The sequence below is a fragment of the Lepeophtheirus salmonis genome, chromosome 2 (genome assembly GCF_016086655.4).
Source record: "Lepeophtheirus salmonis chromosome 2, UVic_Lsal_1.4, whole genome shotgun sequence".
NCBI lineage: Eukaryota > Metazoa > Arthropoda > Copepoda > Siphonostomatoida > Caligidae > Lepeophtheirus > Lepeophtheirus salmonis.
This window is the reverse complement of record NC_052132.2, coordinates 8,081,984-8,150,594: the sequence shown is the minus strand read 5'-3', so window position 1 is coordinate 8,150,594 and position 68,611 is coordinate 8,081,984. Positions and strand designations below refer to the sequence as shown.

The 68,611-nt window shown below is 31.3% G+C and overlaps 2 protein-coding genes across 3 annotated transcripts in view; one reads left to right on the top strand and one right to left on the bottom strand.

The window, feature by feature from the left end:
* Positions 1-16,262: 16,262 nt before the first annotated feature.
* On the bottom strand, positions 16,263-49,977 carry LOC121132520 (uncharacterized). 2 transcript variants are annotated; one of them, XM_040727939.2, is made up of 4 exons: positions 49,741-49,977; positions 19,605-19,940; positions 19,316-19,540; positions 16,263-17,533 (listed from the first exon to the last, which is right to left on the bottom strand). In XM_040727939.2, exons 2-4 carry the CDS (start codon positions 19,813-19,815, stop codon positions 16,884-16,886), a joined length of 1,086 nt encoding a protein of 361 aa, XP_040583873.1. In that variant the 5' UTR covers positions 19,816-19,940; positions 49,741-49,977; the 3' UTR covers positions 16,263-16,883. The 2 variants fall into 2 exon arrangements, with proteins under 2 accessions (XP_040583873.1, XP_040583871.1); XM_040727937.2 differs by lacking the exon at positions 49,741-49,977 and adding an exon at positions 29,134-29,429.
* An 18,513-nt stretch (positions 49,978-68,490) lies between these two features.
* Sf3a2 (splicing factor 3a subunit 2) overlaps positions 68,491-68,611 on the top strand; it is a 976-nt gene continuing 855 nt past the window's right edge. Inside the window, exon 1 of the mRNA XM_040727940.2 lies at positions 68,491-68,611. This exon is cut by the window's right edge and continues 855 nt beyond it. Within this exon, the coding sequence (XP_040583874.1) occupies positions 68,564-68,611 (48 nt within the window). The 5' untranslated portion in view covers positions 68,491-68,563.

The following is a 68,611-nucleotide window of genomic DNA, read 5'->3' as shown; positions in this document are numbered from 1 at the left end:
AATTAACCTGTCGTTATTAGTCTTTTATAGTAAATACGTCATTTCAACTGCTTAAGTTTTATCATAACCTCTATCAAAGCAATGAAGATAATTGAAGTTTAAAGTAGATGGCTTGTGGCTAGAAGTCATAGTACTATTTTACACTCACCCAATTTATCCAATATTCACGTCCCTGGATACACCAAAGCACTAGTGCTACTCAAGAAATCCCGAGTGTGCTCCAGCTCATCATGCTCAGGCGGGCTCTTATTCTAATTTTCAATTCCTTTATATACCTGTAAAAAATACCTGTTTTTTAGAAAATAGATTTCCTTTTAAAAATTTTTGAGTGAAAGAACGATTTTTTGTCGCTCATCTGAGATCGTGAGGACGCTTTTTCTCATTTTTTACGTTTTTACATTTTTTACGTGTGCTCTCACGTATGAATTTTGAGCTCTTTTTATTTAAGTGTTATTTATATATTCGTGACAATTATGCTTTGTTATAGAGCTCTCTACAATTTTGAACGTTTTACAAGTGCATTGCTACCTAGTGTTTTGTAGGTCCTTATTTAGGACTAAAGGCAACAGGCCATCCTGTTTAGTCTCGGTCCGGTCCATCTCAGTCCTACATATTAACCATAAAACTTTCAGTCTTCGATTTGTTCAAAGACAAAAAAGTTCCTTAGAAAAAAACTTAGTCCACGTAGCTCTTACACAATAATGGCAACATTAAATAAGCCAAATGACAAGTCTGTGGTATGGCCTTCTGGCTCTCAATGGATTGGATGTCAATCTCAATTTTTATTTTCACAATGAGGGTCGTGTACGGGCTACCAGTTGCCCATCCCTAGTCTCCAACAATTTTATAGATGATTTGTGGATAACTTCAAACGAGTTTCAAAATGATGAACATCAGCATACAATGACGTTGTAGGAAGTTAAATATGTTGCATAAAATATGTCCTGCCAATATGTACTTTTTTATACTAAGTGACTACTTGGGATCTAAGCAATGACAATTAAATAAGAAAAAAAAGACGAGAACACATCTATATAAATAAAGTAAAGTTTGTTTGTTTGTCTGTTTTCGACGCCTAATAACTCCGAACACTGCCGGGTTCTTCTGCGAGTTCCTTTATAAAATATGTACGAGTACTAATAAATGATTTAAAAAGTAGTACTTAACGCCACTTGTGAGCTTAAAAGCCCAGTATTAATTTGAACTCGACAAATACTCGAGATTATGTAGGTATATTCTGCGCACCTGCTTTTTTTTTTTTTTTTTTTTTTTTACAAAAGTACTTCCCTATCAGAAAAAAAAAATAATTGATTAATTTATAAATCAATAAGGGACTTACACAGTCTGCCCTGCAGGCACATAGATGGAAGAATCCAGTGTGCCAAAGTGCAAAACACCTTGATCACCCAGCCCACACAAAGAGCCGCTAAAAGTCAGTGATGCATAAAATATGTCCTTTGGATATGTAAATATAAAATAAACTAAGAATTAACGAGGTAATCCAGACAACTTAAAGAATGTTTAGGAGGAGAGAAGATTAGCTGTCATAACGTTTCATTAGGTCAGCTGTAAGCAGCCGTGAGAGAAAGCAAGTAAACACAAATCCAACTATTTATATAGCAAGGATATTTAGGGAGGAATTAAGTGATGAAGATCCTCAATTCTTCTCCGAGTCCAAAACAACAACTCCCAAACAAACCCTCATTGTTACTTTCTGTCGGTCTTGATCATTTGCACTAGTTATTACTTTATACTTAGTTGTTCTGTCTTCAAAAATCAAACAATAATAATAATGCAGCATTGGAAAATATATAAAACTATGCTCAGATTACCAACTACCAAAAACTGCTCCTACTATTTAGGGCATATTTTGTACACCTCTGTACTTAAATCAAATTTGTACAACTCATAATTCAGGGTAGAAAAGATAATTCAGGGGCGTCCCCAAATAAATCCTTTAAAAAATAATTTAACACTTGTTTTCTAATTAAATTTGTTCTTCCAGAGCAATTATTCTATATAGTCCCAGAAAAAAATTCCTTCCTTTAATTTATCCCCTGCGGAGACCCCTGTAATTAATTGATGGTCCATTATTTGAGACTGAAAAAAAAAATGTTTATATATTGAGACCGAAAAAATCAGCCCACGATTAAATTTTCCTCTACGGTCTGAAATTAAGATTTAGATCGAAATATCAATCCATATTCGTATTTTTTTTAAATCTCTGAACGTCGAACTGGAAAGAAATTCGGTCTTGGGCCAAGTCTCAACACTAATATTCGAGTATATATATGTGTGTGTATTGATTTTATATTGAATGTATATTTCTTATTTTTTGATTTGCATGTTAGATTTTGTTTTTTTTATTTCCCAACCTCTTTCTTTAATTCTCTTTTAAAATAAACATTTATACAAAAATAGCGATATTTTTTGTAGGAAATTGTTTTTATGACTTCCCACACGGTTTTGTGTCTGTTTATCTGAGGGAACAAGGTTTTGACATTATATACAAAACGTATGTACAAGAGCGTCCGCAGAATTATATATTTATATTTTTATTTTGTTTTTGGTTTTTGGATTTTTTTTAAAAACAAATATAAAAATGAAAATTTCATTTTAAAATCCATAGCTATTCAGAAAAAATTTCAAAATAAAAATTTTTGAAAATTTAATTCAAATAAAAATTAGTTGGAAAGAAATAAAATATCAACAGCTGTTCCAAAAAAAAAAAATACTTAAAAAATTAAATTTAAAATATTATTTTTTTGAAAAAAACATTTCAAAAGTCCATAGCTAGTCACAAAAGATTTAATTTTTTGTAAAAAAATTGAAACTTCTTGGATATTGTCAAACCAATGTTACATAACATAATAAATAGCCTGAAATATCCAATGCATTAAAAATAGATAATTTTTTTTTTGTTCAAAATTGTTTTGTTTTCTTTGTTCAATATTTTATATTTAATTATTATTGATAAATTTATTTGCTTTATCATGCAGAGACCCCAGTCTATATTTCAAGCCATTGCATATCTTGAACAACGGGCGTTACTAACTATCATTATTTAGGGAATTTTACCACAAAAAATTTCAACACCGTTATATAATTACTTATATACAAATAGGCTTATTATATATATATAAGCAGTGGGTGCCCGCGTTGCAGGGCTGAATAGAAAGATAGAAAGGAATAAAAACAAAGAATGAAGGTAGAAGAAAAGAGACTGAGTGAGAGAGACGGAAAAATAGGTTTTATTTTGCTCAAATATAAGCTCTGAATGACCTTGGAGACCCCAAATAATAGCCTAAAAACATGCTTGGTTATATTATACGTCTACCTGCTAAATTTCAAACTGATCTGTTCTACCGTTTTGGATTCTAATTGTGATAACACCAAAAACAGATTTATAAATAAATATTAAATATGATAAAGGGGGGGGGAGGCTTTAGAAACTTTTAAGGGGGTTCAAACCACCCTAAAACAAGGCTTGCAACGTCACTAGCTTGAACGTTATTTTTGTATAATTAAAACACGAAATTTGTTTTTGATCAACTGTTTTGGACATAACCCACAAATTAAAGAATGGATTGTCATGAAATTTTGACAGCTGTCTTTTGAACCTCGGTGCACACTTAAAATGTGGTGAATTAACAAAAAAATACCACCATCTATCTGTGAATCCTGGGACTTTTGAAGGCATGTGTTTTTCATTTTATTTGAACTGGAGATCCGTTTCTTTCAGATCCCATTTTGTGTAAAAATGATGGATTTCTTACGTTTGCAGTTTGAGAACCAGTTCGTATCCGCGATATATTCCATCACTAATGTATACAAAAAATAGTTTTATATATATGTATATGGACATTGATACATATAATATGAAGATTTTAGCGCAAAAAGCTTGAATGCATATAGACATCTGTCACGTACGTTCATTGAAAATATATTTATTACATAAAGCAGTCGTCAAATTAATTTTATTAATTTAGTTTTTTTAAACATACATATATATATTAATATAAGTAATGTAGATATCTCTGTAATTTTCATTATGCACAGTAAGTATGCAGCAACCATACATAATTAGTGTGATGACAATTACAAAATTATTTTTATTCACAAAGTGTAATTATATTGTTTACCTCAAATATTTCTTTAAACTTTGATAGAATGAGACTAAAGGGAGCATAAGCGTTGTTTACATATATAAGTAAGTAAAAAAGCAAGAGAGGGTGGCGCTGTCTTGCGGCAAAATAATGAAAATCCCTAAATGATAATATTTTTAATATAAAATATGGATGTATGTTCATTTTTAAAGTTATGTTGCTAAACTTTTTCTTGGTCGGATTGGTCGGAGTACAGCCGAAATGAAAAACCCTGATTAAAGATAATATATTTTTTTGTTTTCTTCATGTCCTTTTACGCGATCTTTATAGACCGATCAGATCTATGATCGAAATTAAATCGTACACCGATTTTTTCTTTCTTGATTTATGAACCAATTTTATCCCCTATCTTTATTTATGGGTAGTAAAAATTGGATTTATCTAAGAAATTTAAATTCATATGACGTCATTTTAGGTCGATGTTAACAATTTTGAAAAAAACATGTTGTCAGGAACAATTCATCTAACAAATTAGTCTACACATAATTTTAAACAAGACCCAGCCTGACAGATTTTTTTAAGTACCGATTTAGACCGGTTATTTTTTGTTTTTTTTCTGTTTAGTCTAATAATTTTTAGAGGTCCGATTTGGAGCAATATTTTGGTCTAACCCGTAGAGTAATATTTTATCGTTTTGAAATTGTGGACCCATTTTTGCCATCTCTATTTGAAAACAATTTTTTTCAGCCTAAATCTATGCACCGATTTTCTATTCCAACTTGATTGATGAGTAGTACAACTATGATTTTGTAACACATTTAACACTATATGACGTCATTATTGGTCGATGTTCACAATTTTGAAAACACATGACGTTATTAGCAATTCATTTTAAGAACAAGTTTTTTGTTGGGATCAATCTAGACCAATTTTGTTTGGGTTTGGTCTTACATGATTTTTATATACTTATTTGGACCGATATTTTTGTGTATACTGTCGACCGATTTTTCATTGTTTTCAAATCATAGACCAATTTTTTAGGTCTCAATATGTAGACAGATTTTTTTCGCCCTCAATCTGTGAACTAATTTTCTCCACACTCCTGATTTATGAACTCTTGAACTCATTGTGCGTAAGTTTGCGCCCGGTCGTTCATAGAGACGGAAATATAAATTCCTAGGTCAGATAGTAATAGATAATTGTAGTACTATAATGTTTACTTATACTTTAATAGTGCAACTCCATCTCACCAATTAATAGTTAACTAATATAAAAATATTATACAAAGAAATGCAATATAAATTTTAATTCTGCATAACAATTATAACATTATTTTTAATTACAAAATTCAATTACATTGTATCTCTCTACTTATTATCTAAAAGGATAGAAAAAGGCTCCTGTACATCAAGTATGTTTTTTTAGATAGAGCTGAATAGTTTTTTGAGAGTGTATTTTTCTGATCTTTGATCCTGACATGTGATCTATAAAAATAAATGTAGTTAAAAGAAATATATATTATTTATTGTAATATTTTCATCTCCTTGGCATTCAAATCAGTTCTTTCCTGACGGTTGGACTCGACATTTTCCAGTATTTTATTCACATTTTCGACAATTGCCCTTCCAGAGCGTGGTGCATCTTTAACATCAAAATTACCGGAACAGGATCCACAAATGAAAAATTGGGCATAATCGGCTCATAGAATAAGAAAACTATAAATACTATTCACATTTTCAGACGTCTGGTTTGCCTTTTCGCCTTGTTCGAAGAAAAAGTGTAAAATATGGCGTATTTTCTCTCTTCCGGTGTCCATCTTTGACAACTGCTCAAACAATACTGAGTCAAACAATCAAAAAACTGTTTTAGAAGTTGTATTATTACGAAATCTTATCTTTCTAATGTCATCCAGCATAAACGAATCACATTTATACAACGCGAGATAAACATTACTAAAACCATCTATTGTATTAATATATGGATTTTTTTAAATAAGTATATTATATATCTTAGATTACTTAACTTAATTTAATTTAAGATCATGAAAAGTCTACATAAATATTTATAACTCCAAAAATTTGCCTAATTTTTTAGTTTCTAACTCAAATAAATTTGATATTTTTTAACAGTTCCAACCGTCCTTGTCAATGGGGATAGTTCCAACTTCTGACAAGGGCATTCCAAAGGAATTTGAAAATAAGTATTTTTTTCTTCTGATTTAACCTTTAAATAGCAGACATAATATCCACGTAGTTTCTATTAAAATTTGATGAGATTTACTTAGACCACCTTTCAGTAATTGAGGCATACCTTAAAAGTGTTGCAACAGTCCCCGCTAGGGGGAGTCCTACATTGTACATATACATTTTACATGTGTATACATAAGTATTTAGTTGCATAAATACGCAGGGATGTGTGTAAATCATAAAAATGCATAATTACTCGTTCAAATTGGAAAGCTGATGACATTGCAAGGAAAAAAAATTAAAAACATAATTACGTCTCTTTACATTTCACTTTTATATTTTGTTTTTTTGTACAATTATGTTAAATATTAGTGTTGAGAGTCGGGCCAAGATCAAACTTTTTGACTGTTCGGTTCATAGTAATTTTTATGTACGACCTGATATTGTGGTCCAGGCTGAGATTTCTGAACGTAGAATTTTTTTTTTTTTTTTTTTCAAATTATGGATCGATTTTTTTCCCTACCAATATAAAGATTGATTTTTTAGTCTCAATCTATAGACCAATGTTCTCCCTATCCTGACTTATGAGTAGTACAAAAATTATGTAAGCAAGACATTGAACTTCATATGTCGATGCTCATAATTTTAAAACACACTTGAACAATTTATCTATAAAATTGGTCAATACCAAAATTACGAGGGTCGTTTGAAAAGTCCGTGCAAAGTCCGAGAGATGGCACTACTAGTACGTATCGAGTTTATTTTTAGTTAGTAGCATCTCTTGAAAGAACACACACTAACTTTAATGGAGATCGGTCTGTTTATTTCTGTGTGGCATTCATTTGAATCAAGAAAGCGGACTGATTTTCGGAAAATGTACGAAAAAGAATTGTGTGTCTTGATTAAACATTACTTCTTGAAAACAAAACGTCTCAAAAGACTAAAAAGAATCTTGAAAAACATTATGGGGACTCTGCACCTTCGATTAGAACAGCTTATAAGTGGTTTCATAGTTGGCATATCGGCAAAAGTGACGCTGACTTTTCGGCTCGCCCTGTTGAGGTTATTACTCCAGAAATCATTAATAAAATCCATTATATTGAGATGAAAGACAGAAGAGTGAAGGTGCGTGAGATTACTAGTGCTGTGGTTTTTTCGAGTAGGAATTGTATTACCAAATAATTTCGCGACTACAGATGCTGAGGTATAAGCTGATACATTATCGTGATGGAAAATCACTCTTTTGTCGGCCAATCGTGGGTGTTTTTCTAGAAGTCCTATTTTCGAACGTTCCAATAGTGATGAATAGTATGCAACTGTAATATTTTGCCTTTCTAGTTGGTTGATGAAGATTATTTCTTGTGAATACAGAAAACAGTCACCATAATATTTTCAGCGATTCCTCCATGGAAACGAATGCCAAACAGAAAGAAATCAACCAATCTAGCTGAAAGTTAGTGAGTATTCTTCCAAAAGATGCTTCTAACTAAACATAACTTCGATATACGCCAGTAGTCTCTTGGACATCCCCAGATCGTGAGTTCCGACCTTAGACTGAAATTTAATCATTTTCAAATCGTAGATCAATTCTCTCGATCTAAATATATATAGACCGATTTTTTTCGGTTTCAATCTTTTTTACCAATTTTCTCTATGTTTATTTATGAGTATACGACTATTATTTATGCAAGACCTTTAATTTTATAAGAGATTATTGTACCGATGTTCACAATTTTGAAATACATATAACGACATCAACACGATCTTCTATTCGCAGAATCCGTTTTGACTGAATTTTGAATGAGACTAATCCAGATGGAATTTTTCTCAGAGACTGCTCAAGACAGAACTTCTTTTAAGGGCCGAATAAGTTCAGTTCACTAATAACGATAATGGTCTATAGGATTTACAGAGCAAAACCTAGCCCAGCTAGACGTGATCTCACGCGGATGACCGAAATTTAATCGTTTTAATGTGATATTTCGGTCCAATTTTTTTCAAATAGTGAAAAAAAAAATTTTGGCCTCAATCATATGGGCAATTTTTTCCCCTATACTGATTAATGAGTTGTACAAATATAACTTATGCAACACACTTAACTTTAAATATGACTAACTATTTTTTTTATTTAAAAAAAATATTGACATAAATTAACTGTTTTATGCCCCCTAATAACTACTACTTTGTGTTCTGCAGTCATTAAAAAGTTGGGAATTACTGGCTTAAGTGCATGCATATCACTGGTAATAATCATAGAGAAAGAAATATGTAGAGACAACAAGTTGGGAAATATCTTGGTCTCAATTTCTAAAACTTGAACGAATAACCTTTTTTTATAAAAGACAAATTTAAAATAATTCTTGAAAAATTTATATTTTAATTTTTTTGGGCAAGACGAAAAATGTGTATTGTTAAAACTTTAAACATTCATCAAAAGTGGGGACTCTAAGTGTAAACTTGTTCTTCAAGACCAAGGGCATCCCTGCCGAATATCTTCTTATAGTATCTGAATTTTTGTAATCAAGCTATACCGAGGGGTCCACTAAAATCTTAACACTTTGAAACTTCTACAAGATATAATTTATTCATTAAAAATAGAATTCCAACAAAATTTATACTATAAATAGATGTGTGTATGAACTCTCTTAATCATTAACTTTGGGGGCCTCAGTGTTTGGATGATTGACACTTCAGGACTTCCCCATGACTACACCTTTTGGGTTTTAGACGAGGGGATTGGCACCAGGGAAGCAGTTGAGCCAAAAGTATCAAAAATGAGTTCAAAAGACTGATTTAAAAAATTCTTGCAACGAAGGAGATGGGGGTCTTTCATTAGTGGTGTCAAAAGTGGCCTTTTTTAATCTCATAAGACTCTTTCCGTCAACTTTTTTGATAGCTCTCTGAACAGTCTGGTGTGAATCCCAGAGATATTTAGCATGAGCCACCATGGACTTGAGGGGATTGGCCTGTCCTGTTTTCTTTCACTTCTCTGTGTCCAGTTTGGCATTTCTGAGTCCTTCTTCCTCTCCAACGTTTCAAACTTTCTAATGGTATTTAGGGTGATCCTGGCGACGCTTAACTGTTTGGAGTGTGCGAATGGAAATTCGTCAATCACCTTCATGTGTCATTTTCTCGACTTAAAAGAAACCTGAGCTCTTTAGCTTACATATGTTTTGTAACCAATTGTTTATGCTTCAATATTTTGAAATATGAGTTAATTTCAATCAATTAACCTTTATTAATTATTGAATTAGTAAGTGTTCAGAAAGCAATGGAGCACTTGGTATATTCAAATATACGTTTCTATATATCTATTTCTCAATGACGACAATAAGGACTGTTTGATATCCAAAAAAGGCCGCTAAAGTGCCATTCTATCCTATCCTAATCTTACAGGATCTCAAATTCTAAGCCCTGAGAGGAAGTCAGACTTTCTCTCAAAAATACAAATTACTCTGTGGCATCATTTTTTTGTGATATAAACTTTGCTTTGAGTTTGAAATTTTCCCCCCTTTTCAGACATAAAGATCGATTAAAATACTATAAAGCTTGCCACCATAATAGCACCTCGCATGAGTTGACAAAAATGCTGGACGTAAAACAATCCCTACTCTAAATTACATTAGCACAAAAAAATTATTTTTTTGAGAAAAAAAAAATGCCGTCTAAGAATGATTTATATATATCAATTATGTATGCAAATTTTCTCATGCTAATTAAGACTCACTAATTATGAAAGACGTAGTAGTAATAATAACAGCAAGGCTATTCTACATGAAAAATGAATCACTCATACTTCGATGCATACTATTAACAATTATTATCGTTTCTTCATGCAAATAAGTATGGTAATGAAAATGGATAATATATTTTTGTTACTTTAGGACATTGGTGCATTTAAGAGTATAATGTTTTCCTGTTTATAAACTAATAATAAAATAAAATGTAACTTAGTTGTAAAAAATATGTCCTGCGGGTATGTAAAAAAATAAAAGAAACCATCAGTGAACGTGGTAATCCTGACAATTTGAGAAATATTTGGGAGGAGAGCAAATTAGCTGTCATGACTTTTTATTAAGTCAGCTGAAAGGCAGCCGTGAGAGGAAGAAAATAAATATATAGCAAAAACATGTAGCTGGAAATTACTCCAAGTCCATCAAGGACTTATATTTATAACTCCTAAAAAAATCCTCATTGTTACTCTTCGTATTTCATGAGCAGGTGCACTATTTACTACTTTATATTTAGAAGTTCCCTTCTCAATGTTACTATTATATTGATAACAGCTTTATAAAAAATAAAACACTCTATTCAGGTAGCAACTACAAAATTATCGGACACGTTGAAGTCTATATTTTATACAACTCTAATTACATATAACCAATGAATGTTCAAAACACCGATTAGGAGTGGAGGAAAACAGATATGTCTAGAGCTGATAACCAAATACGTAGTATATTTTTGTGTTAACGAATAAGAGCCTTTTTGAAGAATGTTTTGGAGGAGAGCAGCTTAGCTGTCATGAGGTTTCATTGGATTAGATGTGAGAGAATTAAAATAGAATCAAATCCCACTCCCTATTTAGCAATGATATATTCAGGGATTGCTGCAATATTGATCCACAATTATACTCCGAGTCCATCAAAAACTCACACTTATAACTCTGCAACAAATCCCCAGTCTAAATAATTGATTTATACTAAGAAGTTCCCTCTTCAAGAATAATTATAACAGCTTCAGAAAATAAAATAAAATATGTTCAGTTTGCAATTACAAAAAGAGCACAATCATGATCCGCAATTTAAGGATTGTTACATCACATTACTAATAATTGCTAGGCAGGGAAAAAATATGATTATAGAAGAACGTCTTTTTGTAGTTGTAACAGGTTTTTTATATATACCAAAGCTGTCTGTTTTTCTATTTATTTATGGGAGAGAAAACATAAAAGTATAAGGTAATCACTAGTTCAACATAGAAAAAAAATAAGACTGAGGATTTATGGGGAAGTTATGGGTATACCGGGTGTAGAAAAGTACTGATACCTGCCTCTAAGAAGTCATTAAAATACTCATAATTGATCAGGATGATGTTGTACATAGAAAATTTTATTTAATAATATTTTTCAATATAACAATGAACATTAATTATGAATTTGGCCACCATTAACTTCAATGACAGCCTCCATGTACCCCCAGAAACCACTTGAACATATTCGGAACGAAGTCCTTTTTCAAGGTCCTCCACTGCTTGTTACAATATTCGAGTGGCAGACTTTGCAGGGTTTTTTCTCAATTTGCCACCAAATGGAGTAATCTGAGCTCTGAGGGGCAAAAGGTTCTTGGACCAGAAGTTCATGTTGCTACCCATCCACTCTTGTACAATATTAGTAGTATGGGCCGGAGACCCGTCCTGCTGGTGGCCTTGTTGGACTTCTTCATGGTTTTGGTGATCCATTTTCCTTCAACACCATCAAGTAGTCGGCTGCAGGTAACCCCTATCCAAAAGGAAAACAAATTGGAGGCCTTTTTTCTCCAGTTGATATATAACCCCAACATCATCACAGAGGCCGTATGTTTGGTCTTTGTGACTGTCCTAATCTTGTTGTCAGTCTTGTAGAAGCATACCATCCAATTATTATGCATGTTGTAGACGGATCAATGTAAAAGTATTTTCATAAGAGAAAAAAATTACCCGTTTACTGTTATGCTTCAGATTATTCAATAGTTGTTAACATCACTGAAGACAGAATTATTTTTGAAGTTGGGACAGGAAGGGCCTCTCAAATCTTCTAAGTCACCTTCCTCCAGCCTTTCGGATGGCCTTGCCCGCAGTAGACCGATGGACTTTCTATTTCTTGGTGTACTCTAACATTTATATAGTTGGGTTGAACGTGAAGCCCTCCATGATGCCTTCAGGCTTCACTTTGGTGAGTCTTCCACTCTTGGGTTTGTCCTTAAGGTTGTCTCCATCAGCCAAATGATTTCTGATACGACAGACGGTGGACTTACTGACGTTTAATGCCTTCATGATGTCCGAGGTAGTCGTCCTGGCGCTGACTAAATTGCCTATGATGGCTCTTCTTGCCTCCATTGCGACATAAACAAAATTTTTGTTCACAACATGTACATCAATCAAAGGCTTAGAACTATTCAAAAATAATTGGAACTTTAAGATTTAATCAACAACACCTATTTTTCAAAGACAAATAAAAGGGATGGGTCAAATCTTAAGTCCCACGCTAAGGACTAATACAGCCCTAATTTTTGGGTAATGGTGACCTGGCAGGTGTGCGTGACTCTCCTGAGGACAATATTTCAAGGGGCGGGAAATTTAAAATTTTCTATCTTTTTTTTAAAAAACCGAGTAAAAAAAAATCATATATGTGAAGACAAAATTATTTCCGTTAATATGTTGCAATATTTACATAGAGATATGGATGGGCAAAAAGTAAAAAAAAAACAGTTTAGTGATTATAAAAATAAAAAACGGTTTGTGCTATTCTTCTTTTAATAGAGCATTATGGTCTTAACATCACATTCTATAAGAAGAATTTGAGATACTCGTTTCACATGTCCTTACTGTATTGTCACTTACTTCCAGTTCTTTCCAATCGAGACAAATGATCTCGTTGGCGAGTGCTAAGTACCTTATAGACGAGTTCCACGTCCCTAACCTTCCTGGAGCCCTCTTCTGACCTATGAAACCTCAAAATAGTCATCCGGGGTTCCTCCAATCCTTCAGTTTCCTAGTGGCTTCCTAGACCTAACACATTATCACAGATGTCACGCTGTTGATTTTCCACGAGGCTTAACAAGGATCTCAATTAATTAGCACCTTATGTCTCGCTCCCGCCTTTTTCTTGCGTTCTCCGAAAGGCCCATCTCGGCCCCTTTCTATGAAAGTTGATTCAAATTGCCACTGTTCTTAGTTTCAAGAACACAAAGTCATTCAACCTTGTTAATTCACTCTTTTTCCATTATAAAAGCAGAGGTCCAATGAACACAATTAACAATACGAATGTTAAAATGTTTACAGGCTGGAAAACTGCTCTAATTAGTTCTATAATATTTGTTTTGAAATTATATATATATATATATATATAAGTTTTCATAGGTGAATCAAATGAATAGAAAGTTTTTAAAGCTCTACTTAGTGTCTATACAAAAATTGAGGTCAAACTAAATTCGGTTGTTGTCCATATTCTGATTCATAAGCAATTAATGAATTTTGGTTCATTTCACTGATTAATGTGGCTATGTGTTCAATAAAGAAATGACTTTTTTATAATTTGAAATCCCTGGTTCATTTTTAGATGATTTTGATGTAAAAGTTGAATAAAAAAGAAATTGTGAAGTGATTAAGGCAAAAAGTTCCGCACATAAAATTTATGAAAATTATATAAACTATTTAATTTGTATATACCAATAAATATTATAATTATTTGTCAACAAACTAAATAATTGCATAAATCTTTATTAATAAAACAAAAAAATTTGACTCCTGAATATGTATAATAACATCAATTATTGCTTGAAACTTCTTTCTAAAAGGATGTTCCATTCTCCATTAAGGGAATGAGGACATTTCATTATGTGACGATGTGATACAATTTGAGTATTCAGTGAGGCTATACAATTTGACTTAATTGAGTGAAACATCTGGTGGTTTTTTTTGCAAAAAATTATGCTAATTGTAGTGAAATTGTCTTTAAAATGTAACATTCATACAACATAAGAGCCATCTAGTGAATAAAAATAATGTATGAATCTTTGAACCAAATGAAGGCATTTTTCATCATAGATGAAAAAATTAAGTCAATGTAGATCTCACAGTCACTTAGCATTAAAGGCGAATATCTCGTAAAGTATAACGGTTACATATTAAATCTGAATTATAAATGTTTATGTGACTCATGATGTTCCACAAGATCAATTTTGTATAATTTCGATTCATTTTTATATCATTTTGAAATTAGGTGTTTAAAAAATTAACCTCTCGCCACTTGAGTTTGCCCAATGACTTAAAGAAATATATTGTTTTCATACTAAATATCTTTCTTTTAACGAAATTTTACAAAAAGTTTAGAATATATTCTATTTTCTAAGATACGAGGGTAGAATAGAGTTTAAAAACAATAGGTGAACCCAACATTCCTTATAGCGTTTCTAAATATTCCAGAGCATATGAGGAGTTGATATCTTTGATGCAATAACAGCTGTTCATGGAGAAAGAATTATATGAAGGAAAGGGCGATGGCCTATATTTAAATGGTCAATATTGCTTTTGCTGCTCGTGTCTAGCAACTCATGAAAGTTAGAGCAATTCTATAGCTACCTTGCTTATAATATATCCGTCATATTGACCCTGTATCTACCTATTTTGGAAAGTAGCATCTAGCAAAAGAAGAGAGACGATAATGGCCTTCCCCTAATTACGCCTCCCACTCAGTTAAGACGTTGCAAAAGTCCAATGCCAATGGGAAAAGCGAAATTTGGACATTTCAGATGCAATATTTGAATATAAAAGCAATTATAGTAGTAATTATGATATTTTTTCTTATAAATACATATTTAACCTATTTGAATATGTTTTTATAATTTTTCAAGATTAAATCTTACAATTTATTTATAAATATGTCTTACAATAAAGTATATCTTATTATATTTCAATCCTACTGATACTGCCGATATGTTCATTAACTAACCGGCTTCTATCGAGGTCCCAAGGTACTTATGATATTTTTTTATAAATATAATTATCATATTTGAATCATAAATATATAAACTGTATATCCGAATTATTTTTAACCTTCCTAAATAATTATCACCTGTAAGGGGTTTACTTAATACCTTGAATTATTCAGCACAAGAGGGGATTATAGATTATTAAAAAGATCCGTGACCCACATTTGACTTGTAACCTGAATGTATTTGTAAATGGTAGACAAAACTATATACTCATGACGTCATCAGGGACATTTACAGGAGTTTAATGGGGCGCTTTTTCGACGTTATTTTTTAATGCCAAATAAATATATTTTTAGAAGAGGCTAAACACTTTTGCGAAGATTTTTAGACGAAATTTTTAAGTTTAAGCCGAGTTCTAAAATCAAACCAGGGGGATGGTCAGGGATGTATTCATATTATTGGGGATTTCTCCCCCGAGGAAATTTTGAAAAAAACAGTTGATTAAAGTGCCATTTTAACGAAATATGTGAATATATACGAGTATATAAACTACGATAAAGTGTTAATTTTGAAGAACTATCCATGTTAAGTTACTAAATTACACAAAAGGGTGGGTGAAAGGATTCCCGTTCGAGAGGGGAGGGATTTTTGATTATTTTCATTGAGAAGGGATGATTTTGGACAATTTACATTGTAGAGGGGATGGCATACAACCCATAACCTCCTCCCCCTCCCTAAAACTCGAACACTGCTAATGTTTATTAATATAAGATTTGTTGCAGAGTTGTATGGTCCTTCTTAGACTCAGAGTAGAATTGAAGATCGACATCGGAGTAATTCTTGCCAATGCCCTGTTTATTTCCTTCTTCCCCTCCTCACTCGTCACAGCTCATTATAGCTGATCATATAAAACGTCATGGCAGCTAATCTGCTCTCCTACAATTATCTACAAATTGTCAGGGTTACCATGTTGATTTTCCTCACTACTTATATGTCCTCTTCTCAAAAATAAAAGATTAATGATAACAGCGATATAAAGTATTCAGGCTGCCAACATCAACAACAAAACTTGCACACCTCAAATGCTTAGGATTTACAACTCTATCAATGTCGTTTAAAATGATTTATACGTATTTTTTTTAATATATATTTGCATCAACTAGAGTAAGTTTATATCATTTGTACGTAATTGGTCAGGTATTGACACTATAGGAAATTAATTTTAAAATAAATAGACGCTAAAAAAAATAAACGTATTTTCCATAGCAAAAATAGTAATATTGTATATATATAATATATTCTAATGTGTATATGAATGTATGTATTTACAAATTGTATAAAAGTAAATATGAGCTGTCATATGTAAATTTAAAAAAATTGGGAAAAATAAATAAAAATATAGAATAATTATGGTAAATATGAAATAACGTTGAAACAAATATCATCTTAGAAATGAAAGAATGATGATGGCATGAGGTAGGTGATTAGGTGTAAAGCAAAGCAAAAAAAGGTATTAAAAAATATCTATTATTGTATATAAATGGTAATCCGCAGAGCGCCATCTATTTGGCATTAACAATTCAGAAATTTTTATTCCATAATTTGCTATTCTATTACTTTAATGAATAATTTAAAACTACACATTAGACGACACAAAATAAAAAATAATCGACTAACCCCCAAAAAAAGGAAAAAAAAGTTGTATGTCTAATGGATTGATGCAATAATTGAGTCTAAGATTCTAGAGAAACAAAGTCACTATGTAAAAGAAAGAGAAAATTCTCATTATACATATTTTTTTCTAAAACAAAAAAAAACTAAGTACAGGAATGTATGTTTTTTGTCTAATCGGCTGATTTGTCTCATTTCCTGCCAAGACCTTTATTCATCATGACCCCCATCTACAGAGGTGCATAATCCGAACTCCCTCCCGAGTTAGGACTCCCACGATTCGGTGACATTGGTTCTTCTTTGATAGGAGAACGACTACCTGGTGGATTCGGCCCAGGAGGATGTACAGAGCCTGCCTGCTGAAGCCATTGTGATATAGCTGGATGAGCGATTCGTAAATCTGTCAAATTAGTGAAATCTGTGGTGTTGGTTGTTTGTTGAAAGGGATTAAACATTTGCGGAGGAGGAGCAGAGGACGGCGTATTCATGCTTCCAAAGAGGCCGGACTGAATGTTATGGATGGGCCGGTGATGATGAAGATTCAGGATATCTTTGTCGTTTGGCGGAGAGGATGAGCTATTGAGGGAGTCAGGGCTTGAGCTGCTGGGCTGTTGTTCATTATTTGTCGCTTTATTATTTCCGTTGGGCTGGTGAATTGGGATGGGGGATGGTTGTTGATTAATAAAGTTGCCGTTTCCCATTTCTAACATCCTAATTAGAGAGTTGTTCGATTGCTGTTGTTGCTGTTGTTGAGACTGTTGCTGTTGTGTCATGAGTGCTGTTGTTGTTTGAGGCTGGTGCATGTGATGAACGAGAGAGGAGCCGTTGTCATATGTAGTAGCACTGTGATTCCCTGTCACGTAGTTTTGATTCTGAAGGCCTAAAGGGATGATCAGAGGATATATTAGATGGAAATTACAGACAGAAAGACATAAGATATAATTTGATTGGATTTGAGTATTTTCGAACTTGAAAAAACTCAACTTTATTTAAGTAAATCATTTTCTGAAATTCATTTAACTCGTCTGAAATATTATTTGAAAAACTCGACTCAATTCCAAGTCGGATGATCAAAATACGAAATATTAAGGTATGGGTTAATTTAATCAAATATACGAAATTAATCGAAAAAACTAAATAGATTTAAAGTTAGGAGGGGTCTCGGATCCGGATCCAAAGTAACCATGTATGATATAAGTAAACTTATACCATCTGAAAAGATCCGAGACACGAAAGTATGCGAACTTTTACGGATCATAAAAAAGATATGAGGGATATTGAAGATCTTAAAGTTCTTTAAACATTGCTTAATACATAATCCTAGTTATAAAAAAGATATTGCCCATATCGAACGTAAACTCTATTTATCTTGACTAGTTATTAAAATTCGGAATATCTACAAAAACAGTTGCATAACGTCGTTATTCCACACGGCGTTATCTTTATTGTATAATGCAACCTTTTTGTTGCGAAAATAAACAATTAAAAAGGCCCAAAATAAGTCGGCAGTTAGACAATTCTTCCCAGGTATGGAACTTTTGTTCAATTATTGTTGATAATTGTTCACAGTTTAAAAGTAGCGAATTATTAATCAACCAATCAACGTTCAGAACCCGGATTAGGAGAAAAGAAGAAAAAACATCGACAGAAACAACAAAATAAACTATAATTTTCGTATTAGCAAGGTAACAACGTGCTCACACATACAATAGTATAAACAGCATTTAATTGTCAGCAGTCAATGTTCTTCTTTTTTTCCCTCTAATCAGTGTTCTTACGCATTAGTCCTTAATAAGCTGTGAACAGTCATACCCTATTATTGAATAATAATTCCAGTTGGAATAATTGGCCTGCCATTTATTGATTTTCGCCCTCATTGTGTTCCTTTTGGAATGAGAAGTTGGGAGATTAAATAAACGTCATGTTATCATAACAATAATTATAATAACTAATAGTTATGTTCTAATAATAAATAACATTAGGTTATTGATTCTTTCGGGATCAGTATTTAGTAAAAATGTAATCTTAATCCTATTTAATTTAGGTCCCGAAATCGGGTAAAATGTTTATAAAATTGGAAACAAGTATAGGTCTAATTTTGGTTTCGGATCTGGAGCCGAAAGTTTGAGTACTCGTACAACCAAAGTGTAAATAAAGTTGAGTGATGTCATTAAGGAATGAACTTTATTTGTTTTTAGGATTGATATGCGGGACTGAACTGAAAGGGACTGAGTCTTCAGTCCCCAATAGGGACGGACATAACACTAGATATAACTGAATGCTCAAGAATACAACTCTACTCAATATTCAATGACTCTACAGGGGCGTCCACAGGGGGTTTGCTGGAGGGGATGTAACCTCCTCACTCCCCACAAAAAAAAAAAAGGAATTTTTATTTTTCAATAGAATTTTTTTTCTCCAAAAATTTTAATTTTTCAAATCTTAGATTAAAAAATTCAAAAAAATTTATTTTTGAAATTTTTTTGTGAATAGCTATGGATTTTTGAAAGTTTTTTGACCAAATTCTAGTTTTTGGATTTTTTTCAAAAAAATTCCTAAAGCCAACCTTCCTACCCAACTCCCCAAAAAAATATAATCCTGAAGACGGCCATGCTATATAGTTATAAATAACTCAAATCCAACACTGCAAAAAAGTCATTACCGGTGGAGGTATGATTAAGCTGATTATTCCTGGCATTGTTTTGTTGAAGCATGTTTTGAAAGTCGTTCTCTGGAGTATTATCCTGCATCATTTCATTGGGAGGAGGCGAATCATTCAGAGGATAGTCCATGTCCCCTTCCGGAGAATCGGGACCACCGATTCCCTTCCGATTAATAGATTCAAGTATGTCTTTATTCGTTTGCGACTCATGAGGCTGATCATACTCTGGAACAAAATATATACATATAAAAAAATGACATACCAATAAATAAAAGGTCCTACGCCTTACCTGTATACTTGAGAAGCACTTTATCCATATCCGTGGAAGCATATTGAAACAGCTTATTATGAGAATTGAAAATGATGACAGAAATCTCGCAATCACAGAGAACTGATAGTTCATAGGCCTTTTTCATCAGACCGAATTTACGCTTTGTAAAAGTGACTTGTCGATTCCGTTCGTCAGATATACGAGTGATTTGTATCTTTTTCCGTCCCATGTTTATTAATTACAGATAGAATGTATTGAATTGATATTGTTTAGGTAATAGACGTGGATAAAAAGGGATAAGAGTCAGTTCACTCTTGTGTGAGGATGTAATCCGGTGGCTTAAAATGAGAGATCCTGAAATGAGTAGGTAAAGGTTAGTAAATAACTCTTTGTACAGGAAAATAGTATGGAAATACAAATTAGAAAATATGGCACACACATATTATTGTCATTAAAGGTAGAGAGAGATATATATCTTCTTCCCCTTTTCTTTGCACTTTGACCTTATTCGTCAGAGGCAGTAGTATATAAAATATATAGGTATTTTAATATTATTATTATTAGACTTTATGAGAAGAGCTCATAAATTCTCAAGGAATGAGTGTTTAATTTAATACCATCTACAGGGTGCGTCAACATAAAAACAATCTTGAACATAAATCAAGAAAAGGAAAAAATACCAATTCATTATTTTACTTCATATATCTTATGTAATACATACAGCCAGGGGCATAGTCCCCAAAATTATTACCATACTCATATAAATAAGTTTATTACATATATATATATATGTAATAGCAGAGGGTGGCCGTGTTGGAGGGCTGCATGTAAGAGATTACAAAGAATGAAAGTAGAAGAAATAAGACAGAGAGGGACGTAGAAAGAACAGAGAGAATGAGAGTTATAGAAAGAGAGACGGAAAATGAGGTTTTATTCCATTCAAAAACAGACTCTTAATGACCTTAGAGGCCCAGAACAATATCATAAGGACATGCTTGGTTATTTTATACGTCTACTTGCTAAATTTCCGACTGATCCGTTCAACCATTTTGGATTCCATATGTGGTAACACCAATAACATATTTATAAATAAATATTAAGATATATATAAGGTTTTTTAAGAAAAATTGGGAGGCTTTAGAAACTTTTTCTCTACCTCTGCTTCCCGTACCCTTAAAAAGGGGCTAGCAACGCCACTGAATACAACCTAATATTTCATAAAATATCATTGACCCAACGCAAAAATATCCTAACTGGCTAATGATGATTTTTCATGATGGAAATTCTGATTCTACAATTATTATTTATTTTTATTTTTTTGCCAAAAGTCAACATTTTTTTAATATTTCAGTAGCGAAAATATGCTAACTCCAATGTGCTCTGAATTTATTCAGTGCAAAACCATGCAATGTGGCTTGAAAATACAGCAAGGTAAAATCTGTCAAATCCCAAAAGTTAAAATCTTAAAACGTCAGCTGTGTTACATAAGTGGAGTTGTCGGACACAACATGGAAGCTCTAATGTGTAAGTCTATAAAGTGAGATACATTGTGACTATTAGCTGTAATGGTGTGCAATCCAGCATATTAGCTTTTAACTGATAAAATTACAACAATGGCTATAAGTAGTACTAGGTTACAACAACATTTTTAGTCAACTATATCATCTCTTAGTACAATAAAATAGCTATATATCTATGAAAAATTAAACTTTATTATAATTTTAAACCAGACAGCAGAGTTTAGCGCTGAATATCAGATATTGTGCTTGCAAAAATGTACTATTATCTGTTAAATAGATTTTATTAATTCGTTATTCATAAACAGATTAAAAAACTGACAATCTAGTGCAGTGGTCGAGGAACAGGGGTAAATTGAAATAGAAAAATGGTGGGTAATGGAAGTGGATGTCATTTCATTGTCATAAAGAAGGATTTTTACTTCCTAGTGTTAAAGAAAATAAACATCATGGTACATGGGGACTTATTTAGGCTCCGATATTACCCCAGTTTCAAATGAAATGCATTAATTTATCATTCCTCTATAGTGACGATCAATTTTGGCTACTTTAAATTCAATTTGCGGCATCTCCAAGGGGTTAATACGAATAATTTGTAGGTAGAAATAAAAAAGTAAACCCCACTCCATTTTGAGAAAAATCATTCTAACTTGCTTTCGTGTTGACACGTCAAAAATACATAATAAATGTATAGTTGGGTAACAAACCACCCTAAAAATACACACAATGAACAATCCATACATGTGGCCCGTCAACACAAAAGCAAGCTGGAATAAAATTTCTCAAAATTAAGTGCGAATTACATTTGTATTCCTATACAAACTATCGTAAATTTCCATCAACAAATTATTCCCTTGGGTGTGTCGCAAATTCCAATTTAATTAGCCAAAATTAATTTTCACAATACAAAAGTTACAAATTGATATATTTTATGGTTAAAAAGGGCCATATGGAGCCAATAAGGGTCTCTTAAATCAAATAAAGGTTTTAAACTATAAACTAAACTCTTGGATATGCTAAATTTGTATATAAAGCTTATCATTGACCCAAATATGTCTATGAAATGTTGGTATATATGGGGTAATAAAATGAAATGAAAATTACTCCTTTTCTTGATTTTTGTCCAAGATTACTTTTATGTTGATTCCCACATATATGAATGGTAGTCAAGCTAAGTACCTTGAAATATATAGAAACAAACCATTATTTTAGTCTCATGACGATGAACAACACAATTCAATGTATGTCCCTAGGTTTTAACTTTTTATTTCCTACTTTGATATAAAAAATTTAAATAAATTGATTACAATGAACATATTATTTTAACGTTAATTAACCAAAAATATAATTCGTTATATTAAAATAATATAACACACATATGTGTATATTAGAGTGATCACTAGTTTTGAAATAAATTATGAATGTGTCATGTCCCAGGACACAATAATAATGTTGTCTTCACCACAAGTCTTTCCAAAATTCGCTAAAGCCATTTTAAAAACTTTGAATAATTATACTATGAGGTTGGGATAATTTATTGATTTTAGATATGCTCCGAACAAACAGTCAACAAAGCAAATCGAAAACTGATACAGTATCTAAAAAAACATCAACAACTTTTAAAATGCATCAAGAATGAAGGATTTTGAGTCATGGTTACAATCAAATTGATACAATATTAGTGCGTAGGCAACACTTTTAGATATCATTGTTGTTTATTTGGGGAACTGTGATCATTTGACAATGACTCAGTTGCCGTCTCACATCAACATAGACAAAGTTATATAAAATATGAGCTAAACACGTGCAATATTTTTTTCTATTTAGAAGTATTTTCATGTTACAACGATGTTATTTATATTATTTAATTCTCGAATAGAGGCCATCTAAGTATATAGTACTCACTTAGGCTCACTTCAGAGCTTAAAGGACCCAAGCCAATAGTAATATATCGTTATTATTTGAATTTAGAAAGGGAAACTCTTCCTGCTACAAAATATTGGAAAAGGGTACACGGTTGAAGACCCAAAGTCATTTATTTGATCTTCTAATGAGGAAGAGTGGGAAGAATTAAAGATCATGATTGGATGTGTCACAAATAATGTCAAATCTTATTTGAACCCCTTAGATACTATTATTTCCATAGGTGTATAAAATATATCATAAAAAGCGGAAGCAATTTGAAGGGGTTTTTTTTTTCTTTTATTTAAATTTAAAAATCTACAGCCATTCACAAAAAATAAAAAAGTCCACAGCTGTTCCATAAAATTAAAAAAATCCATAGCTAATCAAAAAAAAATTAAATTTTGTGTAAAAAAATTTCAAAAATCCACAGCTTTTCAAAGAAAATTAAATTTTTTAGAAAAAAAAATTCAAGATGGAAATTTCATTTATAAAATTTTTTGAAAAAAAGGCAAAAATCCACAGCTATTCAGAAAAAATTAAATTTTTGGAAAAAAATTCAAAATATTCAATTTTTTTGAAAAAAATCCTTAGCTATTCACAGAAAATTAAATTTTTTAGAAATATTAAGTTTTTTAATCTGCTCCACAATTTGCCATAATGAAAAAAAAAATTCTCCCAACCAAAAAAAAAAATTTCAGAAAAAAATGGATACGGTGAAGGATTCATGATTATTCCTTTCTTCTCACAGCTGCTTGCAGATGATCTAATAAAACGTGATGAAAGCTAAGCTGCTCTCCACGCAAACATTTCTCAAATTGACAGGATTACAACATGATTTTTAAGTTATTTTATTTTTACAAAAATAGAGCCAGCTCATATTTTATACAATTCTAAATTTAGTGAAATATTGCTCGGAGGATATCTGAAATAAATATGTGTATTCTCGCAACCTCATACTAAAATTAAGTAAAATAGACTTAGATTGAAGTTAAAACTGTTTTGAGTGATGCCCTATTCATACTGTAAATGGGTTCCGTTCATACTATTTTATTCTAAAATTAGTGACCACTCTAATATGTGTATTTAAACAGCAGCAATAACACACAGATACACACATATAATTATCCGTCAAATAACATATTTACGACAGTGCAATATAATAAAATAAAGAAATATTGTCTTCTTCTTCCTCTTAATGATCTGCCGAGGTATAACATAAATTAACAAGTCACTCAACCTCATAGGGCATAAATATTCATTTAATTACAAATATACACGTAGTGAAATAATGATCGTTATTATTTTTTTAGTTAGGTATTTTTTATTTAGAAATTAACAACTCTTTCTAAATAAAATATAAGTATTAAAAAAAAAGTACTTTTATGATTTTATATATACGTATTATTTTCCTGTCATAATTATTGTAATTTCCCGGAAAAGGTTCATTTTCTTAAAGTAGGTATACATTTTAATCAAGAGAAGCAACATAGCTAGTGTATAATATACATATAAGTCTATTATACTTCTTGCATGAATGCAAAGTAACTATCCATCTATGTAACCCATAGTTAGGTAGGAGATTGATTCTGCAAAGAGACTTTTCTGCTATTCATAATATGTAGCCTATCAACACAAAAACAATATAGAATAACTTTTCTAGCCCAAAATTGATCGTCACAATAAAATAATAACAAATTAATAGATTTTATTTAATTAGGACCATATCGGGGACAATACAAGTCACTTAAATCAAATAAAGATCCTAAGATATAGATTAAAGTCTTGGTTATCTGCACTTATCCCAGAAATTTGATTACAAAGTCAAATATGTATATGAAATATTATATTACGAAGAGAAAAAATGAAGATTTTCTCTTATTTTTGATTTTTGTTAAGATTATTTTTATGTTGACGCACCACATATGTAAAGTGTCTTATGTATATGATAAATTTTTATTCTTTTATAAATAATCGTCGATTTCTATTACCAAATTATCCTTATTCAGCCTATGGATGTGCCGCTAATTGTTCTTAAAACAGCCACAATTAATCGTCACAATATAAAATGACCATTTGATAGTTTTGTACTTACAAGGGACAATATCGGGGCCATATTCTATTTATGTAGACACACTACATATTTCTTAAAAATAAACCGCATAAATTGGTATAGATTGCTCGAGGGTGTTAATGTCGCGTAAGTTCACGTCAACTGTTGTATGCCCACGTTATTTATATACTTACCACATACATATTATATATTTTTTGGAAATCAAGAAAATAACAAATGAGAAAAAATATATGAATATAAATATCCCAAAAACAGCTGACTTTAACTTTAATCCCTACAAACCTCCTCCAAAAATACTCTATCGCTCTATATTTTCTCTAGGATAAACCCTCCCAGAGAATGAAGTGCGGTAGATAACTTCCGGTTAACTTTTAGCAACTGGGTGTAAATGACTTTGGTATGTAAGGGAAAACCATCTCATCAAAGGGATATACATTTACATTTATTCTTGATAACAGGGATTCTCAACCTTTTAGTGAGCCACGAACCCCTTTGAGAATCTGATATGAACCCCTTTCCTAAGTAAACTCCAAATGAATCTGAGATTCTAAATGTTTTGACGACGTTAACAATTTCAAGTGATTGAAATAATAAAATATTTTTCTCTAATTACCCAACTTTTCTCTACCTAATCGATCAAAAAATATTAATAATTGTAGAAATTTAGACACTGCATATGGATTTCAGTACATATGACTTTGATTTAATTCAAACATCACTGATTATATCATTGTCATCAAGTAGTATTCAGTGCAGGTGTTAATTTTTTTATATTTTTAAAATCATTTGATGAAGTACTATCAAGTTTCTTAGGAAATGTGTCCATTTAGGTAGTAAAAATATCAATTTTAAGATGGCGTCTCCTGCAATTACGATGCAATTTATGACGTCAGTGAAAATGCTCTCACAAATGATGTTTTAATATGATATACCTACATAAATTAATTTGACCTTGAGGGACTCTTTGATAACAATAACACCCCTAATGAAATCTTGAAACCACCGTTGTTATAATGTATTTTTCAAATGGGGCCCATTTTATATACGGTGACGTCATTAGGAGCGTCCCTGGAGGGAAGGGAGTGTAAGTATTATGAGAGGGCTGAATTTTTGACAGAATGTTTTTGTCATTTTTATAAATAACAAAGGCAAACAAAAATTAATTTTAAAGTTACATTTTTTGGGTTGGTATAAAATTTTAACAAATAATTATTACATTAATTTTTTTAAGCCAAGAGGATTATTCTATTGTGATAACTATAAATATTAAGCAAAAGTGGCCGCAGAATGGCCCCTAATTATTACGACGCTACTCCCTTGGGACCCGGATTTATAATCATTCCACTTATTACGTAGCCCTCATAATTACATCATTTCTCAAGTACTCCTGGTTTCAGAATATGCGGGGCGCATGTCAATTTAAGAATTAACGGATTTCTTATTCGCTAATTTAAAAATATATTCTTAAGGATCCTTTGTTATAAGTACATAAAGCAAGGGACTCGAGCAGTTGTCCGCCGTGCCGCTCTTTAATCTAGCAATGCTCTTAATATTTTGACCAAAAAGGGGTGGGAGAAACTCATAGTCAGCCAATTACATCATTATGACATTCAGTGATTCCCAATCTTAACAACACTACAGCGACCCTATACGTATATTGGGATGAAAAAACTTATATTACTTGAATATTTGGATTCAGGATTTTTTTTTAAACTTTTAAAAAAAATACATTATTTGATGACCTTGATAATCTCACGGAGCCCTTTATGGTACACCGCAGTGCATTAAGTCTTCGCGTAGCCCCAGTTGGGAGTCGCTGTTCTATTTAATAGTAGAAATAGGTGTGTTGCTTTAAAATATATAGTTTGAGTTAGCATGAGCAATGATAATGGGTGGAGTTACTCCGATGTCGATCTTGTACCTTGACAATTTGAAGAATGTTTTGGAGGATATCAGCATCAATTACCTCTGACAAGGGAGGAGGAGGATGAGACTGAAATAAACAAGGTATTTGCAAGAATTACTCTGATGGTGATCCTCAATTCTACTCGGGAGTCCAACAAGGACTTACTCTGCTACAAATCTCAAGGTTACTCTCAGTCTTTTATGAGCACACACAAATGTTTAATCAGGTTTTGAATATAATTGAGTCTAATAGCTAAAGAAAAGAAAATACCTTCGGCAGATAACCAATTTAAAAAAAAAACGGGTCAGCTAACAAATACACACGATCTGCATTACCAGTAACGCCATCATTATGCATCTTGATGAAGTCAAACTTTGTACGGATATATCTGTTAGACCCTCCAGGTCCTTGACACGAAAAGGACGATGGGAAATTTAGAGATATTATCTTATCATTCATATATTCATTATCCACTCTCATTATAATTTATGAAAAAACAATCAAGAGTTCCTTAAAAATAAAAAAATCTTCCATATTAAATTACAATCTCTCTAATCGTAGACATTTTGCTCGCTTCCTTAAATAAGAGAGAGAGAGAGGTTTATTACAGATGTACCGATTTTGAAGGATTAAAAATCTTATAACCCATCATGATCTATTGAAGAACCCACAAAAGAAAGGATTGTAAAACGAAAATGCTAGCAATCTACAGGATTTTTTTTTACCTGTGTTAGAGCGAATAAAAGAGCTCTACCACAGAACAAACTACTCTTTTTCGGATTATTTCTAAACTCAACAAAAAAAAACGAATTTTGTAGTCGTTGTTGGCATCATTTACATACAGTTAAATAAATAAAAATTCATCAATGACAGCTGCAAATGATGACCTAATATGGAGGCGAAAAGGATTTGAATGGCGCATTTTGTTTTATTTTTTTGTGGGAAAAGTCCAGTACCAACTTTTTGCTGTCAATTTATATAAAGTAAATAGTAAGATACGTTATAATAAAAATTAAAAAAGAGGCGGGAATTTTGAATATACTACATATAAAGGATTTGAATTAAAGGAGTTTGCTTATAGGTCAAACTCACAACCAAGGACTGACTCCCTTTGCAATCCGCAAGGATATGAATAAACATCAATAAATGACAGTTAGTTATGAGCGTTTCTATGGATTACTTATTTGTTTTTTAATATTGATAATTAATACATTATTAATCTTGATAATGACTGGTTCTATTGGAATTGTTGGCTGTAGTAATAAGTTCCTGAGATTATATTTTTATAGCACATATGTACATGTCTAGACTATTTAAAAAATATCATATATGTACAAAGAATCGTAAATTCATTCTTTTTTGTTACTAAATAAATGCTGATGATTTTTATAAGGGTTAAAACAACGACACTGTGAGAAATACAGGGAGCTGCTTTAAGAGGCTATAAATGAAGACGTGTAAAAAAAGATAAAGAAAGAAAGTTAAAACAAAATTATGATAGTCATTCTTTTAGACTGAGTAAAAAAAAATAATACTCAAACGCACATTTCTAAGGGAAGGGAATTAATTAAAAGAAGAAAGGTCATAACGCTCAGGTCAAATATTTTGAATGGTATTATGATTCAACGAAATAAGAGAAGGAGAAGAATTTCAAAGAAGGGATTTTGATCTACTAACATAGTTGTTAGTAATAAACAATTTAGTTTTGATCACATGGAGAAAGAGTTGTTAAGATGTCTTTCATTACCTTGAGGCTATAAAAAGGTGAAACGCAGATGATATGTGCTGCTACATATGTGTAGGCACATATATTATTACTACAAAATATGTGATACATATATGAAGATCATTATTTAAATTAGCTTTTCTCTCATGTTTATCAAATAAATAATATAAAAAAAAATATATTAAAATTTAACTACGACAGTTCAATTTCCGGTTTTTCAAAAAGGCTCATTCGGAGGAGAGTATAATATACAATAAAATTCATGCTTAAATTAAAATTGTCTCCTCAACTCCTACTTAGCCAGAAACGTGGCCTATGTTGTATGTAATTATAATAAATTCCACATAATATTCAGTCAGTAGAATAATAAAAATAATAATGATGGCGTCACAAACAACAGCAAAATGAAAGACCATGCTTACCTAGTAGAGAGGATGAAGAGAAAAAAACGACGAACTTAATGTCACTTGTTTTTTCCAGTTGTTTTATTTTAAGCACTTGTTTAAAATTGGAATAATTCGGCAAAGGACCCCTTCCTTCGAGACGAAATAAATACTAAAATGTGTAATTTTGTATTTTTGTTATTAAAGGAAAAAGAGAAAGAAAGAAATTAGCAGCAGCAACAGCAAAAGAAGGAGCAAGAAATAAAAGAAAAGGAGAGAGAGAGAGCAGGAGAAGCAGATATCAGGAAGGTCAACACACTCTTAACAACATATACAAATTCATAAGAAGAAAGAGAAGGGATGATGGCGGGGGTGGATGGGGGTGTGCGTTTTTTTAGCTGTTGCTCTTCTTTGAGAGAAGAAGAAGGGGGGAGAGAAAGAGGTAAAAGGGGTTGAACACTCAGCAAATATATTTTTTAGAGAAATCTGTATAGGTATATAATTATGAATAGTGTTGTGAGTGAGTTATTTACTCGGTGCAATCCAGTTCAGTCCTAGGACTGGTCTTATCGGTCCTTGGGACCGGGCCTTCGGACTCTCAATACTATAACTCATTTAAAAAGAGGAGAAATAAAACTAAATTGAATAACTTCATCAAATACCAAACTTTGTAAATTATAGGATTCATATATAGTGTTTTGTTGATCCTTTTATAGGACAGAAGACTCTAGTCCCGTACAGGTCTGTCCTGTATATCCGACTAATACAGTTCGGTGATTGATGGCCTCAATCAACTTTATTTCTTCTTTTTTAATTAGTTCTAGTATAGAGAGTATGAAGGATTGACAGTTTTAAGACGGATTGCGTCCCAAGCCTGGACCAGATAAATAATCACTGACACAACACTACTGATATACCTGACTAAACTGGATCGAATTAAGACTGAAATTCGTGTTTTCAGTCCTTAAAAAGGACCGGTGCAACACTAAGTATGAATATCCATTTGAAAGCTAAAAAAATATTAGGTTGTGAGTAGATCACACTATTTGTATATTTTATATTAGTGTTGAGACTCAGCCTGACAGCGAGTTTTTTTTTTTTTTTTAATAAGGTCATTTGATTTGTTCTTTTAGACCGATCCTGACCTATATTTTGGGACCAAGTCAATGCTCAAATAATAGGTTGGAACTTACTTTACTAAAAAAAGTCAAATTATTGTTTTTACTCTTCACTAATAAATCATTTTTAAACATCTGCTACGTCTACATAAAAACAATCTGGAACAAAAATCTAAAATAAGAGAAAATTTCAATTTATTTTTTACTTCATATATACAGCCGAATATTTCATTGTCATATTTGAGTTAATTATAGACCTTATAATCAAATTTCTGGGATGACAGTAGATAACAACCAAGAATTTTAACTATAGTTTAAAACCTGGATTTAATTTATGGGACTGATATTGCCCCCGATATGGTCCTTTCTAACTATAAAATCTGTCAATTAATCATTCTGTAATACTTTAAGTGGAATTTGTGACTCACGCAAGGCGTTAATAAGAATAATTTCTTGATAGAAATGTACTCAAAGATTACAATTTGAGAAAAATCATTCTAGCTTACATTTATGTTAACTACCACAAAAATATCAAAAATGTGGAATCAAATTACTTAAAATTATGAGCGTCTCAAACTGGTTTATAATTTTTGACCGAAATCCAACACAAATTTAATAGCCCTAGGACAGCTTGTATGTCTTTTTCCCGTCCCTTATTTTTCTCAGCATTCAACAGCCCTATGTACCGATACATCGATCTTCCAGTTCTAACTTGTTTTTATTCTCTACACTCCCAGCTAGGATTAAAGAATAACAGAACTAAGAAAGTAATGAATGAACTCATAATAATACGTTCTAGTCACACATCTCTTACAAGTCTTTGAAAGAGTTTAGGAATTATGACTCAAATGACGTAGTTAGTAGTTATTTCAGCTGTTTGAGTGTCTACAAAAGACGGATAAGGACCGGTCCTAGGACTGACAAATTTCATTGGGGCCTGACTGCAGCCTTTTTAAATTTTATTAAACAGATCCAACAATACGTAAATAAGTGATTTATCATAATATATAATTTAACCAAATGCTCAACCCCTAGTGATTTTTTTTTCTTGTAAAAAATCATATGCTCTTTCATATGATATGTAGACAACATTTTTTTTTACCTGATAATCAACAAATAATATTAGTAAATAAGGGGGTAAAACGCGTGCGAAAATCCTTTTTCCAATAATATATCCGCCAACGAAATTCAAGGGCTGTATAATAATAATAACTATAAGTTGTTGCTTCAGCGACTCTTTGGTCCTGCTCCGAATACTCCTTCAGGACAAACAAAAAAAAATCATACAAACAACATCGAAACGAATGATTATGTATATTTAAGGTAAAAATATATAATGTGAATATATTGGACCCTATGTGGTTCTGCGTGCTCTCATAATAATTCGATCCGAATGTAATAATACATACATGTATGTGGCCCGTCAACACAAAGATAAACTAGAAATAAAAATTTCTCAAAATTGAGTGTGGATTACATTTGTATAATAATACGAATTATCCTCAATTTCTATCAACAAATTAGTCTTTTTAGCCCCTCGGTTGTGTTGCAAATTCCACTTAAAGTAGCCAAAATTCTTTGTCAAAATAAAAAAATGATTAATTGACAGAATTTATGTTCAAAGGGGTCATATGAAGCCATAAGGGTCTCTTAAATCAAATATAGGTACTAAACTATAGTACACATTCTTAAATGTCTCAATTCGTCCTAAAAAAATTGAATAATAAGCCTATTATTGACTCAAATATGTATATGAAAATATTTACGTGTGAAAAAATTAATCCAGATTTATTGGTTGTTACTTAAGGTTGATTGCATGTTGATGCATCACATATGTAAAGATTCTTATGTATTTTAGTAAGTACATAAGAAACAACTGATTTTTTATCTTAATTAGTAAATACTCTCCAAAAGTGATGTAGCTAAAATTGATCGTTATAAAAAAATAATGAGGAATCGTTATATTTTATTTGAAAGGGTCATATAAGGGCCTTAATTCAAATAAAGGTTCTAAACTATAGATACAATTCTTAGGTATCTACACCTATCCCATCAATTTGAATGATAATCCTACAATTGACTGAAATATGTTTATAAAAGTTTGGGTTGTATGTATATATGAAAGAAAAATGGAATTTTATACTTTTCATGTTTTTGTTCAAGGTTATTTTTGTGTTGACGCACCACGTATGTAAACAACTCATGTTCTTTTGTATAAACAGTTGTGGCAAGGCGTAATCCTAATAAACCAATACAATTATTAATAATTGAAATGTGTATAATATTGTTGTTATATCCTAAAGAGAATGAATAAACAACGATATTCATTATTGGCAGAGAAGGTTTCCCAACGCGATTAAGAAATTAAATTTAAGATTAAACACTGATGATTCACATAAAAGTTAAAATAAAGAGTTATTTTCTATGACTTTTGTTATCTTTGCACACTTTTTTTAAAAGAAATTATAAGGTTTAGAGTTGCAAAAATATTACAGTTGAACTGTCATTTGCTCAACATTCATATGATTATTATTGTCAAAAATCCTTTGTCTTAATCTTATAATCTCCTTTTAAAACAAGTGTGCAAAGATACATGCAAATATACAGCGAGAATATTTCTTAGAATTTGACGTTCTTTATTTGTTGTTTTATAGGAATTAGTCGTTTGTTAGTCAAAAAATTCATTTTTCGAAAAATGGTATTTAAAGGCCACCATGACCTTCAAAATGGTTACCAGAACCATTTCTTGTGCCTTAAAAAGCTACATAAAAAATTCCTCCCTTGGTTTGGGTCGTGATTCCCAGACACACACACAAACAAACAAACACTTTCGGATTTAATATTCCCACATATCTGCTATAATATTATAATACCCGTAGGTTTTAATGTCTCTATCTTCGCTAATAAAAACACATAACTAGGGGTATTTATTTCACTAACAGAGATAGATACAGTCTTAAAATATAAAATAAAAGTTGTTCAGAATTCTGAGTTACGTAATTAAAGACTAGATTTAATTCTAATTAGAGGCCTGTTTCGTGGCCTCTGGAATACCAATATTTTGGTACTTTTGATACTTTTTCGACAAAAAAATGTTCTTAAAGGGATTTACAGAGGCTAGATTTGGGATAAATGTAGCGTCTCCGGGAATGTATTTGAAGGTAAGGACCAAATTATGTAACTATATCAAATGAATCAGGAACGACACAATACTACAACTAGGCAACTATTCTAATTTAATAACCTTTGTCAGGAGCGTTCGCAGGATTATATTTTGAGTGAAGCTTGGTTTTTAGAACTTTTTGAAAAAAAAATCCAAAAATGAATTAATTTTTATGAAAAAATTTGAAAAATAGAAATTCAAATATTAAATTTTTTCAAAAAAAATTTCATTTTTGAATATTTTTTCCAAAAAAAAAGCTATTCGCACAAAATCAAATTTTACCGAAAAAAAATATAAGCTTTAATTTATTGGAAGTATTAAATTTTCTATGAAAAAGAAAAGAAATCCTTAATTCAGGGGCTACAACCACTTTGGTCGTCCTTGTTTGTGTCAGGATGTGCATAGTAAGATTAAGCACAGCAATAATAGATTTACGCTAAAATATGATTTATAACATCCTATATATTTGACCAAAATATTGCAATTCTTTGTTTGAAAAGGAATGCTCAGTATGCAAAAGAACGACGACAACAACAACAGCTGTATATAAATAAAAACAAAGATAAGTTTCTTGACTTTCATGTTTCCACATTCTAGTTAACTAAGCATGGAAAAAGGTATGTGTAATGTATGCCTTCTAGTCCTGTACTTATTGTAAACAAAGGAAATATTATCTATATATAGAGAGATCACCATTAATGAAAATTAAACTATCCACCGGCTTGTTTTAAAAAAGGAAAGCGAAAAGGAACATGTTCAGTGTTCAAGATGATAATTTGAGCACTCTGTGGGAAAAGATAAGATTCATTGTCTTGACTTTTCTATAAGTTAGCTGGAAGCTAACCATGAATTATTATACTAAAATTTAAACATTCAGACAAAAACATTCGAGTAAGAGGAGAGATAAATTTTAAATTTAAATGTGCTTTTTATTTGCATTGATTTTCATTCATTAAAGACTTTTATGTTCTCTAAGAGTTGGGACAAAAGAAGGAATGGTTCTCTCGTCTGGGTAGTACTTCTACAAGCGGGGTATTTTACCAAAAAGTAAATATCCTGCAAATTTCCCCATATTCTCCATATAATTGTATAGTGTTCTTAAATTGAATAATAAATACCTACTCGTTACAATTAAGCTTTCAATTGATGAAATTTCGTAAGATGTTATTTCGTAGCTTTTGAATAAATAAGCAAAAAATTGTAGATGCTCACATAAATACTTTATTAATATCTATTTAAATTATACATTTTGGATAATGATATACATGGATACAGCCGTAGATGAATATTTAATAGCAAACCAAAATTAAGATACAATTAAGTATGAAGACTTATTTGCAAATTATGTACATATGAGCGAGAGAGTATCTTAGCAAAAGCTAAGAAGGGTTGTGAATGAACAAGGTTGATCACAGCATTGATCCGTGAGCCCTGCTCGTTTCCTTATGTTCCTCCGAAGATCCTTCATACCCATCATTTCTTCTAAAAACCCATCTGCAGACCTCTTTCCTCGGATTGAAGAACATGCGACTCTCAGAGCATTGAACAGGTTGTGTCCACAGAGTACCATTTTCCCATCTCTCTTTACTCTTCCCTCCTCAGAGTATTCCGTCATACCATGAATGATATCCATTCGATCCATCTGTTTGCCTCTCTCATAATCTGACCAGGAGAATGATTCCTGCAGAGTCATGGAGAGGAGAAGACAAATTAAAGATGCAATGAAAATCTTGTTCGGCATTCTAATGATTAATAAAACTATGTATGCTGCAATGGATTTGTAGACTAACTGTGTTTGGTTTAAATGTTTTTGTGGCTCTTATAGATGTAGCAAATTAGTTTTGCTCTCATTGACGATGATCATTCATTGACACAAACACTTGAATTCACCTTCATAATTGGTTTTTCCAAAAATAAAGAATTTAGTGAACACATATGTTTTTTACTTTTAATTTTTAAACTTTAATTTAACCTCCTTGAACTTAATTGTGTTAGTTTCATACTTTGTGTAGTTGAAATTACGTGGAATTAGAAAACACATGTAGGAAAAATGTGTGGAAAATTACCAAAATAATCATTCGATTACTTAATTTAGATAAATGTAATCAGTTTTTCATAAAATGTATTTTGGTTTTCATGGTGATTAAAGACTCTCTATTTTGAAATTATTTAAAAGTGCGATTTTAATACTGTGTTTAATTGCTCTAAAGACAGAAATATTCTTGTTATGCCTTTATTGCTATCATATTTTAGTGCCGCCTTCTATGATTGGTAAATTCTTGATTTATCATAGATAAGTCATTAGTTTCTGTCTTATTAACAAATTATGGAATTAATTAATAGACTGATTCTTTTTTGTGTTCATATTAGAAGAGTGATCGTGAAGGAAGATTGGTGTATGTTCTATTCTACATAGAACTTTTTTTTAAATAATTTATGTCTATTTTAGAATTGGTTCTTGACACAGTCTCAATTTTAGGATATTCAAAACCTCATCCAAAAAAAAAAAAATCCTTAAGTTTTTTTTTTTTTTGCAGTAAATTGGAACAGATAGAATCATTAAATTTTTTTGGCAAACAATTTCAAAATAAATTATTTAAATATTTTTTATTTTATTTGGAAAAAAAAATTCATAAATCTCCAGCTATTCTCAAAAAATAAAGTTTTTGAGAAACAAAGTTCTAATATTAAATTTCTTAGAAAAAAAAGTCAAAATTAATTAAATATTATATTTTTTTCCAAAAAATTTCAAAATTCCACAACTATTCATAAAAAATAAAGTTTTTTGAAAAAAGTTTCAAATATTAAATTTAAAAAAAAAAAAATTCGTTTATTAAACTTTTGGAAAAAAAATTTCAAAAATTCATAGATCATTACAAAAAATTAAGTTTTTTGGAAAAACAATTCAGAATTAAATTTCAAATATTACATTTTTGGAAATAAGTTCAAAAATCCAGTTATTCAGACTAAATTTAATTTTTGAAAACAAAATTCAAAATCCACATCTTGAGACAAAAAATTTAAAAAATTAAATTTTTTGAAAAAACACTTGAAATATTAAATTTTCTAGTAAAAAACAAAGAATATTTAATTGCAGCCACCCTTGCAGACAATCCTGGACATAAGCAAGTTGTCGATCCTCAAGTTTACTCTGCATCTCCCCAATTATTCCTCAGTGTTACTTTTTGTCTTTCTGGAGCACACACACTAAATATTACTTTATACTTTTTTATTCAAGAATGACATAATTATGATAACAGCTTTAGAAAAACAAACATCGTTATTGTTGTCAACAAGAACAAAACTCACACGCTAAAAATGCTTAAGATTTACAACCCTACATACCACTACAAAAATCCTACCTTATCAAAATTATCTCAATCCTTATGAGTGTTTAAAAAAGTAAAATATTTGTTGATAAGTTTGATAGACAACATATCTGCTGACAGAGATCCCTATAAAATCTATAGTGTTCCTTCAAAATAGGGAGAAATAATTAGTATGATGTCTAATATCTTGCAGGTTAGCAACTTACACTTTTTTTTTTATATGTAAGCTCACGATAATTTTGACAATTTTCACATCCTCACCACATTGTCTTTACGAACGTAATGAATAAATATGTACATATGATTCATTGAAATTCCTTCATGTTTCTATGTGAAAAAGAAAGCAAAAAATTTGTATTGCAAAAGGATGAAAAAAATAGAATCCATAGTATTCAACAACAATGCAAAGATATCTGGCGTCTAAACTCAAAACTTTATTCACAAGGTATTTTTTTTTAGTTTTGGATTTGAGTTTTAACAATGAAGTTCGAGTTTTTGGACATTGAGTATGAGTAAAGGTATCAGACAATTAATTTTATAGTCTATTAGCTGTCTTGGGGTGGATTGAATACATCGGGAGACATATTTGACCCATGATCTACAAAATCTTAATATGAAAGCTATACATTATATATATACATAGCGATATATTTATTTTTTGTAAAATTAACAAAGCAGAAAAACTTGGCGCCAATTAGACAAAAGGAAAAATGCCCCAGCAAAAATATGACAGCGAAATTTATAAAAAGAGATTACTATTAGTTGTGATCATTTAACTTCGAGTTTAGTCCAGTTTTGTCAAATAATATTTCGGGGGAGTTGTAGTCATTTTAGAAAATGATCCACTTTTGTAAAGTCATTTTTTTTTTTTTTCGAGTTGGAATTCATCACTATTTGTTAGTATGACGTTAGTTGGACGAATATCAATCATTTGTGATGTATGTAGGTAATATTGAAGCTAAAATAAGAGGTGCTAAATTACATATGTGCATTAATACGAAGAATTTTTTGAAGAAATATGGAAAATAAATGGAATCAAAACTTTTTGAGAAATCGTCATGTCACTTTTTTTACGAGTCTATCAATCAACAAACTCTATGATGCCATCCATAGAGTAACTTTTCTATCAAACTGAGCTTATATAGAAACAATTAAGAGTTCTTTACGAGTTATCATTTCATTAATTTAGTAATAAAGTAAATTTGCGTCCAAATTTTACTTTAGTAACACTAAGACACGGTTATTTCTCTCAATAGAGCGTTTTCATGCGGAGTCAGCAGTATTGATATCACCCATTTTGTGTGCCTAAACATTCAAGTTTTATAACCTTACAAAATTTTATAACCTTAATATCATTAATATTAACACAAATAGTATTGGACCAACAAATACTTAATAATTACAATAGAAAAAATAAGATATTTCATTCTAACAATCATACTTGTCTCGTCCTTAATCGATCAAAAAAATTATTATTATTATACAAATCTAGCTCTTTTTAGTACATGTTACTTTAATTTAATTCAAATATCACTGTTATCCATTGACATGAAGTAGTACTCAATGGTTCTAGAACACTTTGCAACAGGGACATTTTGCTAAAAATAATATTATTTATATTTGATGATTATTTATGCCACGATGCAATGTAGTAGGCTAGTCCCATGACAAAACATCTTCAAAATTATAGAATCAGAGACGACCCTGGAATAGAAAATTGTCGATAAGGGCATCAGCTATATAGGTACTCCCAAGGTAAGTAGAAATATAAGGTTATTTTTTTTGCAAAATGGCATTCAACAAAGTGCCTTTCTGCAATATATTTTTCTGCAAAGTGTCCGTACACGGTATTCAATGCAGCTGTTAAGTTTTTAAATCCATAAAGCCATTTGGGGGAGTTTAATCAATACTTATTGGAATTTTGTTCATTTTATGTAGTTAAAATATCAACTTTAAGATGGAGTCTCCTTATAATTTGATTTTCTCCTTTTTTTTTGACAAATATACTAGTAAAGGGTTAGCCGGTATTTTTCGGGCCAAGGAGGGAGCGGGAAATCACTTTGACAATGGTCAATGTTATTTCTTCTTAATGTTTAGACCCCTCCAGTGCAGACAAGCATTATTAAAAATTAAAAAAATAAAACGTGTTTTGAACTTCAAATAACATACCAACATATATCCATGAAAAAAAAATCTAAATAAGAAGTCTATCACTTATTTTTATAAAAAAACGGCCAAATCGAAATTTGCGAAGAAATTTGCAAAAAATGCACTGTTGTTGCAAAATCAGTATTAAGCGCCATTTATTAGTATTGGAAAGAGAAACACAAACCTACCAATATTTTATCGTACTTGCAAAAAGAAAAAAAGTTATGTATAATAATTGTGTCGAAAAAATAAAAAATATTGAAAAAATCATGAATGAAATGTCCCGGAAATTAAAAATACTATGCTGTGAGAAATTATGCTTTCATACTTTATGTCGCAAATGCATTGGGTTTTTTTGGCATTCATTGTTAAAAATTGAAAATTTACCCTTGATGAAAAAAAAAAATTGAAAAATTATTTAGAAAACTTTAGATATCTTAGTTAAAAATAAATTTTTATATGTTAAATTTATATACAAACGAATTCCTAGACAAATTTCTACATACTATATTTTATCTACAAAACAAATATTCTAGTGGAAATCGTAGAGTAGGTTTTTTAGACGCCAGTTACTTTTTGATTTATAGCTCAACCTCCTAACATAGCGCTCCTCGAGCTCCCAAAACACAGCCCGTTCTAGCCTAACCTGGTTCAAAAGAGGTATCCATGGAAATTTTTATCCTCCTAGGCCCAACTGTGGGGGCATCCATAAAGAACTCATTCAAACAAAACAACTGTATTTTATACTTATGTTTACAAAGTATGTACTCCAATGGTAAGATTCTGGAGTTAAGTTTGTATAAGTAGGAGTAAGGTCATTAAAGTATAAGAAATTCAAGTTTATGACTTGATATTACACGTCCATTTACGTAACGGATACTATTTAGAAAATATGACGAACAAAATATAGAATTAAGAGGAAGAGTCGCAATTAAGAATGCATGATTAGAAAGTTGATGATATGTCTGAAAATAATAATTACTTTGGATATTATGTTGTTATTATTATTTTATGTATAACTCTTCTGCCTTACAAACTAGTGATACATACTTCTTGAAATTGAAATACACATGACGTCCTAACCTTGATTGTGCAACGCAACCTTTCCCCAAAATAGAAACATGAAAGAAAAGGTTGAAAATCAATTGATAATTAGCTGATTCTTCTAAACAATGGAATTTTCATACAACAATTGTTGGGAAGTGACCGCTACTTAACAATAGCTAATTATGGAACAATTTTATTTGTTAGTACAATGTGATCTTTTATTACATCACGCAACCTTTTCTTTTAAAAATATAGAAATAAGGCTTAAAATCAGTTTGTACATAGCCAATTCCTTTCAATTAAAGAGTTATTATACAATAATTGTTTGGAATTTTTTGCCAGTCTTTTATAGTAACACGCAACCTCTCCTCCGAAAAGAAGCATAAAAAATGGTCAAAATCAGTTTGGAGTAAGCCCATTCTTCCAAAATATGGAGGTGGTATTCAATAATTGTTCTTAACAAGAACATTTTCAAATTCAATCTATCAACGTTCCAAATATGGATTAGGTGAAAAGAAGCTCAAATATCGATAGCAGGCTAAAAAATACATCAATAATTTTTGTGTTAGCGAGGATAGGTTAATAAATTTAAGGGACCAATTATTTTATGACGTAGACGAACTATAAGTACCGCTTTCAATACTAATGTAAAATTGTAACGTTTTAAATGCATCAGTACTCCGTACCCACTGGGTATAACCAGGGGCACCTGCAGGGGAGGGGTGGAGGTCTTTAGCCTCCCGAAAAAAAGAAAAAAAAAAAAAAATCCTTTCTAGAAAATGTAATTTTTGTTAATAGTTATAGATTTTTAAATATTTTCTTTGAAAAATTTAACATTTAATTTTCGAATTTATATTTTTTTCTGAACAGCTCTGTATTTTTTGAAATTTTTTTCGAAAGAATTTTATTTTTTGTGGATAGTTATGGATTTTTAAAATTTTTCCCCGAAAAATTTAACATTAGATTTTTTTTTTTTTAAATAAATTAATTTTTTGAGAATAGCTATGGATTTTTGAAATTTATTTCCAATTTTTGGATTTTTTTTTCAAAAAATTTATATATAATCCTGCTGGACGCCCCTGGTAGCGTACTGATGTACTGATTGAAAAACAGTTGTTATTACTCTATGGAGTTGATGCTCAATAATTGCTGAAAATAGTTTGCAGCTTAACAAAAGCTAATTATAATTGAACCAATCAACGTTCAGAACACTGATTGGGAGAAAATAATCACAATAACAGCAGAATACAGAATAAACATAATATTTTTGTTTTAGCGAATTAACACTGGAACTCATCAAGTTGTTACATTTATTGTATCCTATTCATGCAGCCTTTCCTCCAAAAAGAAACAAAGAACAAAGCCAAACATCAATTGGTAGTATTCTTACCTTCTATGGAATTATTATACACTAATTGTTGTAAATTGATCACAGCTAAAAAGAAATAATTCTAATTCAACCAATAATTGTTCAGAACACGAATTAGGAGAAAAAAGCAGAAACTTGGACAGTTGACAACCAAAACCAGTCTAATTTTTTGTGATAGTGAGGTAACATCGTACCTACACTTGCTAGTCATTTGTGATGTCATGACACCAATATTAGAGTACCTGTTCGAGTACAAACATTAGTATATTGATATTTTGATACTTTTTTGACGGAAAAAATACAACAAAAATATCTTAAAGGGAAATTCACATGCATTTCCAGGGTGTTCATATGATTATTATTATTATTTTTTTTTTTTTTTTGAAGGGGCTCACAGAAATTGGATTTGTTTTTAATGAAAAAACAAGAACATTTTCATTTTTTTTTTTATATTTAAAAAAGTCTAAAAAACCTGGACCGATCTAAGACAGTTGTAATTTTTGTGAGGACTGAAGAATTCGGTCACGTATTGAAATTCGCCCTATACAAATAAAATCGGTTCTGATCTCTCCTACAAAATATATTTTTTTTATAAGACGCATTTTTAGAAAGGACAGTGGAATTTGTTATTTATGACTTTTTTATTTATTTATTAAGTAAATTACTTTCTTTTTCGTGACGTCATTATGTATAATAAAATAATATATAAAAGTAAAAAAAAATGTAGTCAATTACATTTGTGTATCCATTGATACCTAATTTATGAACTGAAAATATTTACTGACTAATCTTGTTATAATAACATTATGTAACATTGAATCAAAGCTCCCTTAGCTATTTTACGAGCAAAAAAGGTGTAGCTCTCTTGGCCAATGACCACAAAGTCAATAGGATTTGCAAGGCTGAATTAATGTGTAAGAGTTAGAAGAAGAACTACCAATAACGTTTGACCCGTATTTAAATTCATAATTTCGATCCATAGAGTCAGACTGCGTCTTTCATAAATCACGTAAGAACGAACCAAAAATCTCAACACTGTAGATATTTGAATGATTGGGAAGAAGAAGAAGTGTTAATTATTAATGAGAAATGAGTTATTTGAGACGATTTGCAAAACAGGAGATCAAATTACTCTTAATTCATTCCCGACCATTATACATGGAAACTCTAAGACACCCAATGTCACATGAATATTTTCTGACAGGGAAATACTCACCCATGATTGAATGACGACTACATATGTGCATTCCAATCTTTATTAGATCTTTTAACTTTGTAAATATATAATTGTAGGTGGAATAACAATCTATTGTTATAGTGAATTAAATGTGTATTTAAAATTTATATATTTATATTTATTGTAAACTATTCCGCGGTTTTTAAATTTTATTGTTTTATGACTACGAGGATCCTTCATTTTTCCCTTTTTCTTCCATGGTTTTTTAAACTTTATTTCATTTTATTCTGTTTCTAATTTGTGTTCTTTCTAAGAATAGGGTCATGATATTATTCGATGTGTATATTGTAGACCTAGGTATATAAAGCATATATTTAATATGAACAAAATATTGCATGAGTACCCCTAGACTAGGTACATCAATGATAACAAACTATCATATTTTGTGTGTGTGTGTTTTTTTTTACAAATACGTACAGGGTGCGGAAGCAATTTTTTTCGGTGAGCAAAAACATAACTCTTTCCTTCAAAAACTCAATATTTTATTAATTGACTAGAACTAAATTATATTTACACTGTTTATTGACAAATCACAGAGGCTACATCTAATTCGATATTTCTTCTATACGAAGCAATGATAGTCTCAATACAGTACTTGAAGCTGGAACAAGCTTTGACAGGTTTGTTCTGAGGGGGATTGGTCCAGATCTTGGACTTAAGGTCATCTATATCTCGGTGTGGGGTGCAGTTGTGATGCCACTGTGCGTGGCCCACCAAAAGTAATCAAGGGTGTTCAATTCGGGAAGGACGGAGGCCACATGCTTTGGGCGTAGAATTCCACTTTGTGGAGCTCTGGATGTCTCCTTGCCATCGTTCTTAACATTCTGGATATTATGAACAGTCTTAACATTTCCCCCAACGATGGCAACGATGTCTTTTTGGGCCATACATAGTTTTGGGTTTGTCCTTATATAAGGCTGTGGACTGCATTACAGAAGGTAACATTGATACCTCGTGACGTCATTGCAGGTATTTTGCCTTGTTTTAGTTATTCTGTTATATGTATATTAGAATAAATTATGTAACTAAGTAAAAATAATATGTTCGTATTATAATGAAAATATATATAGTTTTTGCAAGATATGTGCAGTGATCTTAGTACTTAATAATTCATATATCTTGTTTGGCTTAATAAACCATCGATATTTTTAAGAAAAATTCCAAAAACTGACAGTTAAGGATCGGTCCTAAGACTGGACTTGACTAGACCGAATAAATAAGAATCAACTCAACACTAGCTATATGTGCGTCACATACACGACGCCTTATTACCACCTTCTAACTCATTTGGCAACCGATTTAAAACAATTGCTACATCAAATAAAGCTAATTTATGACGCAATGAAATGATTAAAAAAATAAAAGCAACATCTTACTCAAAAAATGCGATTAAATTGACGGAAAATGTTTTCTCCCGCACCCTGTACATAATGAAAGAACCAGAAACAAAGTTGATTGCGTTTACACAGCTACGCGGACTCATGGATTTAATTTATGAGAAAAAGATAACCTTTACTGAGTTGATTGTACGACATTATACATCGTATATGTGTAGACATTTTATACCCACTAAATATGTTTCAAAACAATGAAAAATGGAGTGTGTGAAATTTTTAATTAGGTTAGCTGATAGCTAATTTTGATATGAGTGCATGGATTACATATACTCCATGACCAATTTGCTATTTACACGCCTTCCTATGTGTTTAAAAATGTCATTATTAACGCCTTTTGTTGCAATTATTCATCATTTGATTTGCAAAAAAAATGATTATATCATCTCAAAATACATACAGTCAAAATCGGATATAAAAAACCCGCTTATAGTCAACTTTATCTCGGATACGAGCTTTTTAGTACATTCAAGATACCTTAAGTCTAAAGAAGGAGGTGTGTGGTTAGATCTTATTAGTATACGCTCTTGCAAAAATTCATTTTCTTCTTTTTTAAATTCTTCAATCCCAGCTGGGAAGGAAGAAAATTAAAAGATATTTAGGGCCCTAGGACTGAAGAACCCTCTAATCGTTTTTTAAGACCGTTGAATGGTAACAAAGATAGGACCGATAAAAAAAGACTGAAAGAGAGGTAAAAAAAGACTAATAAGAAAGTCAGACCTAAGAAAGATCCAACACTACATATAATACTTTGCAAAGAGGACACCAGGGCTGTTGACTGGGACTCATGGACTTGCAGATTTTCTATGTTTTCTTAGGAATCCTCTAAATTTATTGCAAGTCCTGAGTACTTCCTTCATTATTCATAAAGGTGTATTAAGACCCCCATCAGTCTGTCGCAAGAGAACTCTTCAAAAAATTTACCCTAGCACAAGAGAAATAGCATTGAAGGATGCAATCTTCAATGTCGAGATTGAACCTCGACCCCGAGGAAAAACAGCCTTTGATGCTATAATCAAAAATCATTTCATGTATTCTTCGGACGTTCGTGATCTCGCGTACACATTAGGGTTAATTTAATTGTTACAAGTGAGTGCAAAATGATTTTTTTTTTTTTTTGCCATGAAATAAATTTAAGTGACCACAGGGTATCAATAAAGGATGATCTTCATAATGCAATACTTTTCTTTTAGAGCAAACTGGGATATATAAATAATTATTTGTTGTTTTTCTTATAGAGTATTTCTAAATATACATAGCCGAAACGAAAATGTTTAGTTAGTTAGTTTGTAATGTTAGTTTATTAACTTTCGTTTTTTATCAAAATCAAAGCTGATTAAGTTTTAAATATTACTCAAATACTTTAATAGACAGATTACAATATACGTATACATACATACATCTATCCAAGGGTGTGACTTGAAAGATTTGGTACTTGGACTTGAAATTCCCGTTAGATTTTGAATTTCAAGTCAAACTCGGGACTAGGTCTTGAAATTCAAGTTGAGCTCGGACTCACCCTGAAATTCTAATCCAATTCAACACAAAGCAAAAAATCTGCATAAAGTCATGTTTTTCTTCACTTTTTTGGTGTCAACTTAATAGGAATTCATGAGAATTCTTCATTCTCATGAGTATTTTTCATTCTTTTATAGGTACAAATCATAAGCTGGCGCCAATATTTTTATTCTGTATGTTTCTTATAAAATTCATGTCGCATTGTTTTTTTATCAATACGGATTAATATCATGAGCGTCCCCGATAAACTCTTTCCATGAAAGATAAGCTTAAAAATCCCCGATATTATGTCAAAAAAAGTATCTAATCAAACATGGGTTGCCTCGAAATGGGAGTTTCAAAATTATTTATTTACATAAGTGACTAAAAATTGTGGGTTTTTTATATACTACAGTAATAGTGAACTTTTCATCTGCAGTTTTCTTTATGCAGATTTGACATTACCCTCATACATTAGTAATTCTTTACTCAAAAATGAGGGATGAGTTGACTGGCAAAATGACTAATCCGACATTGCACTCGGGCTACTCAAACTTTATATCATCTACCTACGAGCTACCTAAAAATATCAATGACCATACTTGATGTGTCAACATAAAAAAATCATTAACAAAAATGAAATAAAGTAAAAAATCCCATTATTACAGTCACTTTTAGATTTAGTAAGTGGAAGGAGTTGATATATCCAAAGAAGTTAGCTATAGTTTCAAATCTTTATATAAAATGTTTTTGACTAAATGTTCCAAGGTACAATTATTTATTTATTTATTATACCAATTGTTTCAAAAGATTTGCGATAGCAGACAGTTTTGTGGTAAAGGGATTTATAGTGGTTGTGTAGTTATATCATAAATCAAGGAGATTCAATGGTCCACAAAATTTTATTACTCTGATGTTTATTCAAACTCAAAACTGAGCATGTGAATCATTATGAATGAAAAAACATATATGGATTATCTTTCTTTCAAGTTAACTAATTCCTGCCTCTATTTATTATACCTTACTAAGGTAATTGCTTGGATTTTTCTTTGGAGGGAGGAGGGAATTTTTCGATTGACAACTTCGCTTTTCTACAAAAAATGAAGGGCCGATATTAAAAATAGTTTTGTTTGTTTTTAATCAAATGAATTTTATATGTTGTTTGTTTTTATAACCTTTTTTGGAAAAAGGTCATCACTTTTTGAATCCCTTTTTCTATTTTGTGTCAATATTTTCTTGTATGAAATTTCTATAAAATCCTTTTTATAGAAAATGTTATATTTATTATGTTGAAAAGGCCTTCATGCAGCGTAGATACTACATAAATTCCAACTAATTTACCACCTTTTCCAACTCTAATCTTCCATGAGGAAGTGCCCCTAACCCCCAACCCTACCCCTTTATACACCTTCACCTACACCGTCCTGATTAGAGTGATCACTATTTTAAAATTAAATAAATAATTTTTGCTTCACTAAAATTCTAAAAATGGCCTTTTTTTAAATAATTTGTTTTATTTTTAATCAAATGACGTTTTTTTAAGAAAATTATTTTTCTTTTTTTATAACCACCTTTTTTAGGAAAAGAGTCAAACCTTTTTACACCAATTTTTTTAGACTGTCTCGATATTTACAAGGATGACCTTTCTATAAAGTCCTTTTTATAAGAAAGGATATATTTTATTGGTTGTTGAAAAGGCCTTCATTTCTATTTTTCAAAGTCGATGTGTAGATAATGTGTACAAATTCCGACTAACTTACCATCTTTTCCAATTCTAATCTTCCATAAATACCTACCCCCCCCCCCCCCCCACACACACACATACACAAACTCATCTCAGTAAACTCGATTAGACCGTCCTGAATAGAGTGATCACTATTTTTAAAATTAAATAAAACCTTTTAAATTATGAATTGGAGCCTCAATTAAACTTTTTTAAAGTCGATGTGCAGATAATCCAAAAAATATATCTGAAATAACATTTTTCCGACTCCGTGTAGACTAAATTAGACCCACCCTGACTAGAGTGATCCCCAGTGACGTCGCTCTAGTCAGGGTGGGTCTAATTTAGTCTACACGGCTTTTTTTGCATGGGCAGAGCTGAAGGCTTTTGTAACATATATATATATATATGAATAATAAAGCTATTTATGTAAGAAGTTATATAACAGTGTTCATAATTTTTAGGACTAAGCCCCTGTCCCCAAAATGATGAAAGCTAGTAATGCCCCTGATGATCACTATTGTTTAAATAGTATGAAGGTGCTCATTAAAAGTATATGTGACATATCCCAAAATTACACAAATAGTGTTATCTTCACTATAACTCTTTCCAAAACAATACAAATGTATAATAGACACACTATAAAAAAAATCGATCAACAACTTTGTAAATGTCTCATGAAAGAAGGATTTTGCGTCAAGGTTACAATCAAAGGTTGAAAGAAGATTAGTGAGTCATCAAAACTTTTAGGTATCATTACTGTTTATTTGGTAATTTATGTGATCATTTGACAATGAAAAGGTTGCTTTCTGTACACCAACATAGACAGAGTTCTATAAAATATGACCTAAGGACGTGTGATATGTCTTTCTATTTTGGAATCCAAAGAGTGTTTTTTTTTTTTTTCATTTTCCAAAACTGTTTTCATTATTATTTAATTATCACATCAACATAAGGAAATAGTATCTATAAGTTTTTTTTGTGATGAAAATCGTGTGTATTTTGGGCATGCTAAAAAACATCAAAAATTTACATGTTAACGCTGATAATTTGAAGAATGTTTTGGTGGAGAGCAGCTTAGCTGTAGTATTAGATCAGCTGCATAAGTTGTGACAAGAGATGAGGAGAAGAAGGAAATAAACAAGGACTTTGACATTAATTAGTCTGATGTGGAGTCCAACAAGGACATAAAATTATAGCTATTATAAGGAAAAGAAAATTCATTCTTTAAATTAGCAATTTAAAAAAAATGGGCTAGCTAAAAAAGACACATGATTTACAATACTACTTATAGTATGGCGTAAGCCTCATTCTTAAATTAGCAAAAATCTTATGAAATAGCACTGGGTCATTTAAAGAAGGCTTTGAGTGACATTATAACTCTTTTTGTAATCTTTGGACATGGCCGTAAACATAAAATACATGGAGCGATGATACATAGCAAGACAAATTCTTTGACGTAGCGACAGCAACGAGAGAAAAAAGATGGCTGACAAAAACAATAAAAAAATCGTATTTCCCGCTATAATTAAGCTCCAACAATTTTATAGTATTAGTAAAACCCTTGTTAAAAATATTGGTTTTAAGAAAAATAATTAGGCCTCTAATCTATTAATACTCATATTTTTGAGTCTTCTCCTGAATCAAACCATGAACTCAAACCAATTAAATCTATTTCAAAGTTTGGAGCATACTCACAAACTTATTTGATTTAATAATCAATAAATTTTTTTTCTTAAATTAAATCATTGTCAGAATAATCTCCCAAATCCATCATTGATATTTTGAAAGACTAAATAAACTTATATTTAAATTTAGAAATTAGAAAAAATATTATTACACTTCATATATATCAAATATTTTATTAACCTATTGATATCTCTAAATTCAATTCCCTCAAGTCCTAGAGGGTCCATGCAAGATCTCGGGGTTTCATACCAGATTGACCAGAGAGCTATAAAAAAAATGGGTGTAAAGAGCCTTGTGTGGGTGGAGAGGCTACTTTTGATACCAAAAATAAAAGAAACCCATCTTCTCCGTTGCAAGACTCTTTTGAACTCTTTTTTGACACTTTTGCCCCCCTGGTAGAAAACCACCTCGACTACCACTTTGGGTGCATGTCCAGGGGAAGGCGTCATTCAAACATAGAGGACCTAGAAGCCACTGTCAGAAAGTACTGAGACACCATAACAGAGTACTAAATTAGCAGCGGATGCTAGGCCTTCTGCCGCCTGGAAGCCATTATTGCGCTAAGGGCGGCTACATTAATGATTAAGAGAGCACCCATCTATTAATAGTATTCATTTTGTTAAAATTATATATTGCTAATTAATAAATTATATCTTGTTGAAGTTTAAAATTCAAAGTGATTAGATTTTAATGGACCAGGCAGTAAATGCCTCTCCTATATTTGATATAATGGATTCCCCACCTTGAAGATGTAGACCAAAACTAAGTAGATTGCAAAGAAGTAGGTATTTGATATACAAAACAGGAATATTTAATGCTCGTACAATGCATGTTGAATGGTTGAACTGATGCATATCAAACGACCATCCGTAGTCATTCATGCTTATACTTAGATAAAGCAAATAATAACAACTTAATTAAAATGCACTCACCAAGAAGGGAGACAGTATATAATGATGATAACCCATGTTTTATTTCGCTTCGTTTTCATGAAAGGCACAATTCATAGTATGTAGTAGATAGTAAAAACCTTATTGGCCACCTTCCTTGTACATTGGGGATCACAATTAATTATGTCTAAGCACTACTCACACAAAAAAAAATACTCTGTGTAAAGGATGAATTCCCTAATGCGTCTGGTCTTTCCCCTTTAAGTAAATGAACTAAGTACTTGAGACCTATGATGATGATATGATGATGTCTACATGCAGTCCATGGATTTAAGTCAAGAGGCAACGCGCTCCCTCTTCAGCCATCATAACTATGTAAATAATATGTGCTATATAATAAATCATAAGTCGGCGTTATGCTTGTACAAATAAGCAGAAAAGTCGTGGATTCATTATTAATGTGTATGTAGATATGTTGTGCGTCAACATAAAAACAAACTTGAACAAAAATTAAAAAAGGAGAAAATTCTTAAAGATTTTTTTTTATTTCATATACAGGGTTAGTCTTATCAAGTGGTACACATTATTTTCAATTTTTTTAATTAACAAAATCATCTGAAAATAATTCTTGGCACTACTTTCATTCGATATCTTAGCCATCCGCTTTAAAATTGCCCAATACGAGGCCTAAATGCCTTTTAGACTTTGATTATGAAGTCAGACTCGAGTTTGGTACACTCCTTCTTGATAGAAGCCTTACGAGACTGCACACATTCTCTCCTCGAGACGCCTTAGATAAAGTATTCCAAGGGGCTCGCATCTGGAAAGGAGTGTGGCCACATGTTGAGGTCCCAAAAGTCCGGAAGTTGTCTCTCAGAAAGGCCTGGACTTTATCGGCGCGATGGCACGGAGCTCCATCCTTAGTGGACACTAAGTTGTCCATAATAATAAAAGGTGTCCCAATAGACGAGATCAATCCTGTATGCAAACAAGACAATATTTTATAAGCATTTATGAATGAACTAAAGGCTTATAATTCCAATTAGGACATTTCTTTGATTTAAGATACTAATATTGGCCTCAATAAAGCCCCTTTAAAAAAAAAAATCAATCAATTGGTCCATATTTTATTGTGAAGATTAATTTTAGTGGAATTTTCGGTACACCCAAAGGGTTAATTTGAATAACTTGCAGATAGAAATTCGACGAATATTCGTCGAAAATACAGTTTTAAACCATATTCAATTTTGAGAAAAATCATTGGAGCCTGCTCTTGTGTTGACAGGCTATATATTAATTATGGTTGTACATATAAGCAGAAAAGGCGTGGATTCATTTTTAATAAATATTTATGTAGCTATGATGTTCGTCAATATAAAAACAATCTTGAGTAATAATTAAGAAAAGAAGAAAATCGGAATTATTTTTTGACTGTATTTATACATACAGGCCTATAGTTCATAGACATATTTGAGTCAGTTATAGTCTTTGTATTCAAATTTGTGGGGTGCATTAGGATATGCAAGAATTGTAACTACAGTTTAAAACTTATATTTGATTGAAAAGACTTATATTGCTCCAATATGGCCCTTTTAAATAAAATTGATCATTATTTTATTCAAAAGGGTTAACGAAATAATTTGGTATATAAAAATGGACGAATATTTGTCGAGGAATATAAATGTTCAATTTCGAGAAAAAAACCTGCCTTTGTTTTGATAGGCTATATAGGTATACCGTTATCCTTGTACATGTATGAGCGAAAAGTCGTGTATTCCTTTCGACAAGGTATGTATATAAACAGGAGAAAATATCCATTTATTGTGTTGATTGCCCACATACCTTGACACATATTTGAGTCAATAATAGGCCTTTATTCAAATTTAGTGGATGAGTTAAGATACCCAAGAGCTTTAGCTAAAGTTCATAGTCTTTATTTCATTAAAGAGGCTGATATTGGCTCCTTTTAAATAAAATTGATCCATTTATGAGTCTTGTTGTGTTATTTGCAACACACCTAGAGGGTTGATCAGAATAATTTGATAATAAAAATTGATGAATATTCATATAAGATTAAAAATGTAGAGGTGTATCAATGGAGAGGCTGTAGCCCCACTTACCCCCAAAAAAAAAAAAAAAAAAAAAATATGCGAAAATACGTGTAAATTTTTAAAAAAAAGTTTCTTTTCTTATAAAAGGTCATTATGGCAAAGAGGAGAGCAAAAATTTAATATTTTGAAATTTAATTTTTTGATTATAACTGGATTTTTGAATCTTCTTTTCTAAAAAAATTATTTTTTTAAATTTACTATATATAATTTAATTTTTTAAAACAGCTATGGATTTTTGATATGTATTTCCAAATAATTTGATACTAGAATTTTTTTCCCAAAAAAATAAAAATAATTGTTCAAAAATTCAATTTTTTGATTTCAAAAAAAAAAAAAAAAAAATATTAATAATAATATGTATATATAAACCTGAATACGCTCCTGAAATGTAATCTGCACTCAATAAAAAAAAAACTTCTAGCTTGTTATTGTGTTGACGGCCTACACATTGCGTTATGCTTGTATAAATAAGACGAACAGTCGTGGATTCATTTTTACTATGAATATACTCGTATGTATGTATGTATGTAGATATTTGGCTTTGTGGACCTTTATACTACATACAATCATATGATACCTTGTTCGTATAAAACTATAATATTTCCAGCCTTTATTTTTAATTCCTGTAATTATTATTTCTTATGTGGATCTGCTGAGGCAAATACCTATGTACATACTGTAGTTGGATTTACCCTGTTACATGGCTTTATTATTTTTGTTATGATTATTATTATTCTTGCATGTTTCTATCATTATAATTTTGTATATTCTAAATGTATATTTACCTTTTTTTACCCAGTTTTGTTGGATTTAAAAATACGATTGTATGTACTAATAGTCTGTACAAATAATGTAAGTTTTTAGTAGTGTTGAGTTTCGGATTGAAAATCCGAAACCGGTATTATTCTGTCATGATCATGAGTGGACCGAACTCATTCTCCACGTTATATGTAAAAATTATGCTTGGAATGATCTCAAAGAAAAATTTGCTCTAGATCCATGACGAACTTTTTGAAATAAACAAAGATTTACTATATTTTCCTTTCACCTGTTTTCATTAATTTTGTATAAGTTGACTCTTGGATAGTTTTGGATTGGTCCTAGGACTGATTTCCTAATCAGTCTCCCCCCCCCCTTCTCAGACTTTTTTTTTATCTGTCTAATCTTTTTTACAATTCAACGGTCCTTAGGCCCGGTCTTCAGTCCTACGGTCCTAGCTATCCTTTTATTTTCGTCACTCCTAACTGGGATTAAAGAATCTAAGAACTATGAAAATAATGAATGTTAGTTAGAACGTTCTAGCCACACACTTCGTACATTTAACTTAAGATATTTTGTCTCTTTCAATGAGGTTATGAATTATGTTGAAACTTGAGCGACTCAAATGACGTAGTTAGTAGTAACTACGTTATTTCTGCTGTTGTAGTTTCTCTAAAAGACAGATAAGGACTGGCCTTAGTACTGAAAATTTTTATTAGGACTGGACTTATAAGACTGCAATCCTTTAAGATTTTTGTAGACCAATCCAACAATAATCTTTGATGGTTTAAAGTAACTGACTCCAGCTATTATGAACTCAAAAACTCAAAAAAGTATTACAGAGGATTTGGATTTTCATATTAATTAATATCAATTAATACATAGAATCTATAGAATTCGTGGTATTTCATAAACAGTCAGTTTGGAGTAGCATGTCTTAATTAGAATAAACGTGCTATTTATGGAAAAAGGGAAACAACTCCAACCCAATTTGTGATAGATTTAAATACTATATTTAGGTGTATTTTTTATTCAACATTTCGACACGTCAGTGAACAGATTCGCAGCTCTTTACAATGAAGGTCGTGTCTATGGCGTACCACGCTGTTTATATGTCATCTAGGAGCGAATCCAAATTTGGATAAGACGTGCGGCAGATATTCATCTCTAAGACACCCCAAACTGCAAAGTACAACGGTTCAGGTCAGGGCTGGAGGAAGGTAACGCGTAGGTAGGCCAATAATAAGCCATATTATTGCTCAATAAGTTTTGGTTCTTCTTGGCTTAATAGAATTCTTGATGTTGTAGGCAGTTCGAATGGGCATGCCAACAGTTTCTGCAGCCTTCTCAGCAATAGTACCAGCGAGGTAGAGATTGGACACGCGTTGCCTTTTTCGTTATTACTCCGAAATTTTTACTCTTAGAGACATGTGATACAAAAAAACTGGTTTATTTGTGTTTTGGCTGTCCTATGGTTACATAATCAAACCTTTTGATTAAAAATAACGTGGATGAATTTATAATTAAACGCTACTGCAAATTTGAGTCCCAACTCTCAAATATAATTAATAACTATTGGCTAAATAATAACTACACATTGGCATCAAGAAAAATACCAAAGAATAGGGATCATTTTTTTTTTTTTTTAATTTCAACATTTTCCTTTCCTTTTGGCATTTGAGTTTGAGAGTGGATAAAAAAGCTAGAAGCAATCGGTCTTATAAAACTAAATCAGTCTGGATTGTTTTCATTTAAAATTCGATCTATACTGATTCTATAGATGAATTGTTCATGATGTTAGTTGCGTTTCAAAATTGGGAACATGTAAACAATAATTTCATATGTAAGGGGTCAAACCTATTCTATTTTAAACCAATAATAGTCCTAACTCATCCCACAAAATTGGAATACAAATTCAATAATCAACTCAAGAATATATATTATTTATTCCATTGGGATGTGTGTATATTCTACAAGGTGGTCCAGATTAATTGGGAAAATCTTTAAAGGTTTATATCGAACGAATTAGACGGAGTAGAACCATACTTTGTTTTATTTGAAAGCTACATTTGATCACATTCAATTATTTATAAGAAGATCCGCCCCTCTTGATAACCTCAGCCACATGGCGCCAGAAGCTTAATCGGCTCTTTAGTTTGTGAGTTAGTGTGCTAAGAGTCTGACGCTACTTTTGTTATTTTGGGTATTTGGTCCTACATAAAGACCTACAGAACACTAATAGAACACTTATTAGAAGGGGAAAACAGAATCATCAACAGCTTATAATAAAATACAACGTAAATTTTATCATCAGTGAAGTACCGCCCTGAATAGTCAAAATAATTTATCTAAACTAGATTTATAAAGAAAATATAGTCCATATAAAAAAATATATTTTATGTTTTTATTGAAGTCAAATGATATGTAATAACTATTCTCTCTCTTTTACTAAACTATTCCATGACATGGTTTAACAATATCTACATTTGTAAACATACTTTCTAGTTGATTTAGTAAATGTTTATCCATCAAACAATGTGAACAGTAAAGGAAACTATTAATAGGTTGGATTTCGTATTTTACAAACAACTGGACTAAGAAATCAAATGAACAATTCAAATGTTTACAATATTGTATGTATACGTATTATTAAACTTTTTAATTTCAATAGGAATTAAATGGTTTTTTTCCTATTCTCTTCAATTGAGTTGGTCGACCATGTATTACATCAATGTCAATTGATTTATTTTTCTCAAAAATATATTTTTAGATTAGTATTGTTACAATGTCAATATTTTTGTACCGGTTCCGGAACAAATATAAGTATCGGTATTTTGAGATACTTTTTGGACTCAAACTATCAAACATTAATTTGAAATGATGTTAACTCAGATGATTATTTATCAATACATCCTAGAATTGAAATAGAGGTATTATTGTCTGGATTTTTAATAAAGACTGCAGTCCCGTCCAATTAAGTCTCGGTATGGTCTAGTTTATTCCTGCATATCATATATATATAAACATTTATATTACTGACAGTCCGAAGGACCGATCCTAAGGACGGATAGGGCCCGCTTTAAGACTAGACTGGACCAAATATAAAAGGTCTGGCACGACACTAAATAGATGTGTAAATCATAAGTATTTTCAGTTTGTAAAAAAAGCAACCCGAAAATTAACATGGTAACCATGATAATTTGAAGAATGTTTGAGGGGAAAGTAGTTAAGCTGCTGTATTAAATTAGCTGCGTGCAGCTGTGATATGAAATAGACATTAGTCACACTTTGTATCACCCCAGGACATAGTACAAAGCAGGGCTGCAGAGTCAGAAGTCGGAAAATTTGGACCGACTCCGGCTACAAAAATTATTATAATTTATGTAAATAAAACTTATTTCATAATCTAAGGCTTATATTAAGTGTTTATAAGTGTCTAAAAGTGTTTTTTTTAAAGTGTTTTACTAAATGTTTATAAATTATAGGTATAAAGTACTATTATTTTATCAAGGTTATTAACTTAACTAATTTATAAGTTTACTTTAGATATTTCAAACGTGCTCTATAGTCAATACAATCATACTTCCCGAACATCTCTAAAGTCTAAATTATTAGGTGGGCTAGAGCATAGGCACTAGCCATACTAGTTTATTACTTGGCCTTGTGAATAGTCAAGGTCATCAATGTAATGTGTGACGCGTCAATGAAATATTGTTTGCATAGTTGTTCCTCAGTTACGAGTGCATTAATTATGTTCAGAAACTTATGAATTTATAAGCTATAGATAGCTTTTGATCTATTTCATTTGGCGTTCATCTTGTTAAATATCTTATATTCCAAATATTTCTCTATACTTAGCACAATTATTTATTACATTTATAAGTTATGACTACAACTTATAAATTAAATCTATATTTATAGTCTCTAGACTAAAATGACTACTTCATCGTACTTATATAGGCTATAGAATATATTATCAAAATATTGTGTAATAGAGTCGCAGTTGGTGATGTTCAAGTAGACTAAAAAGATTTTCCTCCATTAATATTTGCCTTCAATCCGTATGTGTAGTTTTAAACATACTAAAAGACGTCTGGAGTAGTGGTTGAAGGATATTTGAAGTTGATTAAGTCTTCAGAAGTCTTGCTTGTTAGATGGATCCATCTCACCATCACCACCATTGATATTACGTCCAGCATTTTGCATAAACGGCAGAACAGGTATTCCCAGTTTGGCGCAAAAGTATTTATCATTTGTTGCAAGATGCAATGGGAATAATTTAACAGTCAATTTTGTGACAAACGTATACTTCCTATAATTGGCTGTGGTCGGAATCCGGCTCCTTCACATATCCGATGATCATGTAATCATAATAGAGTCTAATTAAGAAAGGTATTGGCAGGTAGATTTTCCTTCGAAAAATATCCTCTAGTAATCGTCGAAAGCTCTTGAATAATCTAACTAGAACCCAAACTTTCCATATTTATTTCATGCCAGTTTAGAAAAAAGTGCAAAATGAATAGTTGTTCCAAAAAAAAAACAAAAAAAAACAACAGTCAGCAATTTTTGAAGCGATTGAGGGATCGCCAACATATCCAAAGTTACTCATCAGCGTTCCTCTCCGTTATTCATGAGCACACGCACTCGTCGTACCACTTTATACTTATATGTTCTCTCTTCGAGAATGAAAGAAACATAATAACAGCTTTAGAAAATTAAAAAAATTCTCGCACACTAACTATGCCTATGATTTACAACTCTACCTAGTTACTAATCGGTTAGTCTGCAGAATTTTTGTTTAGGGTGGGACGAGCTCAGAAATGGCATGTCTTTCCTTTTCTAAGATAAATTAACATTCTTACTTTTTATGTTTTTTATAAGGGACAATTGGTTTGGGATGGGTGGTCATAAGTTTGAGGGATTATGTCATCGGCGGGCTTTGTACTATTTAAACTTCTGGGAGTACTTAAGATACTACAGATTGTTATTTGTAAGTTAGAGTCTTCATTTAATTTATGTAACTCAAATTGCACTTTCAAATACAAATATCTATCAATGTCTAATTTTCCATTCTTAAAATACATTTTTGTTACTTTAAATGACACCTCCAAAGGATTAATTGTTATTAGAATAATTTGCTAATAGAAATTGACGATACTTATTCGAGAAATAATTATATTATTTACATTCAATTTTGATAATATAATTTTAAAGTTTATAGAACGGTTAAAAAAATTATACAGCTCATTGAATATCAACTGCAAGATATATTTACAAATATAATAGGCTAAAAAAGTAATTTGGTATTTCCCCCCCCCCCCTTTTAATTTAAACTAAGTAAATCTTGTTCTTTTTTACTGGTCGCATCGGATCACACAGTCAGGTGTTGTAATGGAGAGAGTATATACTAAGAACACTTTTTCCGCAGTGTTAGGCTTGGCCAATTTAGTCGTGAATTATCGTGCGTCGAGTATGGAGGTCTCAAAGGAAGATATTTTACATTTTTAATTCAGAAAGGGGAAAAACGTGACATTTCTTATGTGGATTGTAACTGGCGGTGAAAATGGATCACTTACGTCAATGTCAAGTGACATATTTCGTTGTTGAAATCCAAAGAAGTGGTCCAGGTTGTTGTAAAGTAAGTGTTAACAGCCAGGAAGGTGTAAAAGTGAGCCGCTCCCCTATGGCCAAACGCTCAATTCTGCCTTTAACTGTGAACAACTTGACCGTTTGAATCTGGCAATCGAACAGAAGCGGCCAGCCTTGGTGAACAGGAGAGGAATCGTATTTTATATATGGTATGCAGGGCAGTGGCGCTGGAATCATAGGGGCCAAGGGCACCCCACTTATTTGTAATTGTAAATTATCGTCTTAAGAAAGAAAAAAAAAATAAGACCAAATTTTTTAATTTTTTTTAATTTGTCTTTTAAAAAAAAGTTTAATTTAATCTCTTTCAAATCTATAATTTGAAGCTTTGTTTACTTACATTAGTTTGTAAACAAAGCCACAGTGAGTGACACTGTCTTACAGCAAAATAATAGAACTCTTTGAATGATACTATTATTTAATACAAAATCTATGTAATAGTTGTATGGATATTACTCACATAAAGGGTTCTGTAATAATTCAGTTTAGCATGCCCCATTTTATTTTTTTCATCTTAAACAAGGAGGTTAAACTGTTTAAACAACAAGCTACAGACGATCACACCACTTTGCAAATAATTACAGGGTGGGCTTAAATATGGAAACTTTAAGGTAATTTATATTACAATATGTTTCCCAAAAATTCACAAATGACAAATCTTTTGTTCTTACATGTAGATGTCTATGGTGAATTGAATCACTCAAATTAACCACTTTCGGCTAGAAACACAGCCTCCAATCTAGCCCTGAAACTGACACAACCCTTGATGAGGAACTCCTTGACCATGTTGCCCACTGCCTCTAGAATGAAAGTATTGAAGGAGTTAACCGTGTTATGTGAACATTTATTGGACTTTCTCTCTCTCCGAGACACCCTAAACATAGTAGTCCAAGTTTTTCAGATCCATTTAGCTAGGAGGCCACAATTTACTTTGCCCTAAACTTACAGGTTTTAAAAATGTTGGTTTTTACCGCCTTTAATTATAAACTGTACCACTGCACCAATTTGAAATTTTTCCATGACACCGGATCTGTTAACATCAATTTAAGTTCCTTAGCATCATTATCTATGGATTTATCTTCGTTGATAGGCGTTTGCCAGTAAAGATGGGCACAATAATCCCCGTATAGTGTTCGTATTTGGAGGGTATCCCATGGATTTTTTATTTTTTCTTGTACAGTTTTGTCAGCTAAATCTGATGAGTATGTTACAGTTTCAACGACATTTCACTCAGGACATTTCCCGCCCGATATATTCACCCCACCACCCCTACACAAAGAAAAGTTAAAGAAACATCATCAACCCCCATTTATACCTCAAAATTTGGGATTATTTTGGATACCACCAGGCCCCAAAATGAGATGAAACCCACCCACAAAGAAACAGAAATACTTTAGTATAAATCTGGACAATACGTGCCAGGGGTTCCTTTTGATGTATTTGGAGGAGTTCCTTATGCTTTATGGTGGTGTTTTTAATTTTTCAGATTACTCCACTGTAGTTGACGACATCTTGTGTGCTCAGGGTTAGTTTGTATTTTTTTGGAGGTAGTGGTTTTTAATCTGTCTAGAGAGTCTGTCACAAAATCTGTTGCACAAAATCCATACTCTGAGGTAAATAATAGGATGTTAGAAGGGCCGAAAAATGGATGGCTCAAAATTGTCGTATAACAGAATATCTAAAAATAGTTATTTCAAACCTAATACATATATCTATACGTATAGAGTTTCATCTTCCTGTAAAAATAATGTAGTATATAACCATAGTTCTCTCTTGGAGATATAAATCACCCAAAAACCTGTATTGAGTTGTTTTTCTTATTATTGATATATAGGTCAAACACGCTGCTAAAATAACACCGGTCACTAGGATATAGATCAAAAAATAATATGTAGAGAAGAATATTTCTATCGTTCGTTGACCTTAGCAAAAGGATTAATCATCTTACCTTTGGGAGCAGTGTGTGTGTGGGTAAGTGACACACGGAGCTAGGAGAGAAGAGTGGAATTAGTGGGGGATGGTTTATAATGGGTACAAACCATAGACCTCTCTGTAATTAAATTAATGTAATGGTGACTCTGTTGGTATCCTTCTTATGATGTTGTTTTTGTAACTTTTGAAACATGCTTCAGGGGAGTTCACAGGTTTTTAGGGGGGTATGGAATTTTTTTTTTTTTAAATTACGGCTATTTACAAAAAAAAAGTTTTAAAAATTCATAACTATTCAAAAAAAATTAAAAAATTTTGGGAAAAAAATTCCATTATTATTTTTTTGAATCTGCTTTATAATTTGCACAAATAAATTTTTATATAAGAAAATAAATTTAAAAAAAAAAATTTTTATCCGTAATTTTCCATAAAAAAATTTCCTCCTGACCAAAAAAAAGCCAAAATTCTTTATTAAGGGGGGCTACAGTCCCTCCTGTCTATAGCCTGCAGACACTTCTGTGTTTCAAATTCTTCCATTTTTGTTAATAGAGGGTTTTGATACGACATCAGTATGGTGGGGAGCCTGAACAAGCAAGTCTTATAACAATGAAACTCCTTTTTTCACTAATATTCCTTAATTATTAGACATCAAAATGGGATCACCAAATTAAAGAATTTACTGTCTATCAAAAATGTTGCCTAATTATATTATATACCTGACAAAAATATAATACATGTATTAAAAATATATTATTACAATGGAAATAATAAGATATTTTTATCTGAAAATCCTTCTTTTTTTTGTGTCTAATAGATCCAAAAAAATAAAATTATACAAGTTTATACATTTCTCGGGGATTTTAAGTAAGGACTGTTCCATTAAAATCTGAAAACTTTAAACTTTAACCTTCTACATGATATAGTTTATTAATCAACAATAGAATTTCAACGATATTACTACTGAAATAGATGCGTGTCTGAGCGCTCTTAATCATAAATGTAGCTGCCCTTAGTGGTAATGATGGCTTCCTGATGGCGGGAGGCCTGGCACGCACTGCAAATGTAGCCCTCTGTCATAACAGTGATGGTTCTTTGAGGATCTCGGTGTTTGGATGACGGACTCTGAAGGCCTGGGGCCTGAAGGGGTGGGCATCAGGGCTGTAAAAGTGGGGGGCAGAGGAAAGGTTCTTTCATTCCTGGTGTCAAAAATAGGGACTCTACCCTCACAAAATTTCTTGGATGGGCCCTCATGATCTTGAGGTGATTTGAGGGAGACTTGGCCTGGGCTGTTTTCTTTCACTCCTCCAGGTCCAATTTGTCCTTTTTTGACAGACAGAGCCCTTCTTCCTCTCCAACGTTTCGAACTTGCTAAAGGCGGTCCTGGAGACACCCAAATTCTTGGAGTGCGCAAATATAAATTCGTCAATCACGTTCAAGGGTCATTTTCTGGACTTGTACGTAAGCTAGAAAGCTCAGATTTGTTTGTTTTTTAACTAATTGCTTATGCTTTAATATATCGAAATATTAATTCATTTCACTCACTCAATCTTCATTCATTATTAAATTAGTAAGTGTTCAGATTTTAATGGGCCACTTGTTACATATTACTTTGATTTAGTTCAAATATGACTGTTTATTATTGTCATAAAGTAGTATTCAATGTAGTTGCTAATTATTTTTTTATTAATAAAACTATTTGATGAAGTTTAATAAAGATTTATTGGAAATTAGTCCATTTTGTGTATTTAAAATATCAATTTTGAGCCTTCAAAGTTGATATTTTCCTCATAAAAGGAACAAACTTTCTATAAATCTTTTTCAAACGGCTATAACAATAAAATAAGACATAACACACCCATATTGAATACTGCAGGAATCAAATGAGAAACAGTGATATTTGAATTAAGTTATAGTTACATGAAAGGTTGTGCCCCATTTAGGTTCAGTAGTTCTATCGGTCCCGGTTCTTTCATTTAAACGGTTTCGGTATCGGTTCAGCTTTATTGGTCTCAGTTCCGGTCTCCGGTCACGATTCTTTTTATATAGACTTATTTTGGTAACATAAACTTAAAACAAGGGCTTCGCTAGAAAAAATAAGGGCCCAAAAAATGATATTAGATCCAAAGGTAGCCACAGCTACCTTATATGCAGAGTGCATAGTGCCCCTTGTTCTAGTAGGAGCCTCAAAAGCTAATGTTGCTTAAGACAATGGTTTTCAATTGTGGGGTCCATGAGGGGAGACTGGGGAAGGGGCGCAGAAAGATGGAGAATTGAGGATTGCTTCCAGTCCACACATATATAGGACGCATATTTTGTATAAAAGGGGCCTCAGCTAAAAATGTGCGTTGCATAATATAGTTTAGTAACCCCTGGCTTAGGAAATATTATAGTTCTCGTATTATAAGACCCCCACAAGCTTAGAAGCGGGCTTGGATCCATAATTTACGCCACCACTTCCCTATTTCATTTACACCATCTGGTGCCTAAGATCACTTTTCCAGATCCAGAAGAATCTTTTAACTATTTGAAACTCAAATAAATTTGTCTCGCCCTGGTGACGTAAAAAAATCATTGGAAAACGCTCCAATTCCATACAAAAAATTCAGAATATTTACTTATTGATTAAAGCGAATTTATTTTTTATAATATAAATTGTATTTTCTTTATATATTATATATAGGAACAAAAGTACAAGAACCGAGACGGATAAGAAACATATTGCGCTGTTCGACTTTGACGTTTCCAGTTCTAGAGGTTCAAGAACCGGAACCGCTTGACCGATAAAGCACACCCTTGGTAATGTGTACAAAGAATCCCTATAAAATGGCTAGATTTGTACAATTATTATTATTTTGATTGATTACGGGTTAGAAAAGTTGGATACTTAGATAAAAAATTTTTTTTTTAATTGTTAATTAATTATCACAATATGGATATAAGATTGTGTAGCAATGTAATAAGATATTTTGAATACAATTTAGGGTCATATATATATAAATTTGCAGATTGTTGAATAGATTTTTAATATACAGGAAGGTTTGCGTCCATTTATTTGTTGGTCCCATTAAGAGATCCAATAATTCTATATCTTCCTTCATACAGAGCCTTAGAATAAGAAGAGACACTGCCTTCATATAGATGAAAAAATGGGTTTTTATTGTTATAATACTGTGCTGTTTAGGTCCCCAAAGTGGCGGACATCAACAATGCCGACGTAATGTGAAAAAGTTAAATTCAAATCAATCCTAAAAACTAAATAACAACTACTATAAATAAAAATTAAATCCGGTAAAACTCTAAACAAGTCATCTGAGCAAAATGAATGGAATCCATTTGAGGATGATAATGTTGAAGAAAATTAGGTTTTTCACAACAAAAATAACTGTAAATATAATGAAGACCTTAATCTATGTAGTCAAATGATGTACGTATATATATATGTAGATATATTTATTCGTCTTTTCTCTCAGTAAATGGTATACTAGAGCCAATGGCTCTGCTTTTAAGATTTAGATAAGTGAGTCGTATTTTATGCTTCATTGAAATAAGGTTAATGTACAAATGGGTGCTCCTAATATTGCTTAAAAGCAATGGAACATTCAATTTGATTTGGTAACAATTAATATTCATATTAAGGTTGATCTAGATATGATACATGAGCAGTAGCAACGGAACATTAGGGGACTCTGGGCTCCCCATGTTTGCTCAATTTTGATAGTTATCGCAACAACAACAAAATGGTCTTGTCTAAAAAAATTTGCATAAAAAAAATTGCATACCCCGTGAAGTTTTTTTGTCTCTTATAAAAAAAGTTCATTGTCAAATTTGGAATTTATAGAAAAAAAAAACATTATGAGAAAAAAGTCAATTATATAATTTGCACCCACCCCTGGCGATCTTGGGCATAAGTATTGTTTACTTATTAAGTTAGTTAAATATGGACTCATTTAATGTTGTGTCAGCCCTTATTAAGGACTGAAGACTGCAGTCCTATCTAGTCCAGTTCAGTCCTGCATATCAGTCCAGGGACTTACGTAGTATTATATTTTAGGGGTACTTAGTTTAAAAAATTTGCTCCAGTGCATAATTTGAAATCCTTGAAATAATTATTTATCCCTTGTTTTTTCATAAAAAATTTCTTCCCGGGCGATATTTTTTTCAAAAATTCCATCATTTTGGGGAGGGCTACAGCTCTCCCCCCCCCCAATAACCAATAAGACCAGTCCTAAGACTAGATTGAACATAATAAATAAAAACTGACTCTACACTAGACTCAGGTACAACAAGTCTGACTAAAAGTATTAAAAATGAAACTCTTTAGTCCATATAAATGGATCATCACGTCGTTATCTTTATTTTATCACGCAACCTTTCCCTGAAAAGAACCCCCCAAAAAAAAAAAGGCCTTAAATCATCTGGTAGTCAGCCAAATAAGTCAATCATACGAATTACTATATATCTCTTATGTAATCCCAGGCTATCACCATCATAAATTATTTCTACACCATCTTTAGAATATATTTTGCAATATTTATATCTACATTGTATTTTATTTAATAGCATATGACTAAGCAATACTATAATAATCAATTAAAAGTGTAGCTATTAATTTGTATTACTATATGATAGCCAAAATTCATATAAAGGATGAGGGATCAACAAGAAAAAGTATTCCTGTTCTATTGGAAACGGAGCATAACTATTTAATAACTCATGACTTTGTTTATGAAAAAGCCATGACGTATCAAGCGAGAGGAGGGAATCAACAGCTGCCAACAAAATACATACATATGTATTTTTGTGTTAGCGAGGTAAATCCGTGTCAGGAGGTTATAAAGGCATCTATGTAGAATAGGGTCATGATGTGATGATGAAACTGACACCGTCGATGTTGACCAAAACATTCAAATTGTAGTTGTAATAATCCACTCTTATCCTCGACTAACAAAAGGGGAAGGACAATTTTACAAAAAAATATCTCATATATAGCCTTCTATATTTTGGTTGTAGCCCACTATTAATTATTAATGATTATCTAAATTGAATTGATAATCTTACCAATGGCTGAGTATGAAATGAAACAAATTCTAAATGAAGGTTCTTGTCTTATATTAATTAATATTAAATAATAAAATCCAAATACTTTGTTCTATATTTTTTGAGTTCATAGTTAGTAAAGGTATCAGGCAGGAGTCAACGTAAGAAAATAAATGAAAACACCTGAAAGGAAAATAAACTACATCTGTGTTGATTTAAAAAAACAATTCGTAAAATAGATCACGTCAATAATTTTATTGTATTTTGTATCACGCAACCTTTCTTTCAAAAAGAAACATTAAAAAATGCGAGGTTACCCCTTGAGGAGTTCTAGTTCGCCCTCTTTGATAGAGGGGGATACAAATATTTAAATGTTCGATACTCACTGTGGTTTACATTTGATTATATTATTGTTTTTGGAACTCTTCAGTTCTTATAGAAGTATAGGATGATTCCATAAAAGATTTGGAGTGATTGATTTATATATTACTATATTTTCACTTGTGTTTGTTAATTACCTTCGGTTTTCAATAAATTCCAATGATTTTGATCAGTGTAAGAGTATTTTATTCATAGAAATAAAATACAGAAAAAAAGGGCCATCATATTAAATATAAGAAAGGGATCCATGTACAGAAAAAACAAAGTTTGGGGATTAAAAAAGGGATAAAAAGTTTTAGCGTGGGCTCTTTTTTCTTTTTTGCTCATTATTTAATAGATCGTCGTGGTGTTAACTTCTCCCTTTGAAGTAAGCATTCTCGCCTATCTTCGGTGTAATTTGTTTTAAAATTAATTATAAAATAAATATATATAAATTTAAATATAATTAGGATATTTTTCATTCACAAATTTAAACTTTAAATGTAGAAGGTTCTCCTTTGACAAAATTTCAGTATATGTTATTGTTATATCCAGTTTTGTGAACAATATTCCTCACATGCTAATCTTAACATCGTTCTTCTTCATTTGTTCCCAAAATGTAATCAATAATTCAGCATTTTCTAATTAAATGTGGGAACAATCGAGTCAGTCATTATCCTTTAAATATTCGTTGGGATCATTAGTGCTTACTATTATTTGGAGTTTAAAAAATATTATTTGATTCTCATAAAATTAATTTGATTCAGCACTGAAAAAATATCCATGTATTAATAAAAGTAACATCCTATCTATTTCAAAGTTTAGGGAGTAAGATAATATGAAATGAAAAAACAGGCATAGAAAATGAAAAAAAATATGTATTGGACACAAAATGTAGGTTGCGTGATTATTTATTGAGTCGGATAACCCAATAGTCGATAAATCCATGATCAAGACATAGAGTTAAAAATATATATAGGTTGATGATATGAAGAATTAGTTGAGGCCGTCAAAAAAAAAGAAATAATTGACCAAATTATTCGATTAGGGTTAGCAAACTTTAAAAATTATAACGCTAGGTGGCCCAACCACATAGAGCCGTGTTCATATAAATGAAATAAAGAAAAGCTATAGTGAATAGCATTTACCAAGGCAGCACTTACTAATCCTGTTCAACAGACATAATATCACAAAAGCGAAATAGTTGAGTTTGATCCCATGATTCCAAATATATGTAGCATTAGTTTTTCTTTATCACATTAACAGAGCTTTCAGAAAAAGGTTATTAAGGCTATTTTTAAGATTCAAAGCTTTTTCAACTCTTAATGTTGAAAGTTCTATCAATATATATTTCAAACCCTATTGTTAATAGATTCCAAAAATGTTTTGTTAAACGTATTTATCATGATAAGAACTTTAGTTATCGTTGCTATAAGTTGAAAAAGGTTGTTTTTCTTCCAATGTTCATAGCTCCAAAAATCATAAATTGAAAAAGTGTAAAAATTTGATTTGATTGCTTAAAGTTTGAACTATAATTTAGAAAAGCTTTCACTCAAAAATTCATCTATATCGTTGTAAGGTCATCATAATATTTCATGGATGCAGCTCCTTATTGATCTTTTTTTTCAATTATTAAAGAGGAATTATAAGAGGATAAAGAAAGAGAGACATATAAGAGGTAGAACTCAAAAAGTGTCAAGACTAATTTCCTTTTTAGTGTAAAATCACGAATATCAATGATTCAGTCTACTTTTATAGTTAGGAATATATGATGTCATAAAGCTACTCAAACATGTTTCAAAGTTATAAATTTATTTTGACAAGTTTCATTTTTCAAAACATCATTCATTGAGGTATACTTAAAATAAAAGAAATATTCGAAGTCTTTATTTAATCTAATTTGCAACAACAAAGCTAAACGGCCCATATTTACTATGAGTTTTATGATAAATTGATGTTAGAATTTGAATTATTACGTTTAAAAATCACATTATTAAGGAGAATATTGATATCAAAGTTCATGATTTCAATTACTTTTGTAACTATGCTAATATATTTCTATGGGATTGAAACATTGTAGAGCGTATTTTTATAACCAAAAACAACTTTTGATAAGTAGTAACCATTCACTAATTAAATATATAATAAAATTTCAAACCATTCAGATAGTTAGCAATTATTAACTAAATAGCATTTACTCTTTCTTCATGAATATTTTATATTTATTATATAAGCATTCAGTACTCTAGGTCCCTAAAATAACCCTTAAACCCATAGAGAGCGCTCCAAATATTTTCATTTTTTTTAAATGTTTATTGTAATATTTATTCCTATTTATTTTATTTTAAGCATATTTAGTCTTTCAAAATACCTATGATGGATTTGGGAGATTATTTTGACTATAATTTAATCTACAAATAAGAAAATATGGATTCTTAAAATGAATAAGTTTCGTTAGTATGCTCCGAACTTTGGTGGCTTGAATCCTCTCACTTTCACGTTTTCCCAAAGGATATAATTATATACCTGCATAACATTTTGAAATAGATTTAATTAGTGCGAGATTATGGTTTGATTCAGGAGATGAATCGAAGGCATTATTATTAATAGTTTGAAAGGCCTAATTATTTCTTTTAAAGCCCATATTTTTTACAACGGCTATACTAATACTATAAAATTGTTGGAGCTTAATAACTATAGCGGGAAATACAATGATTTCAATTGTTTTGGTCAATTATCTTTTGAAAAAAAAATAAGGCATTTGCCAGTTATTAAATAGCCGAAATAATAAATTATATATCTGCGATCGAATAAAAAAAAATAAAAAATAGTGAGACTTATTATTTGTTTGGTGAGCATCTCTACTTGTGATACCGGCTCGAATTGATAAAAAACACCCCAACACTACAAAAAAGAGAAGAAAAAATAGGAGCTGTTTTTCTCCTTCTATCGCAACCTCTCCAAACATATCTCAACAACATTAGTTTCAGCCGCTTAAACATTCCTTGGGAACAGGAATAATCATGGATTTCCAGAACCGTGTGGGTAGTAAAACTGGCGGCGGAGGGGTC

Coding starts and splice junctions, on each gene's coding strand:
- LOC121132520 (XM_040727939.2), bottom strand. CDS start 19,815: ATGGGACGGAAAAAGATACAAATCACTCGTATATCTGACGAACGGAAT. Junction 19,541..19,604: donor AGTGCTTCTCAAGTATACAG/GTAAGGCGTAGG, acceptor ATTTTGTTCCAG/AGTATGATCAGCCTCATGAG. Junction 17,534..19,315: donor GCTTAATCATACCTCCACCG/GTAATGACTTTT, acceptor TCATCCCTTTAG/GCCTTCAGAATCAAAACTAC.